Genomic DNA, 58423 nt, shown 5'->3' on the forward strand with positions numbered 1-58423 from the left:
TCTCTGTCAGTGTTAACTCTGCGGGCAAAACCAAATATTTTAGACTTTTCGACAAACTAAGACGGTGAACATTTTTTCTTACTCTGAGAGCTTTAGAATCAAAAGATTTGAGAATTTAATTATTCATAAGTGACGTGCCACAACTATGAATGTGTGTAACTTTTCGATTCTGAAGTCTGTCTTAAGTTTTGACATTTCAAGAGAAAATAAATTCAGACGTTGTTCAAGATGGCTGTGGTCGAATTAATCTATTTGTAATGTCACGTCTTGCCTGCGCATGCCTAATCGAGTACATGATGGCGGGGTCGAGATGTATGGTGTAGGGTAGTATTTGGCGAACATCTTCCACCATAGACCCTGAGGGTCTATGCTTCCACGTCAAAGTTCTCCATCTCTGTGTTCAGTAGTTTTTCAAAGAGTTCGGATCGGCATCCAGAGTTTTAAGGGAGCATTCGTTATTTACGGGAGGGCGGGCGGTGGAATTTGAGCGACAAATGAAACGTAAAAAGCGACCCCCCTCCAAATCAAATTTCTAAAATTTGACCCCCCCTCAATTCATCAATTGTAAAATGTGACCCCCCCCCCAAGAAAAAAAAATTCATCAGATTTGATTCATTAACCCTTCGCACCCTGTGGCCCCGGGCTGAAAAAGTTTCCTCACATACTAGAGAATCAACATTTTTGGTGAAATGCCAAAATCAAATTTTTTGCACACACATGAACATGTAATCGCTCTAGTCTAATCAAGTACACTAATATCAATAATCAAGAGTACATAAATACACAGATTTACCTAGTTTTATATTGGAAAAAAATATTCATAGTTTCCATATAGACAAGATAGTGAATCAACATTTCGGTGACATTCCAAAATCAAATTTCTTGCTCACACATGCACTGGTAACTACCCTAGTCTTATCAAGTACATTAATATCAATAATCAAGAGTCTATAAATACACAGATTTAGCTAGTTTTGTATTTAAAAGAAATTATTCATAGCTTCTCATAGATTATGTATGGAGGACCTGTGCATTTTATCACTGTATACCTAGGGAGTCCAAGACGGTAACTTTCCAGAGAGCGTTTTACGTTGCATGCTGCACTGGCACTGGAAGGTTTGAGTGTCAGCGTGTGCTTTTTAAGTCAGATATTTCTCTATTTTGAGTCGTACTCAAGTCAGCAGATATGTAAAGAAACCGGTGAGTGGCAGAGATCGAATTTTATGTGGATCGGACTGTTTATTTAAACCCTACGCCATCCTCTACTTTAGTCGATGGAACGAACATTGCTCACACAAGTGAAAGCCGTGCCGTATATTTGCAATATACGCACTGCACGCTAAGATGATAATATCACCACAAGTTGAAAGCTGATTTTTCTGCAGCAAATTGTGTGTTAACTGTGAACTTTATTCCGTTTATGAGTTCAGTCAGATGTCTGAGATTGTCATGAGAACATAATTATGATTGTTCCACTGAACTTTTGTCGATGCGCGGAGTTAGCAGAGAAAGACTTCAGATTAGTTTGGCATGTCCCGACCGGAAGTAAACAAAGATCTAAGATGGCTGCTCCCGTGGTAGCTGAACTGGACGCTGCTTAGCAGTGAATTGCGTGTGTTGTCGCCGACTTTCATGTGCAGACATTACACGGGACTTACAATTGTGCTCATCATCGAACATTAGTTAAAGTCGCGTGTGAACTATTTGTGTTTCCCAGCCGCGCGTGGTCAAGTCTGAGGTAACCTCTGTGGTAACCTTAAGTTTTCCATAGAAATTGTTAAGCATTTAGAAAGGGTTTGAACAGAGTTTTTGTTCTGAAAGTGTGTTCGACTCCTGCCGTCGGGAGGTCGATCAGTACGGTTATTGTTACCATGGAGTAATATTTATAGTTTTGAAGTACGGTAACTATTTTATATGTAGACCCCGATATTTGACACAATATAGTAATATACAGAAGTTGTTTGTTACATTATATGACTGTGTGTTGGTTCCTCATTTCATGCCCCATGCTGTGTAGCCCTCCGTACAGGTGTGTGCACGTGTGTTCCCAGCATTATATGGCCTCTACCAAAGCCCTGCAATGGTCTTTGAACAGACTTGAGGTCTCTGCGGCCTGGATCTGGACCGCAATGAAGACTAAAGGTTCTTTTTGGCCGAAATTCTGCTCTATTGGGGCAAAGTCCTTTCCCTGCCTACCTATACCTCCTAACCAATCCCAGAAAAGATGCGATTGACTTCTCATTTTCTGAAACATAACATACTCGACAAGTTGTTTACCCGTGGAGATCCCCATTTTGAATCTCGCTGCAGAGACCCCAGTTATCTCCACAGACCGTTGCAGGGCTGTGGTGGAGGCCGTATACGCCAGGAACACACAGACCTGTAATCAGGGCTACATGCTCTGTTGCTGCTCTAGAGAGGTTAACGCCAGTCTCGGACTTGTTGGCTCTGCTAGAGAAATAAATTTGGCTGAGCTTCGGTCGGTTATTATTCTGCCGTCTCGAAACATCGGTTACACAAGCAACATTCGGTGAAATTCCAAACTTTAAGTCAATATTGTTTTCCATAACTCAATACAAACCTTTGTAAATTTGACCCCCCTTCAATCATTGATTGTAAAATTTGACCCCCCCTAAAAAGCGGTTTTGTAAAAGTCAACCCCCTGATTTCCACCCCCCCCCCTCCCCGTAAATAACGAATGCTCCCTAAGCATTTTCCAATCTCTTGGCTTGTCCAACCTATCTTTAATGAGCTGACAAACGTCTTGCCGGATAACCTCACCCTGTGACACATTTCAACTCCAAGATCTTTTTTTCTCAAAGCTGTCTTCAATGAAATGAATCATGTGAGCCGACCTGTAAGGACATTGGTCGAGGAGCATATCCACAGAACCAATTCGACTGGGTAGGAACGCGGGAGGGCGTCCCATCACCTTCACCATGTGAGCTGTTACACAGAGGGTATTGTAGATATTCTTGATACTTCTAGGGCATCCCTTGATGAACTTCAGAACTCCATTTTGTAGTTCATCTAACATACTTTTCATGAAGGTGTCATCGCCACTGTTTTCTTAACACTCACTTCTGATAATTCAGTTTCCTCTTCGCCAATCTTCATTCTGCGTTGTCTTGTCTTTGGTTCCATCAAATCCATGCCATTAATCATTTCCTCTTCTCCGTCTCCTTCGCTGAAGTTTTCTTGACTTCCGCTGGAAGCATCGATTTTGAGTCGCTCCAGGTAGGAACGCTTTGACTTTTGAGTCATCAATGGGACACAGAAACGAATTTGAAGAAATCTTTTGAGATATTCATGCCCTGTCAGGAAAGCCTTCTGGGAGACAGTACCCAAGCGTTTTTCAATGGCCCCTGCAACAATCCTTGGGTCTATCGCAACGATACATATGAACGGAGAGTTTTCATGAGATAACAATATCTTCATGGCGTCAATCACGTCAACCGCTTTGTCATACGAACATCTATCTATCCAGATCGTCAACTGTGATCACTACACGGACAGGTTTCTTCTTATACCTGGAAAACCAGTTCATCAGTGCTGAAGCGAAAAAAAAAACTTCACGTTTTATATCTGCCATGAATCCTATTTTATCAGAAACATTTGGTTTGTTTACCATGCTTTCGATTTTTGCCTTCTGGGACTTAATGTCGAGACGACATTCGCGATATTCTTTACATTGGTGACGAGCGCCATACTTAAAACTGTCACAATAGCGCCCTCTATCGCAATGACCGCTTTACTGAAACTCAATGGCGAATCTGATTCCTGGATGGTACTGTTCGATTCAACTGATTCAAGTTTACAGTCGATTTTGATTTCACCAATACCAATCAGAATGGCAAGAATCATTCCAATAATGAACAGGATGATTAAAAAGGCCAACAGATAGAAATCGGGGATTGGAACAACAATCTTAGTCTTCCGTGATATCTGTTCCGGCTCTCCCTTGGCGGTTTCGCTCTTGAAGGGAGAGTTCACTCGGCTTGGCGACGATGTGGAAAAATCTTGTCTTCCAGTAACCGGCGTATCTTTCGATTTTACCGACGAGATTGGTGACAATTCCCGCCCAGAGAACGTTCAACCCTGCATACTCTCAAGCATTGAATTTTACAAAGATGGAATCCGTTTCGTCGGTACCAACACCTTCTGCGGCGGCGCGGGCGGCGGATAGTAAAAGAGATCAACAGCAGAAGTTTGAATTCACTCCAGGCACCACCTTCACTGACTCGATATGCAGACTGCATTTTGCACAAAATACCTGGATAAAAAGAAATGATGGGTTCAGGAGTCCTATAATGAAAACATATTGTTAACCCATTGCGGTTGTAAATTAGCTTGTGAACAAGGTGTGAAAATTCCCCGTAAAGAATCGGCAAAGATGTCAAAATTCAAATTCTTCAAGATAGAACTTACTGCATTTCAGTTTCTTGTATTCTATCGTACAACAAACCCTTTTAATGATTGTTAACGAGAAACAATGGATGTAATAAAATATATTTCGTATTTCTATGAAGTCAAAATTACAGAAGAGAAGTCACTGATTTTCAAGTTTTAGGATTAAAGGTTTTAATTTTGGATTAAAGGAAATTTCTACTATGTCTTACTTGTTGCAGTAATTTCACTAGAAACGTTTTGCCCGAACCACAGGGCCCTAGTATTCCAATGGTTAGAGGCGTTGGTAACTTTGTACTGTACAGTGCGTTGGCAAGACTCTTTGCATACTTTGTGTGTCCCGCGGAATCGAGGTCCATGTCTCGATCACTTAGGAGTTCACCTTCATATTTTGACCTGCCTTCATTGATCGAGAAAGGTGATAAAGAGCAAGATGACTAATTCTACGATGAAGGAAGATTCACAATGGCACCACTCTATTCATTTTTAATCCTGTGTGCACTTCAAAATTAACACAATCAAAGATAACGAAAAGTGACGCATTCCGCAAGAGTCATAATCAACAATCCAGTATTCCTTGCATTCGTATTGCAACGCTTCAATGTGAACTGATCAAAATCTTGTGGTATACTATCACTGGATGTGGCTTATTGCTGAAATAGACTGGTGTGCAAATGTACCTCATAGTTATGAAAGCCCATAAGGGACATGTTTGAAAGCAAAAATAAAAAAGTTATCTCGTGATCACAAGATCTTTTTCTTGTGCTCACGAGATATTTTCTTGTGATCACAAGATCTTTTCTTGTGCGCACGAGATCTTTTCTTGTGATCACAAGATCTTTTCTTGTGCGCACGAGATCTTTTCTTGTGATCTCAAGATCTTTTCTTGCGCGCACGAGATCTTTCCTTGTGATCTCAAGATAGTTTCTCGTGATCACAAGATCTTTTCTTGTGCGCACGAGATCTTTTCTTGTGATCACAAGATCTTTTCTTGTGCGCACGAGATCTTTTCTTGTGATCTCAAGATCTTTTCTTGCGCGCACGAGATCTTTTCTTGTGATCTCAAGACCTTTTCTTGTGATCACAAGATAGTTTCTCGTGATCACAAGATCTTTTCTTGTGCGCACGAGATCTTTTCTTGTGATCTCAAGATCTTTTCTTGTGATCACAAGATAGTTTCTCGTGATCACAAGAAAAGCACGAGATCTTTCTCGTGAGCACAAGAAAAGATCTTGTGATCACGAGATAGTTTCTCGTGAGCACAAGATAGTATCTCGTGATCACGAGAAACTTATCTCGTGAGCACAAGATAGTTTCTTGTGAGCACAAGAAAATATCTTGAGAGCACAAGAAAAGATCTTGAGAGCACAAGAAAGATCTCGTGCGCACAAGAAAAGATATCGTGATCACGAGATAGTTTCTCGTGAGCACAAGATAATTTTTTTATTTTTGCGTTCAAACATGTCCCTTATGGGCTTTCATACATAGTACATTGTCCTGATGCCAAGTTTTAATCATACAAATCGGTATTAATGTCCGTCAATAAAGACTTCGGGCAGACAGACATGGCCCGATGCATTTGTCCCGTCGTCATCAGGAACTGTAAAGAGGAATTACCCCTATGAAATAAATGCGTGGCACTACAGATACTTGTTGTCTGATACCATACCCATCCAATAAGACCCTGCTCGATTATAAGACCCCTTCAAATGTAAAGAGACCTCAGTTTGCACTTTCCTCCATTTGTAATTGCCCCTTACGATGAGGCACTTTGAGGTCAAACAATGAAGTGCCAAAGGATGCCAGAGGCAACAAGGTACGGCATGTTGACAGTCCAATATAGCTTGACTGCTTTAAGGACAATTTCTCATTTTTATTGTTGCATGCAAATCTCCCAAAGAACAAGAGGATATAATAGTCACAATGTGGATGCATTAGGTCACCGTTATAACAAAGAAAATAAATATGCTTGGGCGTAAGCACTGTGTGAATTACGTTTTCTGGTGCCAGTCAACACTCGTGACTCATCATGTTTTTTTACTCAGCATATGCAAAAACAATCATCACATTGTTAACTAATTCTTCTGGAAAAATTGATTATATCTAAATAAATTTACATAAATTTGCATATTTTATCAATTGGTTCATGTTTTCCCGTCGATTTTATCTCATTGAAGGGGGTATATATGATTGAACAGATAATGGTAATCGTTAGATTATTTGACCACTATTTGCACTATTTGCAATAAAAGAAGCTGAAGAAATTCGATACTGGACAAAGTATCTCACCAGCTTTATTTTTCCATTAGGCCAGGAAGAAAAAATAAATTGTTCATCAGAATCGCCGCTTCTACTTTGGCATATTTGAATTTTTGTTTTTTGATCGCGGCAAATTCTTACTTCCGCATTACAAATATTTTAGTACTGCCGCTGGTGGCGCCCTACACTTCGCGGGTGGTAAAGCGGCCAAAACATGGGGCCAAAGTAAAATGAAAAAACTCAGATGCTAGGTCCCACCAGGACAATCTTAAAGGACAATAATGGATTGTTGGATTTCAGTGATTTGCTGTACATTTCAGTGTTATTCTGAGAGAATGTTGAAATACTCAGAATATGTTGTGCAAACACTAACTATGAATGTAATGGCGTATGTTATTGTTGGGAAATATAGTATTGAATTCAGTTACCAGTATCAGTGTTTCTTGTCTGAGATATTTCTGGTAAAAAGGGAAACAATTATCTTGCCTTGTCTGCATCTGTGCAAAAATGCCAGAGAACCGCGTTTACCTTCGGCCTAAAAAAAAATTTCGCTCGCCGCTCCTGGAACTTGGTCCAAAAAATCCGATGAACAAGATTTTTTTTTCTCTGGCCTTACAGCTGATTGGTTGCCATACATTATAATATCTACTTATGCAGACAGCCTTCCTTTGATATAGCATGATTGACAAGCTATGTTGACAATTCAGTTCAGGAATTGTATATGCATACTACTCTCAAAATTTCATCAATCACAGCAGTATGGCTTAAATTCTGAATGGCTCCTGTTTCTATGTCTCCAAAGAACACGATTGGAATTAATTTGGGATAAGTGGATTTTCATATTTTTTAAATTTCTCAAAAGTGTTTGGTGCCGTATAGCTGAATGTTGCAATATTGCAAATTACTCATAAAAACAAGTGTGTAATGTGAAAAGAAAAGCAGAGGAGATTACATTTGTAGATGAAATCGACCTAACTTCACCATCCAATTATCCCAAATTAGTTCTAATCATGTTAAAGAAACAATAAAACTTTTGAAACAAAAGTCAGTTATAGGCAAAGCTAATAGAGTATAACACCTGATACAGAAATTTCATCTTTTTACCTTTGTCATTTCAATGCAGCTTTGATCTTTCACTTGACACGAGAGAAAAAACAAGGAAATTGGGCCATTTTGGGAACTTTTTTGTCCGCTCCGGCGGAACGTTTGTGGAGATGAGTTAGTTCACTGTCATGCGGGGTGCTTTGGTTAGCCATGAAGATAGACCGTAAAGAAGAGAGTACCTGAGTTTAAGGTTTATAACCTGAGCAATGCTCGCCTAATTGAGCTTTAGATTTAAAAGATTGGTGAGAGATGAGTTTTATCTTCCAATATGTTATCCAATGTACATGTCTGTGGAAATTTTGTGGAGATTGGCTTGTTCACTGTCATGCGGTTATCAATAGTCATGCGGTTATCAATAGTCCGCAAGGAAAGTGTTATCTGAGTTTGAGTTTTCTGACATGCAGAATTTCTTGTTAAACTTGAGATTAACATGTGAAAGATACGTGATAAGAAAATTTTTATACTCCTCCCGATGTGTAAAGTGAGGTGAGGAGTTAGCGCCAACAAAAGCTGTCCCTCTCAAGGAAGCAGAGGTGAGAACTCGGCCATGTGAGGCGTTTTTTGAGCAGCTCAACAAAAAACGATCCGCCGGAGCGGACAAAAGGTCCCAGAATGGCCGATTTCCCCCTTTTTTCTCTCTCGAAATTCAACTAAATATGATTGCTTTGAAGATTTAGATTATATTCAAGCATAAAGTTGATCTTTTCGACACACAGCCACCTAGCAGGTAAAATTTTGGATGAAAAGCTTCAACAGTAGGTAAGCTTAATCCACTCAAAAAACTAAACCGTTACATTCTTTCTGGAAAACATTTAGTCATGAAACAAAAGGGCATCATTCCCAATATTTATCGAGACTAAAAACAGCAAAGCCTTGCATTTCCTGCAACTCTTCTAGTCCTGTGTACTTGTAAGGTCATCACCCTGAGTGACCCCATGTCAAGCCCAAGTCCATAAAATTGTTTGTTTTATTGCTGTATTTTTGCGCCCTCTCTTAACTTTTTTTCAGTACCACTGGATCCTTTGTGGAGATGGGTCAGTTCACTGTCATATGCTCAAATCATGCTCAATGCAACTTTCAGCTATTTTTATTTCATAATCAAGACTAAAAGTCAGGGTCATCGTACACACCATTAGGACTACCAAACAAATGACCTAAATTTTACCGATATTTGAAACCGGAGTTTTGATCTTGGGTACCAAATTAATGGAAATTGAATAAACCTTTGCAAAACGTCATTTTGAGCAAAATTGCTGTGTTATGTTCAACGCCACCTTAAAACTTCGGTCTGTAATTCATACAAAATCATTATATAAATCAAGCTAGAGCAAAACCTTTTGGATTTTTCTGTGGTTTCTATAGTGCAACCATAATCATCGTGGCTGTAACAATCTTTTGTTTTGTGCTTGGGGGTCATACCGCATAATATTGTAATGCATTGTGGGTAAAAAGTCGACTTCTCACCACATCAAGAGTTTGAGGCAGCGATCTGATAAATACGTAAGACTTCATTCAGTGCAACGGAAATATCATCTAAAGCATGTTGTTTCTATTGTCGAGAGCATGGCAGTCTCACTGTGCGTTGCTGTGAAAGCGTTGTACAAAATGTGTAGAGAGACTGGCATAGAGGTCAAAATGCTCACGCATTGGCCTCTCCAAAAAGATATTAAAAGGACAATAGTTGTAAACTTATATGCTTTTTCGACACTTTCATTATGCTTCGAAAGGTTCCGTCTGTATTATGAATTTAAGTCATTGTGGCTGTGTGTACAGGCCGTCTTAACAAGCCGAACACTGTACTGGTCATTTCCGAATGTTCGACTCCCCCCCCCCCCCCCAGTTTTCTCTTTACACTTTGTACAGGCCAACCCTACGTTAGAAAACAATGGACTTGTATGCCAACTCCCGGGTGTGGTGATGCATGGGTAAAGAGAGTAGGTCATGAAAGCAGGTACAGAACAAACATACCGAAAAAAAGACAAAATACCAAAATTTAAAACCACAACCACCTTATCGGCAGCTGTGCTCTTGTTTATTATTACAGTAAATAAACCATTAAAACAATCTCTGTTGATCCTTTTTCTCTGGTGTCATCAATATTGACTTAGACTTCACCGTCATAAATTCATCAGGTATGATTCCTAAAGAAGATTCGTAAAGAAAAATGTTGGGGAACAATATTTTTGTATGGTCCAATTTGCAAATGGTTAAATTGTAGTCGGTAGAGGTGCAAATCGCCTCAGAACACAACTCACAGCAAATGATTAACATTTTGGCAAAAGATTAACAAATTTCCTTTTGCTATCGTAATAACATCAAGAGTTATAGACACCAAATCGGGAGCCAAAATACGATTTATCTTCCATGAAAGAATATGAACATGGGTTTTTCGTGTGATTAGTACTCTATTAACTTTACATCCATAATAAGTATTTTGGTATCCCAGATCATACGACGAAAGGGATCGACCTCGGGATGGAGCCGTTTAACCGCAATAAATGTTTTATCATATACTATCTGATTGAACAGTACAGTGTGACTGAAATAGCTCTATCGCATTTTTAGATGCGACCTGTTATTATAAATTCATTCGTCCGTTGGATACGTTTTAAAATGTGACCTACGCATTGGTTGAGTATATTTTTAAAGTGAAGAAATAAAGAAATCCAGTTTTTTGTTGTAAATACTTTTTCTATGAGAATGAAGTGTGGATATATTGTGACCCTTCGTAAAATAACAAAATTTCCAAAGTACACAGTCGCTCTACACAGATATGATTCATTGAATTTCCTCTCCGATGGAACATTGGGTTCACTAGTCTAGTTCATTGCGATATTATTTTGGGTAAACATGACATGAAGACAGACCTGAAAACATTCAGTACTATATGGAAATCAATGTTGATCTTAATATCAGTCTGTCATCATCTATATATTGTCGTATTTAACATTCTGTTGAATCTACTTTTGTTCTAAAAATGACTTAGAATGACTGAATGAAGTGAAATATCTTCGCTAAAAACCTCCATTGGATATATTTATTAATGATTATTGCTCATCTTTCTTCGTTGAACACCTGAAAGAATTGCAGTTGCAACTTTCTCCGCACTTGCACGACCATGCGATATGGTAAAACATCGATAGAAGCTAAATGACATACTACAGGGACACACAAATATAAACATACTAATCTTCAATTTTGTCGGTTTTTCTTCACATATTTGTTTCTTTTGTAAAGTTTGCAAAACAATGGGCATATAGAAACTGTGAATCAACACATCTGTATACGTCGTGTGGCAATGATCCTAACGTATACTCACTTTCCTTGCAAGTTACAAAAAGTTTTTTCCTTGAAATGTGAAAGTGACATTACATGGAGAGGGTAAGAAAACCGTCGTGTATAAATCTTTGTGTATACTCGTTTGAATGTCAAACACATAATATAAACGTTACTTTTAAAAAATCTGCTTCACTGTATACTATATACAGTTCAATAGTGATGAAAAAGCGAAGGCACGTATGTGCTATATCCAATATATCTCAGTGTATTTATTCAATTAATTATTCTTAATTTTACAATTTTTTCATCCTTGAGCGCCTTAGAGTATGCTCTGCAACGCTTCCATGACAATCTCATTTTGATTGTGCTTTGCGAAATCTTTAAATCTTCAGAACATTGTAATATATTTTAACACTTCGGAGATGTGCAGATATTCTATTTAAAACAAATCTATTATGAGGTGTCTCGACATTGACGAAAAGTTAGACGTACCCGTCCAAATCTCAATATTTATTTTAAAATCTGTAACCAGTTCTCTCGGCCCAATACTGGCCCACTACAGAGTAAACAGAAGGCACGTATGTCGAAAAAGGAAAAAAGTTTTGAAAGTAACAAACATATTACATCATCACAGGATTTCAAGATATTTTAAAGTCTGTCTTGATCATATCTGATATTCACAAGGTAAGGCAGAGTCTCAAGGCACCTGCTCTGAAAGAAATTGTACAAATAGCAGATATTGTGTGTTACATTTTGGAGTATTGCTTTTTTTCAATATATATTAATGTAGCCATTAACATGTGCTGGATTACCATGATAAAGGAGGCTCACGGCCAAAGTTGTCCATTTTCGTGACCCCGAATGACCTCACATTCAATTCATTTCAATGAACACACAAGCTTTTCTAAAACTCTGTGACAAATGTAAAACTTACAGTGTAATGAATTACCAAGGTAATACTTACGGTAGATCGCGCCTCGGGAACAGATATTCGGACTATAAAACTTTAACAATTCTTTTCTGATCTACCACTTGTGGTGGTTCATTTTAAAGCTCTTTTTCACCGGCTTAATTTGTCGAGATTCGAAATTTTATTTATATCCACAGAGTTAACACAGGGATTGCAGCCATTTTGAATTTGAAATGTCACTAAATCTTGGGTTATTTGTTTCTTTTGAACCAAAATTTGCACGATGACCCCCCATTTTTATTCTTGATTTTGAAAGAGACTGGTTTAAAGATTCCTTAAGGAAATTTTGAGCAAAAGTTTAAGTCTTTAACTTTCGAGGTGCATACTACCTTAAAAGCAGAAAAATGTGCGTTTTTTCTGTCAAAAATGTTTAGTTTTGAATACCACATACCACCGCAAATCCAGGATGTAACTCAGGGTCAAGAAAGTCCCGGATGAAAGAGAGAATTGCCCGAGTTCAGTAGAGAGTATAATAAGAAGTAAAAGAGCAAAACCTCACAATTATTTCTAGTTATTCTGATTTCATTGCTGGGGAATACTAGTATATCTAGACGACTGTGTAAGGTCATCTTGTCATTCATGATTTAAATATGTCTTCGAAATTGTATTTGATGCAATTCTTTCAAAACGGAGACATTGATAAACTTCGTCTGAACGACTGCATATATGCAAATAAAAGCTAAAATCCAAGCCAGTGCATGGTAATAGTCAAATTTTGAGCGAGTTTCTAAAATTAATGATCCGTCCATTCAAGTGCAATCAAGATAATTTTATCTCCGTCGTTAAGATATTATATGGCCATTAAAAAGGTAGGTTTATTGACAGAGCGGTCGATTAACCGCCAATGTTGAGCATTTACACGACAATCTGGTACAATCGACCGATATAGTAGAACACGCTCTTTTGTTTCTCATGAAATGTAGCAGATAACATCGTATGTTTGCCCTTCAGCCAGTTTGCCAGATGCCACAGAAATAGTAGTGTCCCTGTCATTTTTGTATCCAAGGACAAACTGAGAAGACAGGGCTAAATCTCAGTCGTGACGTTGCGTGTTTTACTCGTTCCCTCCTGACGTTATAAAAATATGTTCCTTAACCCTTTCACCACCATGGTTTGTCCCAAATCCATTGTTTTCTATGGTAAAGTTGGACCTGTACACAGGGAACTGGGGGTGAAAGGGTTAAACAGGCCTCTCCACACTCACGATTTCTTCGTGATCAAGCCCTTTTTAGATACAGGGTTCTACAAAACTGAAAACAAAGCCAGCCCTCACGATTACATTTATTGTGATAATTTGAGAAATTGTGTTGAGAAGCACTACAAAACAGTTTAATGGTATTTTGAGTTTTTTTGGACGACTTTAAAACTTATGCGTCAGAGGTTTGCCTTATTAACCCTGCTCCATGAAATTAAACCAGTGTTAAATTCTTAACTTCTAAAATATTGTAAAGCAGGGAAATTCCCTCTTTCTACATACCCGATATCGAAGTAACGTTCAATTTGTGTTTGACCGTGGAAGTTGAATATTTATTTTAGGTAGCTATTAATGTAAGACACCCGTTTCTAACCTATGGTAAATTTCCACGAATAAATTAACCAAGTTTGAAAATTTATAATTTCCTTGTACCAATTAGAAATAAAGAAATATTGTTCATAAAAATTAAACACGACAGCAATGAGTATATACTACCCCAAGTCACTTCAGCCAAGTTTAAAAAATAGGTTTTGCTCGCATGTTGTGTTCTCTATAGATAGGACACAGTGGCCAATTCATTAACAGGGTGGCTTGCACAAGCGAATCGTTTATCATTGAAATAATTCCCAAATTCATTAGCCATCAAAATCTCCGCTGGCAGGGGAATTGCACTTTACATGAAGTGAAATTTAAAAAATACTATTCTACGAACAAAATCAGGATGTGTCTATCAACTAAGTCCTGTTTCGGATGTACTAAAACCGTTTGAAGAGTCCGACTCATTTTGGCCGTAGGCGTCGCTGTCATCCTGACGATACATGTTAGCAAAGGCGAGTGCCTGGGCGGCACCGTATATGACTTCGGGGAGAGTTGGCGACACTGGTGGCGATTGGAGAAGCGTCTCAACGCCCTCATCGGCGGCAGCATTGTCGTCTAGATCCGGTTCTTGTTTCACGATGACGCTGCTACCACAGGCCTCACGTTTCAGGTTTAGCATCGGGGCAGGTGTCTCGGTCCTCACACACTCGGTTTCAGAGTTAAACGTCCGCTGAGCGTCCGGCGGGACGACCTCCGAGCAACTTGCAAAAGCATTGTCCTGTGTTTTTAAGGCAAAGTTGTCGTCCATACTGTTGTCAGTCCACGCCACATTTCCTGAGTGCACGCTATTTGCGTGCCAGCCGGTCACGACGTAAGGATGATTCCAAGTTTCCTGATACATTTTTGCTCTAGCAGCTCGTTTAAGCTTCATTTTAAGACCGGATACAGCGAGTTCCTGGCGACAAACGCCTTTATAATTCATAATAGGTTGTCTTGGTTCTAATTTCGGGCGTCTGCCAAGTTTAATACCTGGAATAGATACAGAAATGGCCACAGTCAGGACACATTGTCTGTTTTAAAAAAATATGAAGTTGCTTCCTGGTTGTTTACAAATATAATAATGGGACTCTCACTGAGCGACAAGTTTATTGTTGTCAAGCAAGATTTGGTTATAAAAAATTCGACCTAACCAATTTATGCCAATCATGGCTCACACAAGTGATGTAAGTGCATGCAATGGGAACCATACTGGACTCTCGAATGTGCATCATGATAATTTAAAAAGAAATTTTAAAAAATCCAACGAAAGTCAGTTACCTTCAGGAGACATTCCCAAAGCCAGACAACGATAAAACCGACAGTAGCGGCATGTGTTTCGTGTATCCGCTGTGATACAACAATTACCGCTCTTGGAGCAGATATACCGGGCCCCTTCACGAATACTCCGCCGGTAAAAACACTGCAATGACAAAAAAAAGCAGAAATTTAAAACAAGGCACTAATATTTGGTTTGATTGCAAAGTGAAGACACCGGCAAGATCTAGCGACATCAGGCTTGACTTTCCGCTGGGTGCGTCGTCGAATTCCTAACTGTGTGCGCATTTAGGGAATCTTGCGGTACAGTCGAAAGTGCAGTAAAATTCTAAACAGAAAAAAAAAATAAAAGGTTTATTCAAAATCTTCCGATGAGAGATAGAGGGCGCGGCGACAGCTATGAAACAGCGCCAGCACGAGTGACACAGATGACAAATGAACGCGAGTCCTGCTTAAGGTAGCGTGCGCCTCGAAATTGAGAGACTTACATGTAATTTGCTGAAACCTTCCATAAGAAATCTTAAACCATCCTCTTCCAATATCAAGAATAAAAAACAGGGGCCACGGTACAAATTTTGGTACCGGAGAAATTCAAAATGGACGCTATCCCTGTGGTAAACTATAACGGGAAAAGTTAAATTTGCAGATTTTCACAAAACAAGACGATGTGAAAGTTCTTTACTCAATGGGGTTCAAAACGAGTCCAAAAAAGCAGCAGACCAAACGTATTGACAAAAGATTAGAGTCCGAATATTTGTCTCGGAGGCGAATTCTACGTCAAGACAAATTATATTTCACGTTTTCCGTGTAAAACCGAACAATCGATGAGTAACAAGGTCACGTGACAATGCAATGTAAGTCGCCAGGTTGACCGATGGCCTGAAGACCTTTTTTATGACAGCAGCTAATCCAAATACATAATGTTGATCAGCTAAATGACGTCAGACCACACTCAGTCTACCTCGCTATACTGTCGTGTACTCTGCTATCTATGACAGGACATACGTCACTGCGCAAGTTTCATTCAAGTGCATAAATCAGCATTATCTGACATAATGTAGATCTTTACTTCGACACCAGTATCTGTAACCATGTACCAAGGCCAAATGGTTTGATTGTGTTCAATCTAATGTGCTATGGAAAATAGGTGTTCATTTGACCACTCTAATAGTTATTGAGGAAATGTCCATCAAAAAGATTATGAGAAGTATTCATCGTAAAAGATGTAATGTGCAGCTAAGTCTTATGTCATTCATTTTGATATCCGCTATATTTGATAGAGAACTTATTCAGGCAAAGATGAATCTGTATTTAGATGCCACTTTCGCCGTTGTTGCCTAGGTTTTTGGTTAGGCCAAAGAAAAAAAAATAAAAACGTATGATTCCGGTACCACGCCTTCGAAAATTAGGGCAGGTACGTCGGAGGATTTTTTAAAACATTCTTCTTGTAGACTGATACCCATAAAATACGGCAAAATTTAAAGAATTCACTCCACTTTATTTTTGAAATGCGTGTCTAACAACGAAACTTCAACGTCAAGTGACAAATTCTGTACTTCGCTCTGGTCATTGTATATGTGGCAGAGGTCAGCCCAGAGACCTCTCGACGTCTTTTTAAAATTTGGGATATAGACCAGCTGGCCGTGGTCTCAAAGAATAAGACAGACCAATCTATGTATCAGGCGATCTGATGATTAGGGCCACAAGGGAACTGATAATTCGCCGAAGGCTGTGTGCAGCTCAATCAATGACTCAAAACCGCTGACAAATTGAAAAGTGTATTTTTTCCCAGGCGGAGTCCACGCTTGACAGCTGAATAATTTATTAACATGAAATGTTTACCGTATTTTTTTCATTATGTCTACAAAAGGTGAGGCAGAAGTGGCACATTAGTTCAACATTCACCTTCGGACGAGAGTAAAAATCTAACGCCCCTGTGTCTTTATCACGTGACCATGTCACCTGATGTCGTCACCTGACTTTAGAGTTAACAAAAAATCTCAAACGTTACCCCATCTCCGTACATATTCTTGATGACTTTGCAATTATTAATTTTAACAAGAAGAAGGCGCAGTGTCAAATAAAATTCTTCCAGCAGCCGATGTAGGAAGAAAATGACAAGTTAGATAAAAAATATTTCTCTCTTTAAAGTGATATTAATCTGGGTATCAGCTTCAATTGCACAACAACGTAAAATTCACCTATCTTGAGTTCGTTTTGTGATAGTGACAAACCTCTCAACGATATGATTAACCGGGCTTGTCGCAATGCCATCCAGGGAACTAAACGAAGCAATGCTATCCTTTACGACGTAGAGTCAATTTGGCCTGACACCACGTATTCGGACACGTTTGAACAATTAATATGCCAATTTTCCTTAGCTAAGCATAACATTGAGCAGATTAAAGCTTATTGTAATATATTATAGTGTTTGGAACGTGTTTGATAGGATGATTCCCGCGGGCTTAACATGATAATTTTGCGTTCCTTAGTGACAGATCTACGGTAAACAGTGGGTGAGCTTAGTTTTGACGACATGGGGCACGATATAAGTCGACAGTTTCAGAGTTGTGGGCATTCTTTCGATTGTGACTGCGAGGCACCATGATTACCAGTACAGGACAGGACACCCGTTGGGGGCGCCCTGTCCAAGTTAATTCGGAGAGTTTCATGTACAAGCACAAAGGACCGCAGTAAGATACATCTCAGACACAAGACTAAAGAGAATCTAGAATAACTTATTGTTCCAGTCAAGGCAGACTGTGCTCCGGTGAGAGATGGTTTGAACTCTCTAAAACTTTATATTTTATTTAATATTCATAGAGTTCCTAGTAACACAGAAATTGTCGTCCATTGCGAATTGCATTGGCTTTCCTTTAAGGTAGTATGCACCTCGAAAATGAAAGACTTAAAAACTTTTGCTCAAACTTTTCTCAAGGAATTTTTCAACCTTTCTCTTTCAAAATCTAGAATAAAAACCAGGGGTCACAGTGCAAATTTTGTTACTGGGTAAAAAATACCGATTTTTTAATTACCGAAATTGAAATTCATCCGTGTTAACTCTAAGGTGAAAAATAAAATTTCGATTTTTTTGGAAAACTGAGACGGTGAAAATTTTCTTACGCCAAGAATTTTAAGACAAACCCCCACAAGTAGTAGATTAGAGAAGAAATGTTAATGTTTGAGAGACCAAATATCTGTCCCTGAGGCGCGTAATAACTAAAGAGAACTGACGAGAACTGGCCGTGAACAGGTTCCAATCGGTGACTTGTTTTAGTGCCCCCAGTTCACTTCACTGTGGACTTTTAAAATTTGATTGACGGCCCTGTTTGGTGAGAGATAACGTGTACCAAACGTTTTTGTAATAGATTACGAATTGCGTTGATAGTAAGCTAGCGAGAATCTTAATGTCGACCACTATACAAAATTAGGACGATAAAACACACACGAAAAGAAGCTAAACAACACCAAAACTGATCATCTTACAGCCGCATGTCGAGTTGCTAGGGCTCTCAAAACATGTGATATCCACTTGGATGAGCGTAGAAGACAGCCTGAAACTTGCATGATTCCAATACTAATATTGCTGCACCAAACGACTTGATGTTAAATAAATGACGACGCTATACAACATAGGCTAGGTTTTATCTCTTACCACATTTTATATGTGACAAACACAAGGGTTCTTATAGAACATGCACGGTATACTCAAGCAACAGAAATTAACATACTTCACAAATCTCTAGTGTGGTAAAAGACCTTCGGTAAGATTTGTTGACCTACAGCAGGCGAGCTGTTCCTATTGTTTCCCCATATGCCCAGGTATTTCTCAAAAATGTTTCCTGAGATTTTTCAAACTTATGGAAACAAAGGGGCTCACATACACAGTTTTTTATTGTTTTATTTGGACATTAGACCTAACTGTTAAGTAAACACGTTATACACAAATTTTTCGCAAACCACAACGCGGAGGCCACGTCATGGACGCTAATTTGTTTAACAATATTTAAGTTCTCTCAATACACCTGAAGGTGTCTATACAGGAAGACAAATCTAGGTGTAACAAGTAACTGTTAGAATAAAAACACTGAATCGAGCTGCTCCCACTGTCACAATAAAATACTTTTCAGATTATATGCTGAATAAGTTACAAATATGCCTACATTGACATAGATTTTTGTAAAATGAAGAGCAACGAAGAACGAAATCGTCTAATAGAAAGACTAAACGATCGAATATAGTTTAAAGAAAATTGTTTTGGTACTATTCATTTTCCGTTGAGAATCATTTTGTAGTTTCTGCTATAAGCTTATATTTGATAAGGGACACTCGTGATGAGTGACATGAATAGTTTAAGTGTTACAAGACGAAAAATGTCAATAGTATCAGTATAATGGAAATTGGAGTTAATTAGATTGTAGAAACAGGCCTATCAGACAGTGGGGTTGGTGTTTCCCGCAAAAGCGGTAACCCGGTATCATGGTTGTGAAAATCTTGTTTATGTTTACTGCTAAATATCCTCTTGAGAAGAATTCAAGCGGCAAAAAAAGAATTGTTGAAGATAATTGGCACGGAAAAAGTAGAAGAATGGGATCATAGGTTGAAGAGGTTTCCTATACTAACATAATTCACGCCCAAATCTCACAAAATTCACCCTTCATTGTCCTATAAAATTAATTTCATTTCAGACACTTTAGAATAGTAGTTTAGGCTATTTCACTATTTGATCAAAGACATCTAAAGATCTTTCTGTATTAAACATTATCCAGACAGCTTGCACCCCCCCTCCACCCCCGCCAGCTGTCGAGGGCCAGCAGCTTTTTATACGACCGGAAATACGATAATAAGGATATACTGAAATTTAATATGTAAACTACCGTTTCCGTATGTTGAGTTCCAAAATACTCCCGTTTGTCCAGACTTTGTAAACATTGTACTTAGTTAAAATTGACACATTCTGTTTCTATTCTCAGTAAAGAATGTCTTTGTTTTTTTTAAGTAGAATTACTTTTCACTTTAACTTTTTTTAAAAGTGTTGCATAGATATAATTTGCTTCGATACCTTTGGGTATGACATTGCACACCCGATGAGTATTGTACCTTTGCTTTGTGCAGAGTGGCGGAGAACTTAAATTTGCATACAATCAGAGAAACACCTGTGTTCGTCAAAGTTTGCACCAAGTTGTGGTTAGCGTTATACAAGAATGTCATAGAATATGAACATCGATTCATATGGTTGGCTTTGAGGATAATCCAAATATGTTTGTGAGATTTCAGTATTTGTGTGCAGACACGATGGGAAAGGGTATGCGCTGGACATAGGCACGCATTAGAGATAAAGAGATACAGACAAAGAGATAAAACTAAAATGATGATGATATAGAAAGCTACAACGAGTATTGTTACAACCGTCAGCATATAACCACTATCACGACATTATCATCATCATCATCATCATCATCATCATCATCATCATCATCGTCGTCGTCGTCCTCCTCCTCCTCCTCCTCGTTGCAGCAGCAATAAAAGCAGATACATTAGCGTGCAGTGCAATATACCAGAACCGCAAACAATTCTTCACTATCATCCGTAGCGTGTCATGACGATGCTCATAGCAAGTCCAGTCGCCCTACACCTAACAACTCAGCAAAGCCTACCTCGCTCCTGAACAGTGACTTACCTTACAGCCTTCGCAGGTGTACACTCCAAAATGAAGACCCGATGACGTGTCACCACAAACTTGACAAGAAATACTACCATTCGGTGATGTTGTAGATGAAACGGTCGGGGAGGGTGGCAGTAGAGGCCTCGCTACCGACGAACCTATGGCAGAATTACCGATTTCTTGAAATTAATCATGCAGGGGTTACGATAAAAAATTGCAGAGAATGTCAATTTTCTTGGTCTTATAACTTGTAATTTTATCATTAATATAGTGGACTGTATATGTCTTTTGTTCTGTAATTTTATTAATTGAATAGCGTATTAAATGTCAATTGTTTTGTCATGAAAACAATATTGGATTGAGAAATGAATTAGACATTGAAGAATACCAATGAATTTGTGACGTCATACCCTCAGATTATTCCTGATAATGTATCCGATTATCCAGCATTGTGTCCCAATATGTTGTCTACATCTACAAATTCACTGGTATCACAAAATCTATAAAATAACAGCTATAATGTACCCCCTCCCGGCTGATAATGGACTCAAGCAAACTTTGCACTCCATAATGTACTCGGCTCCACCTCGTACAATAAGTCGCGCAAAGTTTGCCTTCGCCATTATAGGCTGGGAGGGGTACGTTATTGCTTAATTGCATGTATACAAATACAATGAATGTGAATGTTTGTTCTGTAATGACTATCCATCAACATGACAACCTCCCCTGTGCCCCCATCCCTACGATAGCATAGTTATACTAAGTACAAGTTTAAGTTCCAACTCTGGTTCTGAACAGTCTGGTTACAGTTTATTTAGTCTACACTCATATCAACAAAAGTGACCCCTCTCGAAACATTAACAAACTCTTGGGAGACTTTTCAAAAACATATTGTTTGTCTTTTAGTGAACAGCTCCACTATGACGCGTTTTCTTTCCGTCACTGTAGTATAAACAGCACGTTTCAAATGGCTAACCGTGGTATCGCGTTTCAGTGAATCATGAGCGGGGCTTCTAGTGACTTTACCTGGTCTAGAACATGAGTCTTCGCTGTTGTATCAAGGTGATTGTGCTTTCTGTACAACAACAATTGAGATTGTAAGGAACGGTGCATAACTTCAGCACACATGGTTTATAGACCACCGGCATATTTCTTTTTCGGAATGTTTTTTGTCATGTGTGTCAAAGCTACAGTTCCATGTTTTGAGTCACCATAAGGTAGTATGAGCCTCGAAAGTGAAAGACTTAAACTTTTGCTCAAATTTTCCTTAATGAATCTTTCAACCGTTCTCTTTCAAAATGAAGAATAAAAATTAGGGGTCACCGTGCAAATGTTAGTACTAGAGAAACAAATTACCCAAGATTAACCGATATTTGAAATTCAAAATGGCCACCATCCCTGTGTTAACTCTATGGAGGAAAAATAAAATTTTGGATTTTCGAAAAACTAAGCCGGTTAAAGTTTTCCTTTCTCCAAGAGCTTTAAAATGAACCCCCACAAGAGGTAAATCAGAAAAAGAACTGTAAAGGTTTGAGAGTCCGAATATCTGTCACCGAGGCGCGATCTACCGCAAAGTAAAACTGTCTTACATTGAGTGGCCCAGACTCAGATTCCCTAATAACACAGCTGTATTTGGTCGTGAAGATAAACGCAAGCATGGGAATCAATCAGGTGTATCGACAGGGAACACTCAGATATCGTGGGCGGATATACCATGTTAAGAACTGTCCCAATGCATATATCATGTTACATACCAAAGCGATGTCCCTTGCCATATTTGCAGAATGATAATCAAGGCGAAAAATTATATAGAGTGTGAAAAAATGTCCCCGTCCCAGTTTTTAGAGTTAACACAGGGATGGCGGCCATTTTGAATTTCAAATATCGGTAAATGTCAGGTAATTTATTTCTTTGGTACCAAACTTTCGCAGGGTGACCCCAATTTTTATTCTTGATTTGCTAAGAGTACAACTGAAAGTTTCATGGAGGAAAGTTTGCGCAAAAATTTAAGTCTTTCATTTTCGATGCGCATACTACCTTAATGGAGAAAATATGAAACTACCAGTTTCTTCTAAAATCGACCCAGTACATAGCGCTTGTTTGTTTACTTTCCCTGAATTTCTTTTAGTTTATGGAGATATGCTATTTTGAAAGCAAATGGTAGAGTAAATGAATTGATACCGATGACGACAAGACGAACAGAACAGAAAAAAGTACAATGAAAACTTTGGAAGAACCTGACCCGGATTCAGTGTACCATAAAGTACAAAACTGAATCCTACCTGATAAGGATATATTTACATTATTTTAAAACCCTTCTTTTGTTTTTAAAAATCGACGGTCAAATGAGCTCACCCGAATAGAAATGCCATGTTCTCGGGTTTTAGGGATGACATTTAAGCGAGGTAAAGGAATATGTTTAAAAAAAATTAAAAATCTCTGGTAAATATGGTACTTTCTCTTACCTTCAGCTTTGTGATTGTCGCCCACTCGGTGATCATAGAAGTGGGCAAGGTTTTCGGAGTAAAGTTCAGGTCCACGAAGGCGGTCATCACCCATGTATGTAAACAACCTTCGAGAGAAGAAAGACGAACCAGTCAATAGTTGGAGGTGAGGTGTACTATGTGAAGTAGCTACACTAGGGGTCGCAAACGACGTATGAGATTTAATGGCTTGGCAAGCGGTCACATTCGAGCCAAGTGGTGTACAGATAGTCAGCTGACTAGGTTTGCGACGACGGGCTGGAGAGGAACTCGCACTTGTATCCATGCAACCACGCGATAAGACAAGATTGTTAGTGGTCAGCCAGCACCGAGTTCCCGGTAACCATCTCCCCTTTCCCGTCGGCAACTCGAGACACGCTGGTTGTCACTGATAAAACGCAGAGGTGGTTTCCCAATCGGCTTGTTAACGCGCGACAGAATCAACCACACGAACACCGCACGTATACGTACGATAATTTCGCTCACAGCAGCAGACTCGTCGGAAAACAATACCAACTTTTCCTGTCTGTTATTTCAAAAGTGACGCCCAAAAGCGGCGAGGATTATCCAGTTTTTCCTTGTAAAGACGCAAAGGTTACAAGTCCGAGCAGGACACGACAAAACCGTACTTTTTGTGAACTGAAGTGACACTGCGACTCATCACACGGAGATACCGACAATGTTAAATGTAGGTAGAGATAAATATCTAAAAACATTTGCCACTAACCCTCTACCTAGTCATATCTCTATGACAACCAATCTATGCGTGGTGTCGAAATTGGTCATTCCGCCGAGAAATCGGTAATATTTTACTCAAAGTTGCGCAATGTCGTTGTGTCCTTTGTGCCGTAACTCGGATCACGATCAGGAAATTTTAAAGAGCTATCAAAACTGTATTTGTTTCAAATTATTATGACTCTATTCACCTTTAGCCCATTCAGTTTATCGGACGCCCCATCGATCATACTCAACCAGGTGTCTGAACAACGCGACACGACGGCATCCGCGTAGGCATACTTGCATGTTCAAAAAAAAATCTATTTGTAGCAAACACATATCGCAAACAATATCGCTCGCCCGAACCGGACTTGGGCGTTACCTGCCTTTCGCCTAATAGTTCCTCTGTTGAGTTATGAAAGTGAGAGCATATCGAAGCATCTTACACATACTTGAGGAGGATTTCCACCTAACCTCTCCACGATAGAACATCAGCCGATCAATGGCTAACACACACACACACACACATAAATTGTGACATTTACTCCGCAAATCATCTTGAGGTCACAGTAAGTTCACATTCTTGCCGAGATCGTGCAAAATCTGTTTGTCTTTGCCAGCGCATAAATTTGTTGCTTGTTTTGCGACACAAACAGATATTGGCATTATCTCTCTCGTGTTACTATTTAAAGTTTGAGACCTCGTTGAGCTTCCTAAGCTAATGGATGAGTGTGCACAGCACACCGAATACGGCCCGGCCAAATATATCTACGGACAGTGACAGCCGTGCACTTTGTCCGACTAGAAGCCTTGTCAGGCCATGCATTTAAAGGGAGGTCGTGTCTGGCCAGGGTTTCCAAGATGCGATTCTTAAATGTAAATATAATTAAATGATACTGATGTGAAAATATTCGTAAATAATAATTAAAAAAAACACAATTTTCCTCAATCAATTAATGTTATCTAGTCCGTAGATTTTACGTATTTTTTACCGGTGGCAGTCGAAGGGAGCGCATGCCAAGGGCGCGCCAACCTTCGGGAACTAAAAAAACTCGAGATGAAGTTACGCGCTTGACGTTGCAACGTGACGTACGGGGGCGTGGGAACCTCACTTCGTATTGGACTGAGACTGGGCCGGCAAGCTTGGTCACAGAAAGTTCTGAAGTAAGTCCTAGACAGATGGACGAGTCGGACGTGAAATTCAAAACCTGGCAAGGATACAATAACACGTTTGGCGTTGCGAAGCATGGACAAAATGTGTAAGTCCGTGAAGAAGGGCAAAAATATGATAAAAAAAAAGATATGTACCTTTGGATGACCCCATCGCAGACGTGCTGTAAGCCAGACATCTTGGTGAATAATGACGATATCAACTCTTAACTCTTAACAGTTTGCACAAATCTAATAGTAGCCATGGTAACAATAACTTCTCTAATTAAATGCATTGTCCAACAGAAATGACAGCTTTTCCATCTTTATTGTGCAGTTCGGGAAGAAAGTATGGACAGATTTAACAATGACTCTCAGAGTGTTGAGAAAAAAAGCTTGACGCATTTTTCCGGAATCATTATGGAACAGCCGAGGGACATTGATCACCTAAAGTATTGCTCGGAAAGAAACGTTCCCATAACTGTTGTATGAACAACGATAATGCAGAGGTTGATATTTTGCAAGAGGAAAGAATAACAACTGGGAAGGGGGGATAGGGTCTCATTCCTGATGACGTCACCCATCGATGAACTCTTTTGAAAGTTTTTCCCCATTCAAAAAGTGTTTTAAGTAGGAAGCGAAATAGATTCTGCGATCTATCTGTGATATGTCAACGGCGATTCCAATCTTTCGTCGGATATGGTTTTGCTTGAATAAGGTTTTGGGGAAAAATCGACTAAATTGTTATTTCAAAATTGTGATTCTGATAATTGCAAAACCTTGCACGCGATCAGTTCGATGACCAGGCATTTGTTTCTAACTTGGCTATGGTAAGGTAGAATGTGCTTCGGTGATAGATGTTCAGACTCGCAATTTTTTACAATTCCTTTCTGTTTCCCGCTTATGGGAGCTTATTTTGAACACTTGGAGTAACTAAAGATTTCACCGGCTCAGCTTTCTGAAAATCAAAAATTTAATTTTTCCTCGTAGAGTTTACACAGCATTAGTGGCCATCTTGAATTTAAAGATCAGTAAATATTAAGTAATTTGTTTTTCTAGCACCAAACTTTGAAGGTGAACCTTAATTTTTATTCTTGATTTGTCAAGAGAATGGTATAGAGTTTCGTTGAGGTAAGTTTGAGCAAAAGTTTAAGTCCTTCGATTTTGAGGTGCACACTACCTTGAACGTGGTGTCAATCCGACACGTGATCAGGTCGAACAATGTCACTGTGAACTATATCCGAGCTGTCGTTAGGGACCGAGCACAATTAACGGCAGGGGGGCCGGAAGAGAAAATGGGGAGCCACGAAAAAAATGAGTGTTCTTGGGGTGGGCCATGAAAATTCCAGGGAAGGTAAGGGGTGGGCCACCAAAATTTTTTACACCATGACAGACAGAGAATATTTTTCAGCATTTTTGTTCCTTGTTGAAGCTGGAGTTCCTTGTTAAACTTCTTGTAGCATGATGAAATACCAAGTCTTAAACCTCACAATGCAGTTGTTATGTGTAAAATGAGCAATATTATTATTGAAAATTGACTTCATTTGTCAACAATAATAATGGTTGGTAATGATACAGAGGCTAGGTTGAAACTGGTTATTTCATCATGCTATAGGAAGAACTAGAATACGTAGTGGACACACAGAAAAAAAATACTGAAAAAAAAAGCTTGAACATATGTTATTTTGTTTGTTTATTATTTATATATTTATTTGTTTATTATTTATTTCAAGAATGCAAGAATGTTGTTTTCACTAAAGCATATATTAAAAGTTATAAGGATTATATATATGTGTACAACTTGTACCTATGTAATCTTTCTTTTTTGGGGAGGGGACCACAAAAATTTTGTTGCCGATGATAGGGGCCACTAAAACTTTTGCTGGTGTTGGGGGGGGGTGTAAAAAATATATGCACCACATATTTTCTCTTTCGAGCCCCTGCCGTTAATTGTGCTCGTTCCCTTATTAGCCAGTTCTCAAAACATATACGCCTTGCGTCGCGCATAAATGTATAAAGCAAAATAGCAAAGGCAACGTACAACAAGACTATCGGCAATCTAACAAAAAAAACCTTTTTTACAGGAGAACGTTATTAAGTCAGATGAGTACATCCTGTTTATAGGTACCACTCATACACCGTCAAATGAGTTGAATTTGGCATCGCACTTTTCACTGAGACCAGACTTATGCTGCCTCGGGTTGGCTTTCTTCTTCATAACAACGACGTGCGGAAGTCAGGCGAGCTTAAAGAGTCTCAGCCTCCAGACAGGTACTCGGAATACGTTGATGTGGAAAAAACAAAGTTATTTTAAGTTTATCATGAGATCTCAGACTTATGTAGTGTACAAGCTGGTTACCATCTATTTATGGCAATTCAAAGCTTTTCGTGGCCACGGACTATCTGCTATTAGGCAACTGGAATTAATGATTTGTGGACAGTGCTCAAAACTCTACAATGTCATTTTGCGCTGTTTCCAAGTTTTTCTCTCTCTGATCTAACCACTTCCAAGCAAGATCTTGTACGATCTATTGTAGCATGGAGTAAAGCCTGCGTACAATATTCCTCATTAGACGACTTGACCTATCAAAATTGCGTGTTTTTACAGAGAGAGAGAGAGAGAGAGAGAGAGAGAGAGAGAGAGAGAGAGAGAGAGAGAGAGAGAGAGAGAGAGAGAGAGAGAGAGCAGCGTTTTGCTGTACGGCATCTTCTGTTGAATACCGGTAGAAGTTGATTGGACAAATATTTAAAATGTGTTATGATACTGGTCTATAATAACGATTGTTCATTTTACAAATGCTCATTTGAAACATTACTGATAATTTAGTCGAAGTCTGAACAGAATGAATTTCGCAAAATCAAAATTTCTATCAACCAATTGTTCATAGTTCAATGTTGACTTTTCCGTGATTCTGGAACTGCAAACTCGAAATCGAGCGAAAGAAAATCGTTGGAAAACGATGAATACGAAAGATACCTCCAGCGTTCATTCCCGCTTGCATTTTTTCTTTCGACAAGGGCAGGAAAAATCGTAAGAGAGAGAGAGAGAGAGAGAGAGAGAGAGAGAGAGAGAGAGAGAGAGAGAGAGAGAGAGAGAGAGAGAGAGAGAGAGACTTTAAGGGCATCGTAATATTAAGGCTCACTTCTTTAATATTTGCACAGAACAGTTCATATGCGACTGGAAATCACTTATCACCATTCAGTTTACTGGATAATTCGGTTTTAGGGTCTATAGTGAAACAATGTTGTTTATGAAGCTTATGGTGTTTGTCTACGCTATTCGCATGACGATTTGTCACCGTTCAGAATGAGTGTAGGTTGTTGAAATATTAGGACGGAGCAATGAACAATCTTACGTACAGTAACTGTACTTTGCCCAACGATAATTCCCCGTCTTCCTACATGTAGTACGTGGTCAGCGCTGTTCACAGAGGCGTAGTATTTTACCGAGAGTCGTCGCCGAGAGGTTCTATTGCAGACTTACTACGCCGGACACTACAACACAAATTTCACGACACATCTGTTCGACTTGACATACCGTATAGTACCATCACAAACAGTATGTTACGCGGAGGGTGACAAGAGAGTGTCCGAGAATGCTTTAACAAACAGGGAAACACCGGTCGGACTGAACACGTTGGAAGGTAGCTGAAATAAAAGTAAATTTTCAGAACACTTTTTAGTGTGTTAATAGTCATTTGAAGGAATGCGGGAACGCATTAACCCGTTCGAGTTTCTGAGTTAGCAAGGGCGCTACAACAATTCAGAACATGTCTTAACCGAACGATTCAGGTTGACGATAGTTTAGGGCTAGGGTTCAATTGAAGACAATTGAGATTGCCCATGTCATCTGCCACGCTCTTACAATAAGCTACAGCCTTTTACAATGATATAAGGAGTATGTTTCAGTGCTGACAATCTCCTATCATACAGGCATTTTTGTGTGGCCAACATCCGACCATCTTACCAGCCCATCTTACTGTGTGGAAAATATAAGCTGGGACTCCGTGCCTGTTTAGAGGACAGTAATAATATCTAACATTTTGATGTTATTTTGTAGATACTCCATTGGACCCCACCCGGTATCTTTTAAGTGACAAAACTTGAAGACGAATCTAGTATCGAATTATAAAATTAGCCGTCATAGCCAGTACATTCCCTCTGCATACAGCGAACACGAAGCAGCATGATTCTGAGGATATTGATCCCCCCGAAAAACAACAAAAACACCGGGATTTAAAAGCTACGACTGTGAATTTATTTGTTGTGTTAGCATTTCTTGTTTTTGATAAATTATAGATGATCTATAGTGCATTTTAGTATTTCATCCAAACCTATATTGAACATGAACATGGATAGAAGGTGACTATACTCATAACGTAGGAGTTCATATCAGTTTGTTTAGCAAGACGATCCAATATGGTCGCCATGCACAGGCACTCTGTTTTCGCAATACGCGTCCGGGGCCTTCACTCGTTGACATGTCTGAACCGATGTTGTTCAAACTTGTCCCAAGAACGGTGCGCTTTCGAATATGTCTACCAGCGGCCATATATTTTGATAATTTGCACATGTCATGAGTTACCAATTTTGTTCAAAATTGGCGGAGAAACATTGTAAACCTGTCCACATTGATCTTTAGTAGGACGATCGAATATGGTCCGAGGCAAACGATGCCAATCGGGCCTCAGTCTATTTATTTTCTGTGCTCGATGCATGCAGTATATCACAGAGCAGAGTGTGAATAGAACAGAAAATGTGTCAAGTACACAGAACGTCAGTTACTTCAGTTTCAAGCATTTGTGATCTTCGAGTGGATTGATCTTTAATCGGATGAAATCAATTGTGTTCACAATACAGCGCCTTGCTGAACGTTGGTTGTACTTTGACTAGCAACTTTATTAGACTCGACTAAAACCAGGACGGTGTAACGTCGACCCGTCTTTGTGGTTTTATTCGGCATAAAAGGATCAATATACATTCATCGACCCACCATGCTAAGTTTTATTCGATTTTTACGTAGGTATATTCTGTATATGATACAGCTTTGGGGGCAAGGACTTACATGTTCAATAGTTCGTTGGGTAACAATTCCTCGTTCATTTTTGCTGCTGAGTCGCGACATCGCGAATTGTCGCCAAGAAGCCAACCCTTCACAACTGACGCGACATTAGTAAGTGCAGGTTAGTGATTATACGACAGGTATTCAAAGGTGATTAACGAAAGATTATTACAGATGAATCAAACACACGTTCTCGTTTGGAGTTATTGATCACCCTCCGTGCACGTTCTGACTTAAAAAATGTAAAGTTTTACGGGTTTCACGGGCTATATGTGAATATTCGATGAATGCAAATGCGCGACACTTACACTGTGCATGCGTGGAAGCTGGGAAACATCATAGATATTCTCCGTTTAATTATGAACATTCCTTATACTGCTGATCTAACCGCAGCATTGGCAATAATAACGAGGATGAAAAAAAAACAATTGTGGAAAATGTTTGAGTCGTGTGTCGGGTCAGTTGCAGGCTGCTATCGGTGTCCAGCTAAGATTACTATATATAGTCATCGGTTCACAGCATGGAGTGGAGCTAGAACAATGGCATTACGGTGACACAGACACTTTATTTTGACTTTAGTTCCTTCATCTTTTGAAGTTGAAGACATGCTGTGATATTCGATGTACCAGACAAAATGGCAGAAACTCAATTGATTTGAGTCGTTTGCAATTCCCGCCATTCCTTTCGCCTATGACATGGTTTATTAAAATTTCATCCTAATGTTAAGTCGCTTTCTTTCACCGCAACCGAATAAACTTGTAAACTTGTCTGTTAGACTCAAACATATTCCTGGGGGCATGAACGAGAAACCTTGATAGAAATCAGTAAAGCAATGACTCACGGGAAACTGTCATGGAAAACTGAACCGAAGTAAATTTGCGTCTCTTTGATTTTCACCAGGTGTGACGTTTAAATTTTACGGCAGTAAACGCCGATACAAGATGGAAAATGTGACGTACAGTATCATATCATTTTACTAACTTTGACAAGAGATATCTTGTGTCAATTGCTCAAGTAGGTTCGTCAAGTTTTGCCCGCATACAGACTTCAGATATTGCATCCTCTCCCCCTCTAAAAATGGAAGGTTCCGCACCTCTCAGGTTGTAGAGCTACATAATGCACAATTTTAGGGCAATGAATATTCCCTATTGATAATAACTCATTATCGGTTAATTTGCATACTGGAACGATGCTCATTAATATACTTTGCATAAATGAATATAATTACTTAGATAATTCTGCATTCGATGTGTTGAGCGCTCGGGAGACCAGTTCACTACGCATAGCTTGCAACAAGCAACAAACTATCTTGATCTTGTCAGATATTATCATGCTATAAGTTTGCTGTTTTTTCCGTTCTGTTCAGTGAGGGGATCCATCCATCACTTCACTGCTAATCAAGTGTCAATCAAGAGTCGAGATAATACTTGACATATAAAACACAGTGAGGTATGGTGTCTGTACATCTTTTTGCGAAATAAAAAATACGATTAATGTGGAAACAACGACTGGGTATCCGTAATGTTGGAAGGCAAAATAACGTGTCGCACTCAGACGGACAAAAACAATATGTATTGAGATTATGCCGCAACGCACGCTGTGTCGCCTGAACTAAATGAACTGAAATGCCATGTATGTAAAGACGTACAGGAAGAACTCTGTAGTTTGAGACTAGGCTTTGAATTATTGTGACGTCATTATCACTAAGTACAACTGATTGTTCCTTCGCTGGATGGGGTACTCACCCAAAAAAGTTGACGCGTGAGTATTTTCTGCGCACGATTGCTCTATCCCGTGTCCTGTGCTGCACGTATAACATAAATGGCCGTTACTTTTGTGTCTCACAATCTCAGCCCTCGGAGTCGTTACAGGTTGTGACAGACACCAACAAACACTTCAGAAGGTGGCTGATAAAATAATTGTATTTGGCGATATAGATTTCATCATCTTTTTGATAGGCGTGCCGTTTATTCTGCCATATAGTACGATGGAACTTAGGGTCAGGTGAATGCACCCTCTACACGACACAAGAAGATAACGTGTGATGCCAGTCAGTCGGTCGGTGGCCTAATAACGAGACACTTGGTCCGCGGTGTAACACCCCGTAGGTTGGCCATACTTTCGACCAAACATATTTACACGAATATATCAACCATTTCGTTGATCTGTAATTCAACTAAACATTTAGTAAATGCATCAATGTGCAAATCTAGCGGTCAGGTCGGTCGCGAAGTTACCTTGCGTTGCAGTTTTGGTTCACCCACTCTATGATCTGGCCATATTCCGATGGCAATACACTCGGACGGAAACGACCTAATTTAAGGGCAATATGTCAGTCATTTCGACATTCTTGCAAAATTGTCTCAATCGGTCTCTTCGTCACCGTGTTCGAGCTCCCTCAGCTTAAAATTGTCCGTTCGAGTCAACCAAAGTGTCATCGATCATGCACACGCTTAACAATCTGCCAAAGACCATGTAACAGCGAAAATAAAACTTGGCTTGGGGGAAAATGGCGGGAAGTGCGTTATTAAAGGGCTTTTGGCAAAAATCATAAGAAAAAATGTGTAAAAATCTGACGTTTTGGCAAATAAATTAGACGACATCCGGAATTAAATAGATGGATTATTTTATGTTTTGTTGCATTTCCTTACAGTAACTCTATTCACCGACAAATCAATGAAACAAAACCTGCGGAGAGTTTCACAGGCCACAAGACAAATATTAGCAAAGAACTTTGGTTCACCGACTCCACATCAACTTACGTTGTCAAAGTTGAGGCGACACTGAAAGGGTGACACTTACGGCGTTACAGTCTCGTATGGTTTGTTGACCTTGATTTGGAGATCAAATAAGTCAAATGCAGAATATTAAAGATAAATATTAAAGATAAACATTGGGCTTGGACATGAACGCACATGTATCTCATCGTTATTTGACATAATTTATAAAATATTTTCTGTATTATGTTAGAACTCTCTTTCGCGCTAATAAAGATTACCTCAGATGGAACATACAATGTAATGTCTTGAACAAATGCTTCCATTCGACCCGAAGCAAACGTTTGGAACATATTAAAGAGAAAACTTTATGTATATCGTCCAATGTTTTGTAAGCAAGAGTCGTACTAAAACTATCGAAAAAGCTTCACAGATCGGATGTTTACCGGAACACTTGAAGACGGCCAACACAGTCGCCGTCTAGAGCGCTTTTTGCTTCTAAAAATTTATTTCTGAACTCAGTACTCCTATAGTGACCTACAAATTTCAAAAGTTAGTCAGCAAAGAAACGACGCGCCACGTCTCCTATCGTATCTGGAGTAAGTATAAAGGTACACAGACCCTCAATGGGGACTGGGGACGACAGCTCCACAGCTTTCGCCCTATAATTATGTATTCGCGCTTCACGCAATGCAGAGAGATCAAGCAAACATTAAAACGGGCACAGTCTTTTCATGCAGTCTTTTCATGATACGTGACTGCACTCAGAAGTGATCGAGTTCGCTTCCGAATGATTGTTTGGCTGACTGCTACAGGTAATACAGAACTCTGGAAAACACCAATATTGCAGACGTATCACACTAAGGCCGGGGTACGAATTGCTTCAAGTTATCGATTTTCTGTAGTTGAGCTCCTATTCTAGGGCTCATCCATCCGTCCATCCATCCATCCAACCATCCATCCATCAATCCATCCATCCAACCATCCATCCATCCATCCATCCATCCATTCATCCATCCATCCATCCATCCATCCATCCATCTATCCATCCATCCATCCACCTACCCATCCATCAACCACCCACCCATCCATCCATCCACCAACCCACCTACTCATTCATCCACCCATCCACCGTTCCATCCATCCATCCATCCATTCATCCATCCATCCATCCATCCATTCATCCATCCATCCATCCATCCATCCATCCATCTATCCATCCATCCATCCACCTACCCATCCATCAACCCACCCACCCATCCATCCATCCACCAACCCACCTACTCATCCATCCACCCATCCACCCATCCATCCATCCATCCATCCATCCATCCATCCAACCATCCATCCATCCATCCATCCATTCATCCATCCATCCATCCATCCATATCCATCCACCCATCCACCCATCCATCCATCCATCCATCCATCCATCCGTACTTTACTGGTTCGTACTGTCCGTCCACCATGCATTTATAGCATTCGATTGGGATATATTTTTTTGCATGTCACAAACAAGTAAGATACCGCGCCATCCAATAACAGAGCAAAGATTAGTGAAGAGCACGTGTACTTTTTAATGCAACAACACAAAGTATACCGCGACATGTTCTGGCAGCCGTCTTCTATAACAAAGCGATTAATGTGAAATCTCCTCTCCCGTAGAATTTAGCTTTTCGGATGAGGCTGATCGACGACACAATCTCTTCTTTCGCTTGGAAGAAGAAAGCATACATGTATGCACGGAATTATGTAGAATAAGACTCGGGACAGATAATCGATCCCGAATTCTCCAATTTTTAAAATTCTTTTTGGCCTACCGCTTGTGGGGGCTCATTTAAAAGCCCTCGGAGTAAGAAAAAAAATCGGAAATTTTATTTTCTCCCTTTCTAGTAAAATCAACAAAGGGACGGCGGCCATTTTGAATTTAAAATATTGGTAAATTTTAGGCGATCCTGATTCTTAATCTCCATTTTGAGAAAGAATGGTTGAAAATTTCATTGAGGGAAGTTTGAGCAATTTTTTCGAAGTCTGTCACTTTCGAGGCGCATATTACCTGAAGAAGGATGCTTGCTTTGAAAAAATCACAGGTCCGTTTTCAGTGTCCACATTTAATCTGAGAGCACGACCGAAGCGCAGAAATTTAACATAACAGGAGGTGTTGGAAAAAAACTTGATCGTTTGTATATCAGCATCTCAGCGTATACTGTGTCATCAATGAAAGTGTTAACTGAGGATATTGAATCGTTCATTATCCCGCATCTCATTATCGTTACCGTCAGTCAGTGACAACGCTTTAAGCTTGAAACACAGTCTAGTGATAATAGTGAAGAACAGTGACGGGGGAGTTGAGGGTCCAATAGATACACCAGTAGAGGTTCATAATTCGACGAATACATTAGATTAATAATATGGCATATTTTGGAAAAGAATGGGGAAACAGTTCCTCAAGGTTCCAAGACAAGAAATTGACCTTTTTAATCTAACCATTCTCTGGTGGTTAATAAGCTCAGAACCCCCATAAATTATATATTTTCTGAAAGCCTAGATATAGGGAAACATTTTGGTAACCACAGTGTCACCATTGTTTACATAACTATCACATGACAGGTAATTTGCATAACCTTTCAAAATCGGTTTTCCCAATGTTTTGTCTTAATACTTCCAAATATCTGACTCAAACTTGCTGGAATGCAAGCTGTCACAACGCTCTTTCAAAGTATGTCTCAGATTTTTTATATCTTGCTTAGTTTTTTTTTAGCACAATTTAAAAGAAATTAACTAGGGTTAAATTCACTGCTCTGGAAGTTTTTCTGGCATAAAAATTGTTTAAGAAGGTTTAAAAAAATTCTGAGACACACTTTGGAAGATCCTTATGACAGCTTGCATTCACACAAATTTCAGCCACATATCTCAAAGCATTGAAACAAAACATGGGGAAAACAGATTTTTGAAAGGTTATGCAAATTACCTGTCATGTGATAGTTATGTTAACAATGGTAACGCTATGGTAACAAAGTTCCCCTATATCTGGCCTTTCCGAAAATATATTATTTACGGGGGTTCTGAGCTTATTAACCACTAGAGAATCTTTAGCTTAAAAAGTTCAATTTCTTGTCTTGGAACCTTAAGCTCCGCCATCGTTTTCTCAGGTAAGATATACAACATTTTTCAGTATGAGAACCCTAAAACCCTAACCCTAATTCTAAACCCCTCCAAAAGTTGTATTTGATGTGCTTCTTTCAATGAAACTCCACCTTTAAAGTGATTTCCAGGGGTGGGTGGAGGGGGGCCCTAAAGAACTCTTACCAAGAATTGGTTGTATATCGTATTTCAAACATCATCATAGATTTTCATGTAAACAGCTTTTCACAAAACAGTTTCCAACGTCTCCGAGTCCAGCTATTAACACTCCCGCGTTTGTCATATTACTATTAAATCAAAAAAGAACAGTGAAGGACATGGTTTTTCCAAACTAATCTGTCCGAGGCTGGGAAAGAGAGAGAGAGAACTTGTGAATTTGAGGTCTACTACCCGATGGGATTCGTTAACTATGCATGGTTTACACAAAATAGTCTTTAACACAGCAGAAAATCTAACAATCTATCGATGGGTGACTGAATCATTCTACAGGGATGGGCTTGTAATGGCCTCTAGAATGCATTGCAGTAATTAGATGAAATACCGGTAAATTTTGGAAACTGGTCTACGATGTCGAGACAGATGCAAAAGTGGAGAATTGTTGACACAAACAGTTGCGTGATCGGGGAAGGAGTACAAAGTTTGAAGCCCCAAGGGAAACTTTTTAGTTCGTATCTTCAGGTTTGAGTTCCCGTGCCGAATCCATGGTAAGCTGCAGTCTTTCACAGAGTACTGTATGATATGTTGCCCTCGACGGCATCAAAATAGAATATGACTGAGGGCGCTCTTAGGCCTCGCGCCTGAACGCGTAAACCACAGCTCGAACAGACCGTAGGCGCACAGTGGGCGGGAGATTTTGGATTCTCATTGCATCGCTTCGACCACAGTCCAGAGGGACTGTGCTTCGACCGGTGTGATAAATTTGAATAATCATGATGGGCACTTTCATGACTTATACAAAGATAAGTGAAATGGTCGTACAGGGAACACATTTTGAAACGTATGCGTTCACCGACAAAAGACGGAACAATTATTCAGTTTATTTTCGACTCAAGTTTGGTCGCTATATATTCACAGACATCATATGCAAGATTCAATGACAATGAAGGCCTGAAACATGGCAAAATTGTGGGATTCTGGGACTAAACACGGCACGTCTGATCAGTAGTGTTGATTTTTTACATTTGCATAAATTTACGATAATCCGGCTTTTACAGGAGAAGTTCCTGTTTAAAAGGGGTGTCCCCAAAGTTTGCAAGTCCGTCGCATTAATGGAAATCTGAAACCTTAATTGATTTATTCAATATGTAGTTCTAGCTGTGACTTTCTCCGTCAAAATTTTATATCGTTTTTGATTCTATTCTCGCTAAATATCTATAGGTGGCGCTTTACCGCGGTGAAATAATTTTCCAGTAAGGAATTCTGGAACTAATTATTTATATCGCTGAGATGACAGAGCCATGCTATTTGCATTTTCACACACCGGACACCTGCACATTCTTTCAGTACGCACCCTCCCTACTCCCGCCACAGACGTTGCCTTGAGCCACAGTTGATTTTCGTCGCTGTACACGTTCCTACTTGCAGTCAGCGAGTAGCGGTTCATTCAAAAATAGAAAGAACTGGTGGAAAGAAAAAGTTTGTTCACCTCTCTAATGTTTGGGTATAAACCATCGAGAGTATTTACTTCTATCACATTAATTAGAGAACATGAACCGATCACCGGCAACGTTTGTTAGAAATTACCTTAAACATCCATTTCGGAAATCAATATTTTCGATAGTGCTAAATTAAAAAACAGGAGTCTTGGCTGTATTCTTATAATTTGAAAATTGCAGATCGATGGACGATAAATTGGAAGGCAGTGACATAGTGTCTACATCAGGAATGGAACTTAGTATTGGTAAAGACGTACACTGCTCTGTGTTTGACTGTTAACGTGCATGGAAATTGTACATTTTGCTCGGTGACATAAAACAGCTACGTACACTTTAAGTACGGTCCCTCCCGAGGGAATGTGCTTTAAGAGATATGCCGGGTCCCGATGAAAAAGAAGGTCAAAAGCAATCCCCTATCTCGTTCAAGTTCATTTTCGTCGTCATCGATGATGACATAGGCAATGGCAACAAGTATAAGCGTTTTATATCGCCATTTCGGGGGTGGAGTTCTTCCATTGAGTTTAATGAGGTCGTAGTATTTGATAGAGAGACGCCAGAGGTAAATACAACTGAGGGCATATCAAATGCCGACCGCCAGTAACCTGGGCTGGCGTCATTCAACTCATTGTTGAAACTATTGGTCGATTCGAGTACACCATTGTTCGATATTGGGAATGTGTGCATACTGCATCTCCACACCAGACTCTGTGATGTTTTGACGAAATAAACCTCTGCACATTTTCTCGCATTCCTAGCAAACGGGTCTCCACTTCACAACTTTATCAGCGAACTTTAGTAAGATAGAAGTTTTACGCGCCCGCTGTTTATCATTATTTAATAACATATATGTAACAGTGCAAGGTGAGAGAGTGCGATGTCCTGCGCAGCGGCACACAAACTTCCATACTCCCACGTTCCCAATAGATGGCGCCCTTCTCCTGAAGAGCGGCATTTGATTAGTCGGACAGCAATTTATTAACGGATTAATAATTCAAATGGAAAACAGAGCATCAAAAGGTTGCTCTAGACATTACGCAACTCAGGAAAATTGAGGCCTAAGACGTTCCTTCAACCGTTTCAAGGGCGGTGAATGACTTCTGTGCAATATCGATGTCGTCGATATTGAGGTTGTTCTATTTTCAGTCAATGTCGATGTTGCGTTTTCAATGATTCAAAATTGGAACAATTGATCGAGGGAAGAGTTTGTTCACATTTCTATCAGACACAGGTTAGAAATATCAAGTGAATAAATGTCAATCATATAAGAAAACATGGACTAACCGATAACTGACAGACAACAAATTTCTCGCAGATTACGGCTTTACACACATTTAAACGGAAACGAGTTTTTTAAAAATTTAACATGAACCGTCCTGATGTCTTTATTGCCAGAGCGTTTAGATAAAAAAATCGACTTGAGATCTAAACAAATGATGAAATTTATGGCGATCACTACAAGACTAGTGTGAACGTTTCGAATATAGTTCTTTTACCGGTTCGATGATGCAGAGCGCGCTAGGGTATATAAAACGCACATTATTCTTGGAACTTTGTAGCCGTAGGGTAATACGTATGTTAGTTACACAATACTATGGAAGGTTACACCCTGACCCATATTTTCGTCGCCGATGGATACAAAATACACGATGTATTTTTTGGCATTGCAAATTTGTGTCATTCTTATATAAAAAGCATTGTACAACACAAAAATCAGTAATGTTTTTTGTTGTTTTGAGTGTGTATACGATGTTTGATACAGCCACAGCGATGCACTGTGGGATAACCGCGAAGTTAATTGGTTTGCACTTTGCTAAATCAGCGGCGTCATTTTTTGTCGTCTGCAAGCTTCAACTGCCATGGCCATGTACGCTTGCTATGTATCCTTCGCGTCAGCAATGCTCGGTTCCAGAGGAAACAACTTTTAACATCATAAACACAAAAATTGATATAATATACTAGCAACAATCCCTTCGCTGGCGGGTATACAGGTGGGCGAATAGAATTGGCTCCATATAGCACTCGCCCAACGGCTCGCTCTCTGTCGCCAATCGTACACCTTAATCGCAACTTTTCTTGTATACCAGCCTCTGGTAGAGAGGGAGGGGGGTAATTGGGGACGTCTGAATTGCGCCTGTGCGACTTTTTTTTACAACTATGATGTATTTCATGCAAGGTATCTAGATTCATCACGTCAACATAGCTGCGACATGTAAATTTGTCGTACACTTTGTGAAACAAAGTTCAACTTTCACCAATCGCCGACGTACAGGTTTTACATTGTCCTATGGGTCCCATACGACCTTTGACAGCAGTCCTGGAGACCCCCTGCCTTTGAATAACGTGGCTTAAAATTAACAAAACAAACCAAACAAAAATTTTGGCTTCCAATCGCCGCTCAGGTAGTAATTCCCCCTGAAAATGGGAAATTTTACATTCTCTGTCAGACAGCGGTCCTCCTTCGACCAAACGAATGTTGTGTTGCATGTAACTTTCAAACGGACAGAAGATTTCTATAGGGAATAATTAAAAGGGGTTTTTGAGCTGAAAAGAGGTGCTGTCTTATTTGACTGTACATGTGTTCGAATGTTCTATTTAACTTTCGTGATGCAGTTGCTGCGATGGGACATGGAAATAAAAGCATACTTCTGGGCCAATGTTCAATCAATGTTGACAAGACTTTGCACCCGAAGTCTGTAGCGTGACCCTCGAAGTGTTGTTTGTAGTTTCGATTTCTGATACAGCGTGTTCAGATGTCGACTTGCGTCACACATTTTGTGTCCTTGTCAGTGAGTAACGGCGTTGTTAAGTTGACCTGTCTCGACTTCACAGGAGCCGTAACGACAGGTCAACAGTTACAATTTTAGCAATTGTACCTCGTGACGTCATGGAATATCGAATACCCCGTTTCCTGGACTCAGTTTTTATATAAGACACGCAGCCTCATCATTCTGTGTTTGATATTATAATTGACAAGCTTGACTGATTGGAACCGGAGAAGGTGCATGTGATGGATATAAAAGCTCCTGAAATATTAAAGATTCTAAGCTTCATCGGACATGGCGAATCATATACAAGCATCAATGGATACCTGTTTGACAATTCCTGAAATAAAACTGTTCTTATGGCAAGTGGTGCTTTGGGAACTTCACTTTACATTTGCAAACGGTACAGTTTAGATACTGTTTTTTTTTTTAAATGGTCCCTGCGTAGCACACATATAAACATACACAAATAATAGAAATAGGCCTACCCAATAATGATTCTTACTTTTTCCACTACCCCAAATTCGTCTCTGTGCCCAGGGTCGTTGACAGCAGTAGCGCATTGCTATCCTGGTGAAGGAATGGAAACGCCGGGACTGTAGGCAGGGTTTTTTTTTATAGAAAACGAGCAAAGTAAGTCTTACGAAGAGATCGATCAGATTTGCAGTAACACGAACAAGCGGCGCCATTTTTATTGCTACGTTCAAGTGCCATTGTGTTATACTCGATCAAAGCGGACGTATAAAAATGAACTCAAATAAAGATTGATATCGACACTCCATAGTGAGTTATTCTTGAATTGAGTGTGGCCTAGCTGTCTGTCCCGGCGATTGATTGACACGTTGGAAGGGAATGCTGTACGAAACGGTTCGTTACGAACGTTAGTTGAATGAATGGCAAGGCGAGTTATCGTCAGTAGATGAAGGTACTTCAGCCGCCCTTCGTTCTTGTCCCTTCTTTGTTGATGGCAATGAATTCTTGCCAATTCTACACGATTCGCAAGATGAAATACTCTATTGCGTTAGGAACTTTTTTCCATGTTTCACTGGCGCTCACACGGTGCGCCCCATCCTCTGTTGTCAGTTTTCGGTTTTTTAACGATAGTCTTGCTTCATGTTCGATGTACAGTAGATGCGAGATATTCACACGATAGTCGAGAACTCACGAAATTGCACTGGAATTAGTATACGTTAGCAGTTGTCCGTAAGGTTTAGGTAGATTGGCGGTCATCTTAAAAACAGTACAGAATAAACTCGTAGTGGTGAAGTAATGATATACAAAAAATGATGTAATTTTTCAAATGTTAAAACAATACAGAAGTTATCAGCTACGTGACGGCATGATTTCAAATGTCACTATTGATCTCATGCCTTGGCGGTTGAAGCGTGCCATCGAACAAAGCAACGTACGTGATACCGTGAATAGGAAAAAAATATTAGTATTTCTCTACTGTGTAACAGCTGACCCGGCGTGGAAATAGACAACGGTGTCTTCAGGGATTTCAGAAGGTAAAAACAGCTTCGCCTGTCCTTATGAAACATTCACATTCAGAGAATAAAGCAAACACAAATACTTTTGAAAGCTCCTCAGCGGTGAGACTGGCTTGGTCTGCAAGTCACACGGTGTTTGTGCTTCGCTGGAACACACAAAGCATGTCAGACATTTTCTCTTTTCCCTTAAGGAGTGCTCTTTTCAAACAACTGAATTGGGATTAAGATCCAACATGTGGGTGTAGGACTTTTTCGCTCCACGGCGGTTGTGAAGTTAAGAGTGTCTCCAACAACAACCCCTGTCTTCTTATTCGACATCAGTTTGACTTTGGCTGTGTACGGCATACGTCATCGCTTTTACGCGCGATTGCTTTTTCTGCTGTTTTGTCTTTATTACCATGAGTTCGTGTAACGTCAGTCTATTTTGGTTGTCTTTACCAAAAGATTATAATAAACGAGACTAAAACTGCAGCTTTGATGGTTTTTTCTCTGGTTTTGTATGTCAAGTTCTTGGTCCATTTCCCAAAGCATATTGAAACTCCCTCTATTCAGTCTGTCGACTCGGTTTCTCCTATATCTGTAAAATGCACTGTTATTGTCTACATTTGAATTCCAGTTCGGACCAGATTTCACTTATCAACAATAAAATGCAGTCTAAATATATACAGACTGAGTTGACAAGCTGAATGCTGTGTATCTGAACATGCTCTGGGGAGAAAAACAAGAATTTGTCATTTACATTGACAAGTTAAAAAATTTAAAAAATAAAAAAATATCAAAAAATTATAGGTGCGGTCGCTTTAAAGTACAAATACGCCAATCATATGAGTTATCAAGATCGTTTGTCATTTCATAGAAAAATAAGGGGAAAATGACGAATGAAAATGATAAGAGAGATTAATTATTTATATCAAATATTGCAGAGTCAGTAGTTTTTGTAACTTCTCAAGTTGAGTCTAACAGTAGCCTAACTTAGATGCCGTTTAAGGTAGAACGCGCCTCGGGGACAGATAGTCGTACTCTCAAATTTCTACAATTCTTTTCTAATCTACCGCATGTGGAGGCTCATTATAAAGCTCTTGGGGAATGAAAAAGTTTTACTGGCATTAATTTTTCGAAAATTCAAAATTGTATCCCCCCAATAGAGTTAACACAGGAACGGCGGCCAATTTGAATTTCAAGTATCGCAAAATGTTCGGTAATTTGTTTCACTAGTTCAAAACTTTGCACGGTGACCCCCGACTTTTATTGTTGCTTTGGTAAGAGAATGGTTGAAAGTTTAATTCAGAAAAGTTTGAGGAAAAGTTTAAGTCTTCCACTTTCGAGGCGCACTTGTTTTCCTTGGTATTTGCAGGATGTCATGCTCAAAGTTTTGTCTCATGCAAGCTTCGTCGGTTTATTCTCAGATGCATATTGTACTAGGCTATGACTATGAATTGATAATATGTGAGGCACTACCATGTAAATTCTTTTATCATCAATATGTTCCACCGTTACCTTATGTTAAAGCCCCACTAGCTGTCACTCTTGAAATGTGTTGGCCACAAAATACCTTCCTATTCTCTCCTGGTTTTCTCTGAATTCTATGGAGGGATATTGGCTTTTACTGCATTAGGAAACCATTCCTCTGCGAAACATTTGACAAGTAAATTCAAAGTTTAACGGTCATTTTGATTCCCGCCTTTTTCAAAAATTGGTAATTTTACGACGGAAACAGAACATGCAATGTCACAGTTGAAGACATTCATCCCCAGCCCTATGCACTACATTGGACTACTCTGTGCAGTCTATGTGAAGATTTCAGTGCAGATATGCACAGTATCTATAGGTATTTGCTTTTCCGCATGATGCTGCGATTTAATGTTCGAGCAAACATTTAATCGCAGTGTAATCTTTATCTTGTTCAAATTGCACATACAGTCCCGGCGGGTAGTCGATAATAAGTGTATACACACCTAAATTAGTACATTCCCCACAAACTTATTTTAGCTTGAAAGTAAAATCATAAAAATAATACTAAAAGATACAGCTAGTGGGGCTTTAACACACACGCTCGACTCCTCATGTGAATTCCTGCGTTCAAAATGCAATTTGAATGTTGGCAAAATTTGTGTTCGGTATTTGCTGCAAGAAAAAACATGGAATCCATTCCTATTTTACATGAAATGCACGATTACCGTAAAAGGTTTACAATGCTGTTGAAAAGACCTCGAAGGCAAAATTCCATTTTACAATAATCGTCGCTATATTTTAAACTTTTTTTTCAATCTTGATTGCAAATAACACTTATAAATCAAAGATTCCTTCTCATTGGAGAAAGTACGAGAGTAGCGACTGTTAGCACGGCGACTCTTTTCGTTGAAGTGAATCGGCTATCAGCCCCACAGTCAATGCAAAAACATCACCCTTAACGGTACAAGAGGATGGGCACATTAGGTTCAGCTCCTAGACGGTCTATCGCACAGATTTCTAATAGGAGAGTAGCTCGGCAACGTCCTCCCACCCCTCCGGACAGAAATTCCAACCATTGAAAAACATTGAAAAGTGCATCGACACGGGAAAAGGGCTTGTTACATTTTGTTAAATTGTCTACTTGTTGGCTGCCCATGATGGTTTGGCGAAGGCTTTGTTCATCGCTTACGCTTCAATAGCCCGTGTCTGTAACCTGAGACAATGGACAACATGTGCTTTTACAATTTTTCAAAAGGTCATGTCGTTCCTAAACTGCACTACGGGAAGAACTTGAAGTAGTGTAGGGTGTATCAGATACTTTACTTTACATCGTCAATATGTCCTTGCGAATTTATGGCTAAACGTGTATTCATATAACAACAGACTTTAAAAATCCCTTACCTGAAGGCACACGAATTGTGACTGTACCGTGACGCCCGATCTATAAACCCTTCTCTTCGGCTCAGGATATCGATCATGTCGATATAATTGATCAGATCTCGGTTTAATATCTCACTGGTTGTCTCATATTTCACGACAGCATAAGAAAGCAATGTGAACTAACGGGTGAGAGAAAGCTGCACTTACTGGAGAAACCAACGTATCAACAAACCAACAACGTTATCGAGAATGAATACACGAAACAAAAAAAAATATAATTTATTTTGAATTGATAATTCGTTTTCAACCCGTCAACAGCAAGATATGCCACACGTTGTTCACCGAATTTTCATATACGATATACGAAAATTCGTTGGCATTGGCTTCTTGAGAGAGATAGACGGATATAGGTGTTTTCCTGTAAAATCCTTGCTCATGATTACGACTAGTCAAATATCTTCTTTTTTTCTATCATCAGACTACAGAGTGAACTTACAGTTCCCTCCGGCGTATGCACATTCAAAAATGACGAAACGGGTCTCTGTCTCATCTTGTCCACTACTGTAGACATAACGGGCAAATTTTAAAACACCTTTACGGTGACCATAGCCGCATCTAGATTTCTCTGTGTATGGGTACCCAGGTCTATATCATGAAACATGGACACGAATTCAAATCTTGGTTTAAGTAACATTAAAATCTCACGCCCATAACTTTTTATCGCTAGGGTACTCTACGCAACTATTTTTACGTCATTTTGTATGACTGTTTTCAGAACTCCATACTACCACGATATATTTTATTAAACTATCTTTTTGAATAAAAAGAATTTAAAACTATACCTGATGGAATATTAAAATAGTATCATTTACAAATTAAGCGTTTTACTGTCCTTAACATATCGCTGAATCCACGTAATTTTATTAAAAATGAAACATGATATTTCTTTTCAACAAATTATCAAAAATATGAAAAACGAATGAAGCTAAATTACAGGCAGGCTTAAAGGGCAATATTGGAGTCTTCCGGTGGATCGCTAATCGAAGTCGAATGTACAACTCTGAGTTGCAATATCATTCGAACTGCTCAATGTCGAGACTTCAATGAAAGAATGTAAGATTCTCTTCTGAAATACCACATGAGGGAGCTCATTTGAGAGCTCTTAAAGAGTGAAAAAATTTCGCCGCCTTAGTTTTTCGAAAATTTTATTTTTTCCCCATAGAATTAACAAAGAGATTGGCGGCCAAATATCGGTAAATGTGATATATATTTTTTTCTCTAGTACCAAACTTTGCACGGAGACCCCTAATTTTTATCCTTGATTTGTGAGAGAATGGTCGTAAATCTATCAATTTTCGTACTACCCTAGCATTGTTTACAGAACTGTTACAGAAGATGATAGGTAGAGTGTACTATCAGCCGTTTGTGGCTTCGTCGTCAACATGGTGTCTTTGTGAGTTCAGGTGTGACAGAGTTATCTGTAGCAACACAGGAGCGCTTTACACGCGTGCCGAGGCCCGCAAGCGGGGTCATTTCTGATGTTTTCATTATAAAAATCAAAACATACAGGGCTGTTAAGACCGCTATCGCAATCCTGCCGCTCCGCAATGACCTGTGAAAATGTTTACCTGACTTAACTTCAGAACAGAGTGTTTGCAAGATGGCGCGGTTTGAGGTTAGATGAAAGAAAATAAAAAAAAACATTAAAAAATGGGAAATATGTGAATTACAGGAATATGAAACATTTCAATAAAAGAATATAAATTATAACCACAGAGTATGTGTGTGTGTGTGTGTGTGTGTGTGTGTGTGTGTGTGTGTGTGTGTGTATGTGCGTGTTTGTATGTAAATCTAACAGCATGTTTCCGTAAAAGTGGTGACAGGTGATGTGTATTGGATATCTTACAAGAAGATTAAGTATGAACACTGTATACTGTGGCCACACGCTCAAAAAACATTAAAAAATTACATTGTGCAAATTCATTTGCCTTTGGAAAACCATGGAGTAAAGTAATTTTATGCAATTCCTTATCATTGAACGATCTGAGTGCAGTTTGTCTCCCTTCATTGCGCACAGTTGTACGGGACATTTGTATGGCGCGTCATTTTACAGTCCTGACGTCGAGTGGACAACAATGGACGATGTGTTCATGAGAGTCTTCCACACAAACAATGCTGGCTATGACCCTCCCCGCCCCCCCCCCCGCTTCTAACATTTTCGAAGTCGTAATTTTGTTGTCCAAACTGGAAGGGATCTACGTTTTGTTGATTTCATTATACTTAGATAAAAGGACCAGTAAAACACAAGGAGAGTAACACGGGTAAAAGGTGAAATGAAAGAAATATTAGCAATTTTTAAAAAACAAACAACAAAGTTATAAAATTGAAACAGACCTTAATTCGGCACTAATTGCATAGTAAGTCTTTTTCTCTACCAATGATAGAAGCGAAAAAAAGACAGAAAGGAAGGGAACACAGCTGTTGCTATATGACCATCTGTAGATGGATATGTGTATGTATGTATGTATGTATGTATGTATGTATGTATGTATGTATGTATGTATGTATGTATGTATGTATGTATGTATGTATGTATGTATGTATGTATGTATGTATGTATGTATGTATGTATGTATGTATGTATGTATGTATGTATGTATGTATGTATGTATGTACGTTAGGTTGGAATATTCTATATTCTCTCTCTCTCTCTCTCTCCTCTCTCTCATCTCTCTCTCTCCTTCTCTCTCTCTCTCTCTCTCTCTCTCTCTCTCTGATTGTATGCATACGAATATATATGTAAATTTAATTATTTTTCCGGGTATATGCTCGTGAACCTGCGTGTCTACGTGTGTCCTTGTGTTAAAGATTTTACATGCATACAAGGGAATAAAAACAGGATTGTTAAAAAACAGGATTGTTGCGCCCAGCTGGCGACTGTGTATGTCGAATGTGTGTCGAATGTGTGTTTCACGTCACTTCTAGCCAGTTGATTTGCTCTTTTTGTGACCGCGCAGTATGTAGCGCATGAGGACAGGATCTATAGCTGTACACATAACCTGTAACCGCATTGTGTCCACAGGGCCACAGCCAAAACAAAACAGACACGTAGCGTAGAATTTTAATATTCCAATTTATCCAGTGGTAGTCTGACAAATCGTCGGCGTTGGCTGGCAGATAGTGCCACCGTCTCCCCTTTCAGGTGTATGGATTGACTGTGATGACAACGAAATATTATATTTCTCCAGGTTCATTTTTTAAATTCAAATCGCTGGTTTTGATGAACCATCACAAGGATAGCACTGGATTTGATACACTCCCGTCTCACATTGTAGTAAACGTGAAGCGAATGATGATCTCTCGATGTCTATATTTCATTTAGTTGATTATAAAATAACTACGTTGATAGAAGCATACGCATAGGTTATTTCTGCAACAATATCATAAAAATTTGTATTGTTTCTAGCGTTCTGGTACGATTGTTATATTACAGTTGAGAGAGAGAGAGAGAGAGATTGTAACATCACACTATGATGTTACAATCACAAATCTTGAAGCATGTATCTCTGATGTCACAAACTGGATGTTTTCTAACTTCCTTTTTCGAAATGATGACAAACTGAGTTTGTATTTTTACTTCATGTAATTATCCCAGTGAGAGTGTAGCAAGGAAAATTCGTATCGGCGATGCTTTGATTCCAGCTAAGCGTAATGCAAAGTCCCTGGTTGTTCTTCTTGATTCATGTCTTTCTATGAAAACCCACGTCGGCTCGATCTGTCAGTCCACTATGTTTCACATTCGTCGCATTGCCCTCATCCGTAAATATTTGTCTAGGACAACTACTGAACAGTTAGTTCATGCTCTAATATCCTCCCGTATCGACATGTGTAATTCTTTGCTGTACGGTATACCTCAATATTCAGTTAGTCGTATCCAACACATACAAAACATTGCTGCCAGGATTGTTACCCTTTCAAATCGCCATGCACACACTACTCCACTTTTACAGGAGTTGCACTGGTTGCCAGTTAATCAAGGGATTACTTTTAAAAGCTTGATAATCACTTTCAGATGTATTCGTGGTTCTGCCTCCAAATATCTCACAGAAATGTTAAGTCTTTACACCCCCAGGCGTAATCTACGTTCGGCAGAGCATTTCAAGTTGTGTTCATTCAGAGTGAGAACAAAGAAATATGGTGACACAGCTTTCAGTGTCGCTGCTCCCAAAACGTGGAACGCTCTTCCGCTGAGCATCCGTTATGTTCAAACTTTTTTAGCGTTTGCTAAAAACCTACCTTTTTAGACTTGCTTTTTTTAAATTAGATTTTTAGGTTGTGTTTGATTTTTTTAATATCTGAAATTTGAATTTTGTAGACATTTTTAAAATTGCTTTTGTACATTTACTATTTTAATGTGTATTTTAAGCGTTTCTGATCACTGTTTTTATGTGGTGTTAGACGCTATAGAAATAAATCATTATTATTATTATTTAATTATTATTAACTCAGTAGATACTCCTGATGGGAATACGGGAATTCAAAAAATAACAGATAGAAATCCGAAGAAACGGTGATACGTACGCAAATAAGTTCCTAATAGGCGCATTGATTGGATCTTTATGATGATCAGCCTTTGGAATGTCTAAATGATTGATTTTACATTAGTGTCACTAGAGTCCATTGTTTACCAAGTATCATAATGAAGCAATTTTCCATAACTTTTAAACATTTTCTGAACTGACACAAGACATCAAGTTTGGCGGAAAATCGCCTTCGTTTGGATAATTTGAGAACTGCTCTGCAACTTTACGGGTTTGATTTACCTTTTTGTTAATAAGATTAAAATTGCTTTTTAAGGTAGAATTCACGCGCCTCAAAACTGAAATGTTTCCAACTTTTCTCAAAATTTCCTTATGGATACTTTCAGCGGTACTCTAAAAAAATCGAGAATGAAAATCATAGGTCACCGTGCAAATTTTGGCACTGGAGAAAAAAATTACCAAACGTTTACTGATATTTGAAATTCAAAAATGGTGGCAATCCCGGTGTTAACTCAATGGAGAAAAATCAAAATTTTAATTTTCTCAAAACTATGACGGTGAAAATTTCTTACTCCAACAACTTTAAAATGACCCTTTACGAGCGGTAGACCACAAAATTATTGCAAAAAAACCCCGAGTCTGACTATCTGTCCCCGTGGTGCATCTACCTTATTAAAAGAAACTCCCATCTGTTTAAAACAACGCATGATATCGTGGTCTATTTCAGTTACACATATTTATTGAAATGTACTGTGGCCGCGGGACGTTTATTTTTGGTTGCTGTCGTTACATTTCAGGTCAGCCTTGCCGAACATGCAACTAAATCGGTTTTCTATCTTTTTTTTATATTGACTGAACACATTGTAGGGGCGAAAACTTATCTTCACTGCCGACACTATTTTCGACATTTTCGCTTGGATTCGAGTTTCTTCGCGTTGTAGTTCTCTATCTTCGCTCGTTTAACCGAAACATTTGTGCTTGTTATGTTACGCTCATATCGTTGACATTCCGTATTACCCGGGTATACCAAACTGTTGCTTCATTTTAAAATTTGTCAGGTATATTCCTCTCACAATAAAGCTTACAAGCTTACAACTCCGGACTACACTCCGCGGGAACATGGCCCTACTACGATATTTGGAAGACACATGTCGATTTTTAGAGATATGTCACAGTGGATATGCTCTGTAGAGTGAGGTACTCTGTACTCCGCCCCCCCACCCCCGGATTAATTATACGCTACAATTTCCCGCCGAGAGAAAATTTACGGTGTCTTTTGCAACTTATTGTTGTATAGTTTATGATCAATTATCTTCCTTTGATAACTGTTCATTTATTATATACTTTACATTTTAGTTTTCAGTATAGGGAAAAGCTAGCAAAGCAGGGAGCAAATTTTATAATGTTCAACCAAACGTGGCATGCCGCTTGGAAATCGCAGGACAGCCTGAGGTGGATTGTAAAATCCCATCGGCTGGAGAAGGAAAAATACACACATGGTAATGTCTATCATAACAGATCTTGATGTAACAGGTTTGTTTATACATGCAAAATAACTGTTTTAATTATGGCACCACGAGTGTTACAATGGTCGCAGAATCCACAATAAACAAAGGGATGATATCGCAAACTGTTACTGCTATAGTTCTGCAGAGCAGCGGAAACGCACTCCAATGGAACTTTTGCTGTCTTTTCCTGCTTCTATAATCGGCAGCCTTGCAACATCCACTATTCTATCGCATGAGGGACAGAATTTAACAAACACGACGTTGTCGTATATGCGGGGCACATAAAACGGAAAGCGTTACAGCTACCGTATGTGGCTTCGATGGCTACCCGTCAATCACTGCCCAAAAAAGCCTACTTTAAAGACAAAAATCTGTCAACCTTTTTTTGTCAGTTTTTTTTTTCCTGTCCTCGTGAAAGCAGCTGATGTTTTTCTCTCTGCAGTTTCACAATGCTTTCATCCATCGTCCCTATGGATTTTGTGGATATTTTCTGTTCATGAAGACGGCAACAGCGACAATTGGGGAATCTCTCGGGGGGTGCATGTCAGGTACATTGCCCCAGACGTTCTCATGAGGAGGGGGAACATATTGTATGTAGGCGTAAGCCTATTAAATCATGCCTGACTTACCTGTAAACCACGGCCCGCGGTTGGGTTCACGCAGATAAACGACTTTAATTTAGAAATTTCCAAGCTTTGACTTTTTTTGTGTCCGAACGGGACCAGTGTTGATAACTATTGTTGACAACAATTATGGTGGGTCGTAAGTTAGGGTCGCAGTGTACATTGTTCAGTCCCACTACGGACACTCGTGTTGCTCTCCCGGGGATTCAGCGTCGACAAAGTCTCGCCTACGGTCAACGAATTGCATTATCGATCGCAGCGGTCGAATACGAAGGTCGCACGTCCGACGCGAGACAGCAAGGACGTCTTAAACTTGCGAAAGCAAAAGAAGATTTCAACCCACACACTGTAATTCATTGTGCTTTTCGTTATTTCATGAAATCTGATATAAAAATAATTTAAAGAAACGCGGCACTGATTCTAAAATTACAGATTTATTGCGGACAAAGAGGAGTTAAAAATTGAACACTGTATTTTACTAAAATTTAAATACAATTTCTCCACCATTACAGTAAACGGTGAGCTAGATAGTTTACGATTTCTAACCAAGCTGGTTAGAAATGGCAGCAGCTATAGTTTGCAAGCTTGCCACATTTGGCGCCAGAGGAACACAATAACATAGCTCACTTTTAGTCAGTACGCACCTCCACAGTGAAAGACTTAAGCTTTTGCTCAAATCATTGTCACGGGAACTTTCGATCATTTTCTTTAAAAATCAAAGCATAAAAATTACTAGTCATCGTGTAAATTTTGGTACCAGAGAAACAAATTACCTCAAATTAACTGATCTTGAAATTCAAAATGGCCGCCATCTTTGAGATAACTCTGTGGGGGAAAATTTCGATTTTTGTTTTAAAAAATGAAACGGTGATATTTTTATTTAGTTCATGAGCTTCAAAATGAGTATTCACAAACATTGTAAAAATTTGAGAGTCCGAATATCTCTCTCCGAGGAGCAATCTCTCGTAATTCCAAGAGCGGGAAAAATTACTTGTGCTTTCGTTGTAATCAAAACAAAATCAATTTTTTATTCATCGTCATCCACGGTGATGCCGTTCTCCTCTAAAACCATTGAATGTTTGAGTCCATCGGCCGCATATTTGACACCCCTAGAAGGTGGAATTTTTCAACCGTGTCAGAAATAAAACGAGTTTTTGTCCCTCTCAATGCATTTGACCGTATGCCTGATCGCCTGCATTGTTGAATGGAGAGATTTGAATTCGCAAGCTCGGTAGAGCCAGAAATAATGCCTGAATTTTGTGTACCAAGAACTACAAATATCTTCATCATTATTATTATTAAAGTAGCTTAGATGTTATATACAGAGATAGGTGTACAACTTTTTAAATGATATTTCTATATTCTCCGCTAGGTGACTGGATACCGTATTCGAACCCGATTGAAAACACCGTATTTTCTAACCTGGGTTGATAGCTCTGCTGGTGGACAGAATTGTCCCGGAGCCTTCATTTCGCAGAATTGTCCCGGAGTCTTTCTTTCGCTCAGTTTAAGCATTGTATTCATTGCTTCGATAAAGTTTGTGTGCGATGTGTGATAGTGAGTGTACGAGCGTGAGTGATTCACGAACTCTACAGCGTGTGGAGGGGTCGCAGTCAGAAAAATTGTAACAACTATATAGGCTCGGTTATTGAACCACTCTTTTGTGTGAGTGGGGATTTGACCGACTGATTCTGTCTGTTGCTTGGCCGCTAGGTGACTGAATGCCGTATGTTGTGAGTTCGAACCCGATTGAAAACACAGTATTTAGTCATAAAATCAATGCACTCTAGAATTCTTTTCCAAAAAGTGTGGTGAAATACACAGAATAAAATTGCAAAGGCACGCATTGTGTGCTTATGTGCAAATCTTATCGTTCACAAACTCTAGTCCAAAGTATAATTCTGGTAACAACGATAAAATTGGACATTGCACTAACAGGGTGTATTTATATTGTCAAGATTAATACTCGGTATTTCAACTCGATTCTGGTAGTAGAACAAGAAACATATTTTTACACGTACAAACGGAACATAAAATACAGTATTTATCCTAGCATATTTATGTAACATTGAAATCCTGGTCTATAAAGGAGATCACAATTATTTTATGACAAGTTTGAAAAAGAGTGGTTTCCAAGGAATTTTTCTCTGCCAGGAACAAAGATTTCTAAAGAATCCTGACAACGGACCCTGTATCAGTCAGATGCTATATATGTAAAGTAAAAACTGAGCAAGGCAAACGACACTATTTAATTTTTTAAGTTTAGTTAAGCGTGTTTTTTTCATCTCGCAATCTGGGTTTAAAGAGCGACACGATACAAATAGACATTTTTCGCCACATTGCTCACTTCTCACAGAGTTCTGGATACAGAGAGTTCGGAGTACGTTTGCACATGTATAGTGTTTAACGTTTTTCCTTGTTTGTTTTTCTCGATAAGCAACCTTTTTAAAAACGTGTAATGCAAAGAAGAACAGTTGCATTGTTTACATATTCATTAAAGTATGGCCACCAAAGTAAACGCAACAAATCGCGCAAATCTTGCATTGGAATTTGTTCATAGTATTTCCCCCTTTTCAAAAATGTTACTGAGAAAAGTATACACTAAATATCAGGAAATCAACACTGTAAATGACAATCCTTCACCGTCAAAACATATCATCATCATTATCTTTCTCAGCATAATCATTGTTCAACGTTGACGCGCCTTGGGACCGTTTAAGGCGAAATGACCACTGCCCTCAAGTGAAATTTAGCAAACTTGAAGTCACTTTAACAATGTACCTTTGAAGACACATCTAATCCACTTATTCATAATCATCTCACACTTAAAGCAAATTTGTCCATGCTAATGAAAATAAATAAGGAAATTAAAGAAACTGTTATTTGCTTTGTATTTTCTACGAGTCAAAAAAAATCTACCACATCAGATATGAAATAGTTTTTTGAAGAGAGATGAACTAGAGACACATTGTTGTGAGTGGATTAAAATACATCATCAACAAGTCTTGACAATTGAGAACTGTGCTAGTTGTTACACCGTCATGTCAAGCACTGCAACCCTTCACTCTGCTACCAATAAAATCATCATATCAAAATTTAAGAAGTCATTATATTTTCATCAGCGAATCTTCTTTCTTTTACAAGCAAATTTAAATGGACAATAAGCGTAACTTTTGATACCTTTTTTATCATTTTTGTTCAAATAAACGTATTTTTTGCGCCTCCTTCATAGATTTTGTTGAAATATGACGTGGTAGTTTTGCACACGCAGCGGACAAATGACATCTAACAATTCGGAGTGCAATCTAATTGTCAACAGAAACAATGGATGTGAAACATATGCGAGCAGTATTGACGAGTTTAACATTACGAACTTCAGCATGGGTTTTAAATCGCAATAACAATGTCGGAAATATATCCTAAGGTTGTTGCTCGTGTATCTTGATTGGCAAATATTCATTCGTAATTTGCTCTCCGTCACGCATCACGCGAGACACTAGCACGGCTGGCCAAAGACTCGAGCGATTTTTCAATCGGAAAATTATAAATGAAAGATCTAAAGTGAAGTGCAGAGTTAATCAAGCAATCGATCGATCGATAGAAATAACAAATCAATTTACAAAGATAAAAGAAGAATGAATAAGCAAACATCAGAACAAAGCAATGCATGAAATCGACAAACCGAGTGATAAGTATCGTATGATCGAATGGATCGTTTATTGGTTAAACTAAATCAAGAAATGAAAGCCACGTCTACCGCTGCCTTGGTTCCCTTTTATTTCACTGACGTCATTACTGAACATTGCCTTAATGTCCTTGGATACTGAAGACAGATATAGTCATGTCTCTAACCGAATTTTATGCGAACAATTATCCAAAAAAATTATCGTGAGTCGGGTCAGCTAGTGCTCTTGAAATCCCCCTTCAGGTCGCGATGAAATTTACGTTCGTATACTGCACGGAAACCACTATAGACACTTCTGACAGTCTAAACAAATTCACAGAAACACAGACAACAATTCACCAGCGGATACTACAAACATACATGGTGCGAAATCAGAATTGAGAGTGGGCAAAGGCTGACCAACAGTATACAGCTACTAACAATGGGCGTTGAGCACAACGAAATTGGCAAATAGTCCTTGCCTTTGCGCCGTCAATGAGGTGACCTTTAACGATGTCTGAACGCGATGTCCTGAATACGTCTTGGCCCGAGAAAATGTGTATCTTTTGTGGCAGAGGGTTTCGCAACATAATCGCTGACTACCCGGCTTAGTATCACGCTGCCTGATAATAAAATGTACTACATGGCTCTGGTTCGGCGAAAGGATTATGAATTATTACAGATCGATTGACGTTTCACTCGACTTGCGTTGATTTTTAGAGTTCTCCTCGGTATAGCCATGAATTACAACAAGACATAAATTTGTATTGCACCACGATATGCTTATCAACGTCCCTCCACAGATCGTTAAAGAAGGAAACTTAGCCCTAAATCATCAAGAAAACTTAGCCCTAAATCATCAAGGAAAAGATAAGAACAGGGAGAGATCACAAGAGGCGATGGCTGTCTCTGCAAAACACATGAAATTACCGTGTAAGCATTGTCTATTACATTGGTTGTTTAGCGACACGATCTTCGGTCTGTCTTTATATTTCTGCGTATAGACGGGTCTATCACAGTCATCAACAGAAAAAAAAAACTAACACGCTTTCACTCTATTTTAGTTGACGAATTTCATGGGACATGATTCCAATTTAGAAAAGATTATACGTTTTCTTTGTATGGATATTGCATTAATGCGTGAATTTCGTTGATTATGTGCATGTCTTTGGTCCAATCAATAATGCTGACGGGATACAGTAGCTTAAAGAAACAAATTCAATTATATATCTTTGTTGACACTCGAAGACATGTGAAAGTCGGTCGCTAGTGGTTGTTTTTCGGTGTTCTATAATGTATTGGACTTACTAATAAATTTTCAGTGTCAGTTAGTTTCGACTGAGCTCTTATCGCAAAAAGCGCTGCACTTCAGACAGGCTTTACGATCGTCCAGGCAAAATTTACAGCAACGCAAATGACATACATAGCGATTTTGACTTTCTGCCAAAGCAAACAGGCTATACAAATTGGGACTCCGTCGATAGCGACTCCATTGCCTGCCTTTTAACACAATCTCCGCAATTTTCTTTTCGGTTTTGTGTTGGTTTTTTTTTTGATATGTTCTCCTCATATCTCTATCATGTCTGCGCATATCTTTATCAGTGTTTGACTTGTGTAGCCGCGAAGGTGAGCGATCATCGTTTCACGTCGGTATTTTTATTCAGGAGATTCCGTTCGAAGTCTTCATTGTCGGCCACACAAACGCACAAAATCAGGTAAGAGTGAATCTCACAATATCGGCCATTCTTCCGCCATGTTTTCATTTTGTTTCACTATTAAAAAAACAGCTGGAGTTTATATTCTTGGCATGCCACGGTAAAGGCATAAAGGCGTCAAATAGCAAAAATGTGATTCAATTTTCCAAGAAGTGTAAACAAAAAACTCCTAATGCAGGGTCGGTTTACTTGCAAACCATTTTTTTGAGGACGATGATGCATACGAATCTATTGAGGCGACTGATCAGATGTTTCGAACCGATGGATGAGAGTGATTTGATATAAACCGCAGTGAAATTGTAGACTCACCGAATAGCTTGTGGAATTACGGAGGATATCTGGTCGACATCTCCTGGGCGTCCCGCTGCAGTAGGGCAGTGCTCTCTGCCGCGTCGGTGTTCAGCGTAGCACAGCATACGGCATCGGTGCACGGTCGCAACGTCGAACACCTCTTCGGGGAACTTATCCAGTTGACTTGCTTGCCTGATTAGCCCGCCTCTGCGAGTTTACCTGCAGTACGGGGAACAAATACTACACTGTTAACAGGGTCATGCACAGTGCCTTGTGTGCTGGTTCGTGTGGTTGAGCCCTCGCTACTCGTATAAATTGGATCAATCAAGTGCCTTTGGTCTTTTGTTCAGGGCGCGGGGTATGTCCCAAGCCGCAAGGGGACACGTCAGAGAACCATGTAAGCTTTACGTACGTACTTCTCATTTAACACTGACCGAGTGACATCGAGTTCATCGACGCCTTCACGCTATAGCTTCACTGAGCAGTCGTGATCGGTAGCGTTCTTGTCGAACTCTAGACTGTTCAATTGGATACCGGTTCATAGAAAGGGAATGGGCAGAGATACGATATCTTCAGACAACATTAGTTTATGACGGTTCTAACTGCATATTTAAATAAATGTTATTCTGTCTTTCAACTATGGACAGATATATAATTAGCCACTCCTGAAAGAAATGGGCAAAATATTAAAACATGTGACGTAACACTAATGTCAGGGCAAATTAAGTTTTGACGTACGCGCCACCGATCGTTTTGGAAACGGGTTCTCGTCTGCAAATTATATGTTAATGGTTAACCAACAAATTAGCAGGGAATGGGCTAGAGAGCTTAAAAGTGTCAAAACTAATGATTTACTGTCAAGACACGAAGGTAAACGTTGTCGGTGTAAATACACGAAAATACCAACGAAAAACGTCCAGCTTCGACTTTTGCCGCAAATAATTATTTCAAATTGATCAATGACGCGGAAGTATTGTTGACGAAACTAGAATTGCGGCACAGTACATTTTCATAACATGCATATCGCCATGACGGGATACAGGTACACGCTCATGAGCCATGTCAATAAATTAGTAATTACTATACTAGAAACTAGTGTCTGAAAGATAAGACAAATATAGGGGCTGTTTGATGGTTTTGTTGCAGTTTTCAATGCATCGAAATATCAGTGTCGCAATACAGCATCACTATGCATGCAAGCATTGGATGGGAGAGGGTATTCTGTCTACTTAAACCTAAATCATCAACTGCTTCCGTCTTATTTAATCTATTCAAAAGGTTACCCGTATTTGGTCTCTGGGTTAAAAAGGGCGTGAAAGTCGATATCCACTGGTGATACGAGCACATGAGTCTTCGAAAACGCCTGTGCTGCAGCGGAATAAATTGTTGGTCGTATTAGGAAAGTCGCTTTCTCGCTATGGTAATTAGGCCTATTTCACTGTGTCACATCGTGACTGAAATGTACACCGAAATCGAAATCGCGACGTCGACATCTGTCCTTTTCAAACTTATGGTAGTATCATTGTCCCTACCTTGTACACGTAAACGTCATCATTCTG

General features: G+C 39.3%; 1 protein-coding gene across 3 annotated transcripts; it reads right to left on the reverse strand.

The window, feature by feature from the left end:
* Positions 1-9772: 9772 nt before the first annotated feature.
* On the reverse strand, positions 9773-57305 carry LOC139144767 (uncharacterized). Of its 3 annotated transcripts, none has more exons than XM_070715497.1 (6): positions 56883-57305; positions 22977-23083; positions 20527-20669; positions 14850-14991; positions 13206-14561; positions 9773-13116 (listed from the first exon to the last, which is right to left on the reverse strand). In XM_070715497.1, exons 1-5 carry the CDS (start codon positions 56987-56989, stop codon positions 13945-13947), a joined length of 1116 nt encoding a protein of 371 aa, XP_070571598.1. In that variant the 5' UTR covers positions 56990-57305; the 3' UTR covers positions 9773-13116; positions 13206-13944. The 3 variants fall into 3 exon arrangements, with proteins under 3 accessions (XP_070571598.1, XP_070571599.1, XP_070571597.1); XM_070715498.1 differs by lacking the exon at positions 56883-57305 and adding an exon at positions 44544-44671; XM_070715496.1 differs by lacking the exon at positions 56883-57305 and having other exon boundaries at positions 22977-23647.
* Between the last annotated feature and the right edge of the window lie 1118 nt (positions 57306-58423).

The sequence above is a fragment of the Ptychodera flava genome, chromosome 12 (genome assembly GCF_041260155.1).
Source record: "Ptychodera flava strain L36383 chromosome 12, AS_Pfla_20210202, whole genome shotgun sequence".
Lineage (NCBI taxonomy): Eukaryota > Metazoa > Hemichordata > Enteropneusta > Ptychoderidae > Ptychodera > Ptychodera flava.

What these genes read in the sequence shown, in the direction of transcription:
- LOC139144767 (XM_070715496.1), bottom strand. Translation starts at nt 23,280, where the DNA reads ATGGATACAAGTGCGAGTTCCTCTCCAGCCCGTCGTCGCAAACCTAGT. An exon ending in CGACAATCACAAAGCTGAAG is followed by an intron (nt 20,670 to 22,976) that starts GTAAGAGAAAGT and finishes ATTCTGCCATAG; the next exon opens with GTTCGTCGGTAGCGAGGCCT. An exon ending in ACACCTGCGAAGGCTGTAAG is followed by an intron (nt 14,992 to 20,526) that starts GTAAGTCACTGT and finishes TTGTCATTGCAG; the next exon opens with TGTTTTTACCGGCGGAGTAT.